A 72,089-nucleotide genomic window follows, 5' to 3' on the forward strand; every position below is an offset into this window, starting at 1 on the left:
GTGTGGGGGCTCTAGCAGATCTGTTGCTTCTTCTAAGTATTTTTAATTTTAGTGGTTCGTGTGGCACCTCGAGAAAGGAGATATTGCCGGGTGGCTGACATTTTTTTTGAATGATTTGACGGAGATCACATGAACGCAGTATCTACATAGTTAGCGCTTTGTAAAATCGTCCAATGTCAAGCCTGATATTGGGCGTGGGAAATTTTATTGAGACACGTCTTTGTCTAGCAACGGCTAAAACCGGCACTGCAGAAATTACGACGTTATTAACAACGCATTTTAGCTACCCGTCTCAAAGAAGCTGTCTGCAGAACCTCACTCTCCCAACATCGCGTATTACATGTACGTTGTCAGGATGAAATATTACCTGCCCGTTTTTTTATATGTGTATATAATTCACTTCCGAGACCGATCTTGACTGTACGTCATATTCAACGTGACGATGAAACAAAGTGATTTTAATGGCCCACCTGGGAGTATTAGTTTTCGCGCGCGGTGTCAGGCCGTGACAAAGCGCCCGGGAAATTGTGTCGGCAGTATGTGGCTGACACGAATAATTTGTCAGGCTCGCTTGCAGCCGGCAGTCGCGGCCTGTTCGGTGGGTGGCGCGCCTGATTTATAGCGCAACTCGCGGAGCCTCGTCGCCGATTCCAGTGACGACTGGCGGGCCGCCCGATTGCTTCATGCATTTGCTGTCAGGTCCGTGTCTATTGTAGGAAGGGGTCTGTTCGGTGATGAAGGCAATGAGAACGAACCAGTGGTTAGTAAACTCAGTCGCTCTCGGACTAGGCACCAGGGTTGGGCACACGTCGCCCACGACTATCGGTCAGATATATTGCTGGAATCATGATTTTCCAGCAGACAGAACTGCCTGCATCGTTCATAAAGGATTGGAACAGTCGCAGATTCGCCGTCCTCTCGAAAGGAACATTTTAGTGAAACGCGTTAACAGGGATGGGCAAAATACAAGTAATACATGACGTGTACAAAATATTTATTTATTAATAAGAAATACTTTACAGAAAATTGGAAAAATTGGTAGAAGCCGACCTTGACGAAGATTAGTTTGGATTTCGGAGAAATGTAGGAACACGCGAGGCAACACTGATCCAATGATTTATCTTAGAAGGTAGGTTAAGGAAATGCAAACCTACATTTACAGCATTTGTAGACTTAGACAACGCTTTTGAAAATATTGATTGGAATACTCTCTTTGAAATTACGAAGGCAGCATGGGTAAAATCCATGGAGCGAAAGTCTATTTACAACTTATATAGAAACCAGACGACAGTTATAAGACGGCTGGTCCCGGCGGAGGTTCGAGTCCTCCCTCGGGCACGGGTGTGTGTGTTTGTCCTTAGGATAATTTAGGTTAAGTAGTGTGTAAGCTTAGGGACAGATGACCTTAGCAGTTAAGTCCCATAAGATTTCATAAATATTTGAACAGGTTTTTTTTTGAACAGTTATAAGAGTCGAGGGACATGAAAGGGAAGCATTGGTTGAGAAGGTAGTTAGACAAGGTTGTAGCCTATCCCCGATGTTATTCAATCTGTACATTGAGCAAGCAGTAAAAGAAACAAAAGAAAAATTTGGAGAAGGAACTAAAATCCAGGGAGAAGACAGCAAAGGCCTTGAAGAGCACTTGAACGGAACGGACAGTGTCTTGAAAGGAGGGTATAAGTTGAATATCAACAAAAGCAAAACAGATGTAGTCGATTCAAATCAAGAGATGCCGAGGGAATTACATTAGGAAACGAGATACTTAAAGTAGTAGATAGCTTTTGCTACTTGGGCAGCAAAATACTCGTAACTGATGACGGCCGAAGTAGAGATAATATAAAATGTAGACTAGGGAGGGCAAGAAAGACGTTTCTGAAGAAGAGAAATTTGTTAGCGTCGAATATGAATTTAAGTCTTGGGAAGTCTTTTACGAAGATATTTTCGTTTGGAATGTAACCATGTTTGGAAGTAAACATGGACGATACACAGTTTAGACAAGAGGAGAATAGAAGCGTTTGAAATGATGGCGCTACAGAAGAATGCTGAAGATTAGATGGGTAGACCACTTAACTAATGAGAAGGTACTGAACAAAACTGAGGAGACAAGAAATTTGTGGCACAACTTGACTAAAAGAAGGGATCGGACCATAAGACGCATTGTGAGACATCAAGGGATCACCAATTTAATGCTTGAGATTAGTGTATGGCCTAAAAAAAAAGTAGAGGGAGACCAAGAGATGAATACAATAAGCAGATGCTGTTGTTATTTGGAGATGAAGGAGCTTGTACAGAATAGAGTAGCATGAAGATCTGCAACAATCCAGCTTCAGGACTGAAGTGCACAACAACAACGACAACAAGAACAACAAGGAGTGGGGGCACCACTGGATTTGAAAACAGCAGCGGCTCTTTGCGAAATAGATTCGTAGAATGTCTGGGTAGTTTTCAACGTAATGTTCTCCCATTCTTGTACAGAAACATTCGCCAGTTGCTTCATGTCTGATGATATTCTGATGCTCCACAAAACAGGACTAAACCTTTTTGGCTGTGTGTATGGGAGCATTATCATCTTGTAATATGATAGTGTTCAAAAGCAATATGCTAGTTATAGTACACACTTCATTGTCGAGCATGTCGAGATATTCATTCGCAGTAATCCAACCAGTGAGGATAATGATAGGAACAGCTGAATACCACGCCCAAATCAAATGGAACCTCCCTCATGAAGGATGTAGGCAAGCCGGATCGTAGGCATAAATAAACCCGGCTGTTTGTAGAAACATTCATCAGACCATACCGCATTCTTCCATTCATCAAGTGCCCAGGTTTTATGACTGTGGCACCACTTCTTTCGCAACTTTGCGTTGGCTACCATTATTAAATGTTTTGCAGTTGCAGCCCTTCCATAAATGTTAGCCTCGTGAAGCTCCCGCCGTACTGTTTTTGTCGACACAGTATTACAGGTGTTCTGCAGCCACTTTTGTCCCCGTAGTTTTATGTTGTTTGGACATAATTATTTTTAATTCTGGCCGTTCTAAATAAGTTAACTTCGGCTTTCACCCACTATTTCTCTTCGTCGATGATGTTTTACCATGTTTTGTGTATGCTGTCATTACCGTGGATACTGTTACTCCTGAAGCGTAAAACAGTTCAGCCGTTTTCGTCACAGATGCTTCTGGTAACAGCGCACCAACAAACTTGTCCTTTTTTGAAGTCTGAGACGTCACACCCATCCATAGCAGAACAAAGCGTATAATACACTGAAAAATAACCTCCGAGAATTAACACGTTAACCGTGTTCTGCGGCGACGTCACAGGATCTACAGGTGTGCAGTGGTGCCATCTTGCAAAAGGATGTACTATAATCCATGGCGTACATACTATTTTGCTCATCCCCTGTATATTCTTACATAGATCTATTTCCAAACTTCTCACATAACTTTCAGAGAATAAAACTGTCTCGAAAATGGCAAGGAATGATACTAAGTTCTTATGGGACCAAACTGCTGAGGTCCCTAAGCTTACGCACTACTTAATCTAGCTTAAACTAACTTACGCTAACGACCAAACACACACCCATGCCCGAGGGAGGACTAGAACCTCCGACAGGGCGAGCCGCGCGTGTGTTTACACAAGATACTTTTTAGTTTTTTCTGTGACAGCTTGGCCATGTGGATAGGCGTGCCGCATCCCCAACCATAGAGATTATGTCGGCTACGTAATAGAGCCATTTCACAGGCTGACCGCTTCTGCTGCATACAGGAAATCTGACACCGTTCATGTTTCGTGAGTCCACAGCAACAAGCTGAATATTACAGGAAGTTGAACAAGGCACCACAGAGAGAGTAAGGTAAGGGCCCACCACTGAATAAATATAATTCTCAAATGTAGGAGGAAAAGACCGAAAAAAATAGCATTTGTTCTCATTTACAATCACGCATATACGCAGACCTGTGTTCATAGTTGTAGTAATAAGTGAAATAGTGATAATGGCCAGAATACACTTAGATCCCGTGTTTTTGCAAATTATTACAGAGTCAAATATGAAAGTGTTTATTCATAAGAAGTCAATTCGATGAAAAATATAGTTCTCAAATTTGAAACGAATGAATTTCAAGCGTTGCACTCCTCTGAATAGCAACTTATTTTATATTGTGCTAATTAAATTAAGACGTATTACATATTTTGTTATATTTATAAAATTTCTGACCGTTTGTGGCACGTTAAAAGTGGGGGTGACTGCACGTTATCTTTGGGGAAGGGGGAGGGGGGAGAAGGTAAAATACGGTTCAAGCTGTAGCCCTACTTAGAACCGTACCTTGAATCCGCACCTCGGACTATGTCGAAAGATGTAAAAGTAACTTCGGGGTTACTCAAAGGGAGTGTTACAGCGCCGTCATTGTTTCTCTGTAGAAGATGTCCCTGAAATGTTATGACGGACTTCAGGGTATTGTAGAGGGTGTCTTAAGGAAGAAATCGAAGATTGCTTCCCATGTGCGGAAACGTCATCCAACGACGCCACAGACTATCGAAGTCATATGCGCCGGCACCTGTCAATAGACCACCCCTTCGGTAGCAAACGTTACTTTGTACGTTAACGGGCCTTAGGTGGAACGTCTCGCAACACTGCTTGTCGTTCACTGATCGCGACTGATGGCCACGATCGCCAGTTTAGAAGATGGAGTTAGCTGCTGCGAGAAAGGCCTTGTCTCCTGTGAATGAGATGCTGTGCTGCCTCGGTGAATCAAGGGAGGTTGCGTTGAGCACGATTCCCATTAACATTTAATTATTGTCCTTTCAAAATTTTTGTGGGGAGGTTACACTTGGCACGGTGTCCATTCACATTTAAAATATTTTCATTTTTTATATTTTTACGGGAAGGTTATACTTGGCTCCATTTATATTTAATTAATATCATTAATTTTTGTGGGGAGGTTACACTTGGTGACATCCGGTCCAGGATCGTATTTATTTGAGAATCTTCTGATAAGTAGTCAGATATCTGCTCTTATTTACTTAATTATAATTAGCATTTGGCGCAACGCTTTTACTAATTTTGTGATTTTCTCTCACAGGTCATCGGCAAATTGTTGCTCTTTGTTATATTTGTGTTTGTTGCATTTTGCATTGTCTTTGTCTCATTTGTGAATAATTGTGACGAGTGTAAAAATGCCGCGAAAGACTGTTAATAGTGCATCGCGAGGTATAATGAGTGAAATAACCGATTTAAATAACTTCACCGATAGTTCTTGTGACACACAGTGTATTGATGACAATCCTCCGTTCACTGACAATCAGTGCGTTCCAACTACTAATGATGATTTTTATCTTAACGATGAACAGACAAATTCAATTGCGTCCTCTGTTAATTTGAAGACAATTGATGACGCCGGGCGTTCTGTTGCAATGAGCGCTGCCCAGCTTAATACAACCGGTTTGCAAAATTCACGTGACGAACAGACAAATTTGTCTAATGAAACCGAACAGTGTAATCAGAATGCGTCGGATTTATTTAATTCCGATTTAGTGAATAACAGTGCACATCCGACTGGCGAACATTTCCAAGAATCACAGAATAACCAAGTGGTTACAGAAAACGTGACAATTGCAGACACGCCATCAAACAGCACAGAATAGAGTAGGTAATGTTACTAATGATGAAATTAGAGCATTGGCACAACAAATGGGTAATGTTACTAAGGATCAAGTTATCGCATTTTTACTACAACTCAGTGAAGGACTAAACAAAATTTTCAAACAACAGCACGAAATTTTCGACAACCATTTCAAACAACTTAGCGAAACGATTGATGAAAGTTTCAAACTGACGAACGAAAAACAAGACAACCCTAACGAACAGAGCAAACAAGTTAGTGAACAGATTACAGCTGTTAGCGTGCAACGTCACGATACGAAAGAACAATTACGTGAGGATACTAAGACTTGTGCTAGTAACAGTAATGAAGAAGTTGGAACTGTTGCACAAGAATTAAGTATTACACGTGTAGGCACAACAGAATCACGTAGAGACGAAATTAATGCAGTCACTGAACAATGTCCTAAAAACGCAACACAGATACGCGACGAGTTTAATTTAAAGTCACCAGAAATTTCACACACTTTGAATACGGAAGTCGATGGTAAATTTGAACGACAAAACAAACAAATTGACGAACGCATTAAAGTAGAAATGAAAAATGTTTTTGCCTTAGCGACAACAGAATTAGCTAGAGACGAAATTAATGCAGTCGCTGAACAATGTTCTGAAAATGCGACACAGTTACACGACGAGTTTAATTTAAAGTCACCAGAAGTTTCATACACTCTGAATACGGAAGTCGATAATAAATGTCAACAACAGAACAACCAAATTGACGAACGTGTTAAAATGACAGAAATGAAAAGTGTTTCAGTCACTAATACGTCTCAGAATACGCCACGTTGCGAGTATTTGTCACACTCAAATAGCCAGTGTCGTTTAGGCAATTTACACAAACTACGTGACTTAGAATACGATGTGACAGAGACAAATAAATTCTTATGCAATCGTGGACCTGTTCACACGTTGAGAGACGATAATGTTGATCACGAGCAATTCTTATCCATAAGAAAATCTAAAGTATTCGAAAATGACAAAGCACAGGTATACGACGAGTTTATTATTTAAAGTCACCAGAACTTTCACACACTGCGGATACAGAAGTCGATAAAAAATGTGAACAACATACCAAGCAGAATGACGAAGGTATTAAAGTAACAGAAATGAAAAATGTTTCACTGAATAACACAGCACAGCGTACGACACACTCCGATCGTTTCTCACACTCGTACAGCCAGTGTAACTTGAGTAATTTACAGAAGCTAAGCGACTTGAAATCCGAAATGACACAGACAAACAGATTCTCACACAAACCTGAACGTGTTCTCAAACTCAGAGACGATAACGTTGATTATAAGCAATTTGTATCTGTAAGAAAATCTAAGGAATTTAATAATGACAGAGCACAGGTATACGCTTTGAACCGTATACGACAATTTGTTTTTGTGTTTTCAATAGCATTACGTGTAATGCAGAAATTTGAATTAGCATGGATACAGCAATTTGCTTCTGAATTTTTACCGCCATTGCCTGTAACACAAAAGCTGAAGTTTATTTGCAGCGCGTAATAAACCTCAGGGGATTCTTTACGCTTTAATGAATATGTGCCGTAGCGTGCATAGGGCCCCGAGCTGTAGTAGCGCTGTTTCATCTTTAGTTTTCTGCACTGCTGCCTTCTCTTCTACTATCCTTTATATCTATCAAAACAGCTCTTTAACTATTGCTCTACCTAGTATTAAAAAATGTATGACAATTATTAAATATAAATGGACCCAAGTATAACCTTCCCGTAAAAATATAAAAATGAAAATATTTTAAATGTGAATGGACACGGTGCCAAGTGTAACCTCCCCGTGAAATATAATAATGACAATGATAATGAAAACGAGTGCCAAATGTTGACTTCCAACAAAATTAACGCTAAAATGAACCTGATAAATTTTATAAGGGCAGCTGCGTTGTCCCTCGGCCCTGTGCGATTATAAAATGTGAACAAAAAAAAAACAAAATTCTTACATCCGTAAACTCCCTCAATATCTGCTCTTGTTTTGCGGCACAGCTCCGTGCAATGCTGGCGTATATTTAATTCTGATTCTTGGAGGAAATGCATAGGAAATTTTTTTTAAATGGAAATGATTGCCTTTCTTTAGAAGACTTACTTTATAAAAAAAAATTATTATTGGGGGAATTCTTCAACAAATTAATTACAATTCCAATACATTATTATCTGAGCGCAATGCTGCTTCATTACCTTATTTAACAATATACCTCGTCCTGAATCGTGACCAGAGACCGATGTCGACCCCCGCCCACTCCTCACACACTACAGTACTGACTGACTACTGCAGACGGAGTGCAACTTGCAACTCGCGACTCGCTACGTACAACAACTGCACTCGAACTGCTGTCTCGCGCGGTCAAGCGCAGACTAGCAACGATAAATAACTCTCTGGTCAGAGATTCTCTCATGGCTCGCCATCGCTGGTACTGAATACATACGTGTTTCAAGGTATCTTCGTCTTCTCTACTGGCGATCGTGGCTATCAGTCACGGTCACTGCGAGATGTTCCGCCTATGGTCCGTCAGTGTATAAAGTCACGTTTGCTTCCGAAGGAGTGGTCGAGTGGCAGGTGCCGGCGCCTGTAACTTGGACACTCTGTAGCGTCGTTAAAGTCTAAAACGGTGCACGGTTCGAGTTGTACGTTTTCTATTTTTACGGCTTCCAGGGGCAACAAAAATTTGAGTGAAAGTTCCTGGCAGATTAGAACTGCTTGCCCGAGAAATGCAAAGGTCCCGAGTTCGAGTCTCGGTCCGGCACACTGTTTTAATCTACCAGGAAGTTTCATATCAGCGCACACTCCGCTGCAGAGTGAAAATCTCATTCTGGAAACATTCCCCAGGCTGTGGCTAATCCACGTCTCCGCATATCCTTTCTTCCAGGAGTGCTAGTTTTGCAAGGTTCGCAGGAGAGCTTCTGTGAAGTTCGGAAAGTAGGAGACGTTGTACTGGTGGAAGTAGGGCTGTGAGGACGGGGCGTGAGTCGCGCTTGGGTAGCTCAGTTGGTAGAGCACTTACCCGCGAAAGGCAAAGGTCCCGACTTCGAGTCTCGGTCCGGCACACAGTTTTAATCTGCCAGGAAGTTTCATATCAGCGCACACTCCACTACAGAGTGAAAATCTCATTCTGGAAAAATTTGAGTGTTTCATATACCTACTGAATGAATTTAAAAATCTGAAACACCGACGTAATATACTGATTAAGGGGTGTAATCTTTCGTTAAAATTTTGAAACAGTAAGCCAAGTATTAAAGTCAGAAACTGTTTATATGTCTTGAGGCATCGTGAAGCAGGGCGCGCATATTACCCAGACTATATTCACCCTGCACCTGAGAATGAGAGCACTTGGTGACTTGCAGAGTTTCGTATGACTGCATAGTGGTTGCTTTTCCCATCCCAATGGAGACTAATTAACTGCAGAATCGCATGCTGTTGTTGAAACAAGAACTCCTAGTTGAGACGGCCGCTGTAGATCGGGTACATGGACATTAAATGGTTCATTCATACACTCCTGGAAATGGAAAAAAGAACACATTGACACCGGTGTGTCAGACCCACCATACTTGCTCCGGACACTGCGAGAGGGCTGTACAAGCAATGATCACACGCACAGCACAGCGGACACACCAGGAACCGCGGTGTTGGCCGTCGAATGGCGCTAGCTGCGCAGCATTTGTGCAACGCCGCCGTCAGTGTCAGCCAGTTTGCCGTGGCATACGGAGCTCCATCGCAGTCTTTAACACTGGTAGCATGCCGCGACAGCGTGGACGTGAACCGTATGTGCAGTTGATGGACTTTGAGCGAGGGCGTATAGTGGGCATGCGGGAGGCCGGGTGGACGTACCGCCGAATTGCTCAACACGTGGGGCGTGAGGTCTCCACAGTACATCGATGTTGTCGCCAGTGGTCGGCGGAAGGTGCACGTGGCCGTCGACCTGGGACCGGACCGCAGCGACGCACGGATGCACGCCAAGACCGTAGGATCCTACGCAGTGCCGTAGGGGACCGCACCGCCACTTCCCAGCAAATTAGGGACACTGTTGCTCCTGGTGTATCGGCGAGGACCATTCGCAACCGTCTCCATGAAGCTGGGCTACGGTCCCACACACCGTTAGGCCGTCTTCCGCTCACGCCCCAACATCGTGCAGCCCGCCTCCAGTGGTGTCGCGACAGGCGTGAATGGAGGGACGAATGGAGACGTGTCGTCTTCAGCGATGAGAGTCGCTTCTGCCTTGGTGCCAATGATGGTCGTATGCGTGTTTGGCGCCGTGCAGGTGAGCGCCACAATCAGGACTGCATACGACCGAGGCACACAGGGCCAACACCCGGCATCATGGTGTGGGGAGCGATCTCCTACACTGGCCGTACACCACTGGTGATCGTCGAGGGGACACTGAATAGTGCACGGTACATCCAAACCGTCATCGAACCCATCGTTCTACCATTCCTAGACCGGCAAGGGAACTTGCTGTTCCAACAGGACAATGCACGTCCGCATGTATCCCGTGCCACCCAACGTGCTCTAGAAGGTGTAAGTCAACTACCCTGGCCAGCAAGATCTCCGGATCTGTCCCCCATTGAGCATGTTTGGGACTGGATGAAGCGTCGTCTCACGCGGTCTGCACGTCCAGCACGAACGCTGGTCCAACTGAGGCGCCAGGTGGAAATGGCATGGCAAGCCGTTCCACAGGACTACATCCAGCATCTCTACGATCGTCTCCATGGGAGAATAGCAGCCTGCATTGCTGCGAAAGGTGGATATACACTGTACTAGTGCCGACATTTTGCATGCTCTGCTGCCTGTGTCTATGTGCCTGTGGTTCTGTCAGTGTGATCATGTGATGTATCTGACCCCAGGAATGTGTCAATAAAGTTTCCCCTTCCTGGGACAATGAATTCACGGTGTTCTTATTTCAATTTCCAGGAGTGTAGAATGAAGGCATTCACGGCAGGTGTTGTCATCACTTAACACTTCCGGGCTGAGATGCCATGGTCCATACATAAGACTCTCCCCTGACGTTTCACCTTCGACTGCGGAAGGCATACTCCAAGGACATTTGGCGAAATGCGACGAGCGCGAGTGAGCGCCGTATGTATCAGGCATCCAGAGGGGGCCGCGCGAATGTACAGAGAGGCCATTGAGATTGCCAAACACTGCAATAATTTTAATAGAAAAGATAATGGCATTAAGCTGGATAAGATATGGAAGTCAACATTGCAGCAACAGTGTGACAATCGATTAATTTCAATTGAGAGAGTTGGCAATATCAGAGATCATAACACAGCAGACGTCACGTGATTGACAGCGGCGGCCTCTGGATGTCTTATATACGGCGCTCACTCGCGCTCTCTTCGCAGTTCGCCGATTGTCCTCGGAATATGCCTTGCGCATTCGAAGGCGAAACGTAAGGGGAGAGTCTTATGTATGGCCCACGGCATCTCAGCCCGGAAGTGTTAAGTGATGATTAAATGATTCAAATGGCTCTGAGCACTATGGGAGTCAGTCCTCTAGAACTTAGAAGTACTTAAACCTGGCCCGCATCTCGTGGTCGTGCGGTAGCGTTCTCGCTTCCCACGCCCGGGTTCCCGGGTTCGATTCCCGGCGGGGTCAGGGATTTTCTCTGCCTCGTGATGGCTGGGTGTTGTGTGCTGTCCTTAGGTTAGTTAGGTTTAAGTAGTTCTAAGTTCTACGGGACTGATGACCATAGCTGTTAAGTCCCATAGTGCTCAGAGCCATTTGAACCATTTTTTACTTAAACCTGACTAACCTAAGGTCATCACACACATCCATGCCCGAGGCACGATTCGAACCTGCGACCGTAGCAGTCGCTGGTTCCGGACTGAAGCTCCTAGAACCGCTCGGTCACAGGGGCCGCCTGAACATTAAATGCACTGGTCAACAGCAGTCATAGCGGGTGTTCGCGTATATCCGCTCATACCTCAAGGCGCCACTTACAAGCGCCTGCAACCTTTGCCTCCATCGTAAAATACCTTACATATCATAAGCCATGTTTTAACAAACTCTTCGAGCACAAAAATCTGGAAATGAGACATCATGTACCGGCTGAGTGGTGACCCTTTCTTCAAATATCAGGAATTAGGTTTCCAGATAGGGTGAAGGAAGACGGCGTTCTTCGTGGTATCTCCAGCACTTTGCGATCTCCCTCGCGGATGCAATCCGGAGACTGGGCCGAACGTGCGGCCGCTCCCACCCCCTTGCCTTTCCCACAATTTCAAGCCGTGGGCAACTGCCCCGTCCAGTCCAATGAGGCGACCGCCGCCGCCGTCTCGGAAATCGATTTCAATCGACCAGTGCGGCGCTCGCGCTGGGCGGCGAGGAATCGCTCTCGCGTCGACCCCGGCGGTCGACCGTCGAGGAGTAGGAGCGGGACGGGTCGGGCCGAGGCAATCAGCCCCCGCTCGTAACAAGCTGAACGAGCGCACAATGGCCGACATTAGCGACAACTTCCTGCACCACTCCGCGCGCCGCGGCGACGTCTTCGCAGATCACCCCTTGCGGTGAAGGCAGCGCTAACGGTGACCCCGATAACCTTCGACCTCAGATGTCACTGCTCTTCAGTAAGCAGCGGCAGAAAAATGTTGATGTTCCAGATACAGGCTTTCGTAGCGGGGACGCCAGAGCTCTGAAGAAATTCCGACCAAGGCATACTGACTCAACACCACATGGACACTTGTTAACGGATGTACAATCATTTGGGACAATCATTTGTGACAAGATTAAGGATTTCTTGTTAGGGAGGACACAGCATGTTCTCTTGAAACGAGAGTCCTCGGTAGATATTGATGTAACTTCAGATGTGGTCCAGGGAAGTGTTTTGATACCTTGCTATTCATAATGTGTATTTATGTCCTGGCAGACCATATATATAATAACCTCAGAATTCCTGCACTTGATGCGGTTATCTATTAGGAATTATAATAATCAAATCTGCACAAGAAGTCAGACAAGTCTTGATTTCAAAGTGGTTCAAACATTGGCAACTTGCCTTAAATGCCAGAAATATAAAATTGTGCCCTTCACAAAACGCAGAAAACATTACTGAGTAACAACTCTTGTCAGTCAAGTCAAACTAATACCTCGGTGGAACAATTTGTAGATATTTGATATGGAATGATCACAAGGGCTCAGTCGTAGGTAAGGTACGTGTCAGACGTAGGTACTTTGGCAGTATACTGCGAAAATGTAGTATACGAAGGAGAATGGTTAAAAATGGAGGCTGCAACCCATCTTAGAATACTGGTCGAACGTATGGGACATGTACCAAATACGAGGAGCGTTCAGTAAGTACTGTGACACATTTTTTTTTCTCGGCTAATATCGTTTGAAAAAATGTAGAATTTATTGAGGGGCGTTTCCTATAGTTTCATGAAGCTCCGATGGTGGCGGCGCTATTCGTCACCTTCGAAATTGCGTCTGTAACCGAGGTGTGTTCCAAGTAAAGAGCTGTCATTGAGTTTCTTTTGGAAGAAAACGAAAGCATCGCAGATATCTGTATGCGCTTGCAGAATGTTTACGGAGACCTCGCAGTTAACAAAAGCACAGTGAGTCGTTGGGCGAGGCATCTGTCATCATCGTAACAAGTCTGCAGCTCGTGGTCTAGTGACTAGCTTTGCTGCCTCTGGATCACGGGGTCACGGTTTCGATACCCGGCCGGGTTGGGGATTTTCTCTGCTGAGGGACTGTGTTTGCGCTATCCTCATCATATCATCATCACCATTCGTGGCTGTGGTTAGACTGGACTGAAGAAATTGGACTGTGTTAAAATTGGGCCTTTGTTCGTGCGCTGATGACCACGCAGTTGAGTGCCCCACACAACAAACATCATCAGCGTCATCATCGTAACAAGGTCACCCAAACCTGTCCGATCTCCCGCGCGCTGACCGGTCGCACACAGCTGTGACTCGTGCAATGTTGGAATGTGAGGACACTCCCAGTCGAGGTGATCGACTGATCAAACAATCAAACAGCTCGCTGCACGACTGGACGTGTCTGTTGGTAGTGCTGACATACTCGTCCACCACTTCGGCTACTCAAAAGTGTATGCCTGCTGGATTCTTCGCCACTTAACAGAAGACCTTAAAGAGCAACGAAAGACAACCTGTATGGAACTGCTTGCACGTTAGTAGGCCGATAGTGAGAATTTTTTGACGAACATCATCACAGGCGATGAAACTTGGGTACATCACTTCGAACAGGAAACAGAACGGCAATCCATGAAGTGGCACCATACCATCTCTCTCTGAAGAAAAAGTTCAAAGCGGCACCTTCAGCAGGTGACGTCATGGCGACCGTCTTCTGAGACTCTGAACGGGTTATTCTGTTTGACGTCCCCCCTTACGGTGCAACAATCAACTCGGAAGTATATTGTGCTACCTACCGGAAATTGATGGAACGACTTCTGCGCGTTCGTCACCACAAAATTGCAACCGGACTTCTCCGTGACAAATAAAGGCCTCACACAAGTCTGCGCATCCGAGAGGAGCTCACAAAACTTCATTGGAATGTTCTTCCTCACCCACCCTACAGCCTGGATAGCGCACATTTGCGCCTTCCGACTTCCATCTGTTTAGCGTTGGCTCCAACGCCGACCAGTAGAGTGGAACCATGCGGGCATACATGCCCTCCCAGTAAGTGGCTTAAGGACGTCGCATTGAATAGAGATTATGTTGAAAAATGCGGTTTTATAGTTAAGAGAGAGGAGAATAATATGGTGTATATGAATCGCTAATAAGAGCAACCGACTTTGGGAAAATAATGTATTGTATTACTAACTGGACACCACTCGTACTGGGTGGAACAATTTCTGGAATTTGAAGTAGAGTGATCACATGTCATCAGTCGTAGGTAAGGCAGATGCCAGACGTCGGTTCATTGGCAGGATACTGGGAAAGTGCAGTCTATGAAGGAGAGTGGCTTAAAAGGGGATATGCATCCCATCGTAGAATACTGGTCAAGCGTGTTGAACCAGTACCAAAGAGAACTGACAACAATTGTTGAATGTGTACAATGAAGGGCAGCAGAAACGGTCAGCTTGAATCGCAGGAATGCGTCACAGAAATGTTGAAAACCTTGAACTGGCGGACTCTTGAAGATAGACACGAAAGCCTGCATACAGAGTATCCAGAACCAGTTTAAGTTAAGAATCTAGATATACAGGGTGATTCAAAAAGAATACCACAACTTTAAAAATGTGTATTTAATGAAAGAAACATAATATAACCTTCCGTTATACATCATTACAAAGAGTATTTAAAAAGGTTTTTTTCACTCAAAAACAAGTTCAGAGATGTTCAATATGGCCCCCTCCAGACACTCGAGCAATATCAACCCGATACTCCAACTCGTTCCACACTCTCTGTAGCATATCAGGCGTAACAGTTTGGATAGCTGCTGTTATTTCTCGTTTCAAATCATCAATGTTGGCTGGGAGAGGTGGCCGAAACACCATATCCTTAACATACCCCCATAAGAAAAAATCGCAGGGGGTAAGATCAGGGCTTCTTGGAGGCCAGTGATGAAGTGCTCTGTCACGGGCTGCCTGGCGGCCGATCCATCGCCTCGGGTAGTTGACGTTCAGGTTTCATAACTAACCTTTTTCGTAGGGCTCTCCATACAGTTGATTGTGGAATTTGCAGCTCTCTGCTAGCTCTGCGAGTCGATTTTCCTGGGCTGCGAACAAATGCTTGCTGGATGCGTGCTACATTTTCATCACTCGTTCTCGGCCGTCCAGAACTTTTCCCTTTGCACAAACACCCATTCTCTGTAAACTGTTTATACCAACGTTTAATACTCCACCTATCAGGAGGCTTAACACCATACTTCGTTCGAAATACACGCTGAACAGCTGTCGTCGATTCACTTCTGCCGTACTCAATAACACAAAAAGCTTTCTGTTGAGCGGTCGCCATCTTAGCATCAACTGACGCTGACGCCTAGTCAACAGCGCCTCAAGCGAACAAATGTACAACTAAATGAAACTTTATAGCTCCCTTAATTCGCCGACAGATAGTGCTTAGCTCTGCCTTTTGTCGTTGCAGAGTTTTAAATTCCTAAAGTTGTGGTATTCTTTTTGAATCACCCTCTATTTTACAGCTGATCCTAGCCGCAGCATAGCACACTTCTTAAATGGACACAGTCCTTTTCTCATACACTTGAACCACATGAGTCTAAGTCAGGCACAAAACTGCCAAAGGGGGTAATCATGAACACCAGAACACAAGTTCTGTTCTGCGGGAATTAAAGAAATATGAGAGACATATCACAGATATACAACATAACAACTGAACACCAACCACACGAAGCAATTAGGAACGTTGATCAATGAAAGTATCTAAACAAATTAGAGTAAAAAATTTCTAAAACAGCTTACAAACAATAGCTACACGCTAGGCCAGTGGTTTTCTGCCTTTCTGAGACCATTACTTCGGAGTACAGTCAGGAGTAACCAAAGTTCCCCTTCTCCATGATCATCATCGTTAGTGCCTAACTAAAATTTAGAAAGAAGAAGGTTGTTCTTTGCTTTTATTTTTAAAATGACGAAAGTTAAATGATATTTATTTTTTGTGCGTGCTTTATTAAAACGTGACCTCATGAGACAGTGAGATAATTAGCACTGCATATTTCTAAAAATAGAATGATGAAGCAATTCTTAGTGCATTATGAATGCTGCCTACAAGTCCTTCTTAGAGAAGGAAGATGACTGTCCATAGTGTGAGTAGGTCCTTGTTATAAAACATGCTTCCTCCGCTTTATTCCTTTCTTTAGCGACACATACGTCATCCACGTCCTGCGGGTGCATTTGAAATCAACCACATTAAACTGTGTGGACAATAGTCAGGCCTACTGCTTGTAAATCACTTGCTTACTAAACTCCTTACTTCTGAATTGGCAGAAATTCGAATAGTTCAGTTCCAGTTCTTTATGTCTAACCACTGCCACTAACAACAACAACAACAACAACAACAACAACAGCAACAACAATTATGCACAATATACAATACACAAGGTCAGTAAAACTTTAAAACACGTATCTATTTTGTACGAGCTGTAAATAAATAGTTGCCACTATTAAAGTTCCAACCTTCGTATGTATTTATTCCAGTCTTCTATTAGTCCATCTCCACATCCCTCATGTCTCTGTCAATGTGCTCCTTCGCCCTTATCCATCCCTTCCTCCCATCTCTAAAACATTTCCTCTCCCCCCTTATCCCTACCTATCTCTCCCTCACCCTGTCTCTGTCTATCTCCTTCGCTTTCGTTTCTCTGTCCTCTCCTCCTCTCTCGTCTCTCTGTCCATTCCCCCCTCCCCTATAGGCCTATCTGTCCATATCCTCCTCCTCCTGCCTGTGCCTATCTTCTCCTTCCCCCTCGCTGTCTCTCCATTCCCTCGTCCTCCTTTCTCTCTCCACGTTACCGTACTCACCTCAGTAGGAGGCCGCTGGTTCTTACCCGTAAATTATTCCTTTCCACATTGTAACTAATGTGTGTAGCAAATTTGACTGAAAACGTTCCAGGGGTTTACGATGAGCTTTTTACCCGTGGCTTTGCCAGCAAACACACACGTCGAAAATATTTCACACATGTTTAACATATTTCACCCATATTTGTACACATATTTCATCTGTAAGTCTTGGGAATTTCACCCTGCAGTTTCGTTTCCACGTAGCTGAGTGTTTGTGACGTCATATCTCCTAAACTATGTGTCATACAATGATATAATTTTGTAGGTACATTCGGTGGCATATGTGGATTGCGTCTGCGAAATGTGTTGCGAATATAGTTGTAGTAGCAAAGAAGTAATGCGTGACGCAGCACGTTTTCACGCACCTCAGCGTTCATGACGTTATATCTCCTGAACTAAGTGTCGCACAATGGTGTAATTTTTTTGGCACATTCAATGGTACATGTGAATACTGTTCGCAAAATGCGTCACGAATACAATTAGTAGTGAAGAGGTAACAAATTAAAACGTCATGTTTCATGTGGCAGTTCCACTGCTTGAACACCGCAAAAGGAGTAAGCGATAAACTTCTTTCTTTCGTCATTTTGAAGGTCTTCCAACGAGGAAATGTTGTATAAAAGTTTCAAATTATCTGCACAGTTTACTGCAAGTCTCTGAGTGTTCTCTTTCTCAAATACGAGATGACTGAAGCAAGAGTACTCTCACGTCGTGGGCTACACTGCTATTCCATCCCACCCCCACCCCTTTGGTAGTTGGGTGGTTCTTATTCCCACAGTGATTCTTTCCAGGCAGTAAACTGATGTGTGTACCAAGTTTGGTTGAAATCGGTCCAACTGTTTAGAAGGAGAAGTGGAACGAATATACATACATACTGGGTGATCAAAAAGTTAGTATCAATTTGAAAACTGAATAAATCATGGAGTAATGTAGACAGAGAGGTTCAAATTGACGCACTTGCTTGGAATGACATGAGGTTTTATTAGAACCAAAAAAATACAAAAGATCAAAAAATGTCCGACAGATGGCGCTTCATCTGATCAGAATAGCAATAACTAGCATAACAAAGCAAGACAAAGCAAAGATGATGTTCTTTACAGGAAATGCTCAAGATGTCCACCATTATTCCTCAACAATAGCTGTAGTCCAGGAATAATGTTGTGAACAACACTGTAAAGCATGTCCGGAGTTACGGTGAGGCATTGGTGTCAGATGTTGTCTTGAACCCCTATAGATGTTGGTGGATCACTATACACTTGCGACTTCAGGTAACCCCAAAGCCAATAATCGCACGGACTAAGGTCTGGGGACCTGGGAGGCCAAGCATGGCGAAGGTGGCGGCTGAGCACACGATCATCACCAAACGACGCGCGCAAGAGATCTTTCACGCGTCTAGCAATATGGGGTGGTTCTAATAAAACCCCATGTCATTCCAAGCATGTGTGTCAATTTTTACCTCTCTGTCTACATTATTCCATGGTTTATCAAGTTTTCAAATTTATATTGACTTTTTGATCATCCAGTACATACATACAGGGCTATTACAAATGATTGAAGCGATTTCATAAATTCACTGTAGCTCCAATCATTGACATATGGTTACGACACACTATAGATACGTAGAAAAACTCATAAAGTTTTGTTCGGCTGAAGCCGCACTTCAGGTTTCTGCCGCCAGAGCGCTCGAGAGCGCAGTGAGACAAAATGGCGACAGGAGCCGAGAAAGCGTATGTCGTGCTTGAAATGCACTCACATCAGTCAGTCATAACAGTGCAACGACACTTCAGGACGAAGTTCAACAAAGATCCACCAACTGCTAACTCCATTCGGCGATGGTATGCGCAGTTTAAAGCTTCTGGATGCCTCTGTAAGTGGAAATCAACGGGTCTGCCTGCAGTGAGCGAAGAAACGGTTGAACGCGTGCGGGCATGTTTCACGCGTAGCCCGCGGAAGTCGACGAATAAAGCAAGCAGGGAGCTAAACGTACCACAGCCGACGGTTTGGAAAATCTTACGGAAAAGGCTAAAGCAGAAGCATTTCTTAAACAGGAGATTGGAAAACCGATGAATCGGTCGTGGTGAAGATCATGATCAACAATTCATTTCATGGCCTCCACGCTCTCCCGACTTAACTTTCTGTGGGGTTATGTGAAAGATTCAGTGTTTAAACCTCCTCTACCAAGAAACGTGCCAGAACTGCGAGCTCGCATCAACGATGCTTTCGAACTCATTGATGGGGACATGCTGCGCCGAGTGTGGGAGGAACTTGATTATCGGCTCGATGTCTGCCGAATCACTAAAGGGGCACATATCGAACATTTTTGAATGCCTAAAAAAACTTTTTGAGTTTTTGTACATGTGTGCAAAGTATTGTGAAAATATCTCAAATAATAAAGTTATTGTAGAGCTGTGAAATCGCTTCAATCATTTGTAATAACCCTGTACATGAAGACATCCATTGTTATAATTTTTATGGATAAGGAAAAAGCTGATTAAAAAACGAGTAAAATAGTGGGCAGTCTTCACGTAGCACACATGGAAAACGGTGCGTGTGGACGCAAGTATTCGTGGTGGCTTTGGCTCCTCCGAGCCCGACGGACAGAGTAGCGGTTAAGACGCCAAGAACGACCCACCATGAGAAATCAGGCAGTTGGACTTAAACCGAGTAACAAATGAAAAAAAACTATTCTATAGCCGCTACATATCGATCCCGCAAGGGCCGTGAAGAGAGGGCTAGACTTATTACAGCACCCACAGAAGGATTTACGCAATTATTCATTCTGCGCTCCCAGACGCGTCTGGAACGCAAAGAAATCCTAACACGTGGTACAGTGCTAAGCACACTCTGCTGCGCACTTTACATTGGTGTACAGACTATGGGTGTAGTTGTAGATGCAGAAATTCACAATCTCGGTGGTCAAATTGGAATTTGAAGGCCACGAGTTCAGTGCCTCAGGAACTTCAACTACCTCGCTCGTTCAACAGAACGGAGTGGGAACACTGTTGGTCTTAATTTTAGTTCATTAGTCTCCCGCACTGACCTCGTCATCTCAGAATAGCACTTGCACACAACACACCTCGTAATCCATATGTATGACTCAAGTACTTTCCACACCCTTTGTGTCATGTAGTTCTATTTTTGAACTTGCCACGTTTATTTTGATTCTGAGGCAGATTCCAGGCTGCAATACATGGTATTGGTCATACTGTCAATAATCGGCATCATGCATTGTTGTTGTTGTTGTTGTTGTTGTTGTTGTTGTTGCGGTCTTCAGTTCTGAGACTGGTTTGATGCAGCTCTCCATGCTACTCTATCCTGTGCAAGCTTCTTCATTTCCCAGTACCTACTGCAGTCTACATCCTTCTGAATCTGCTTAGTGTATTCATCTCTTGGTCTCCCTCTACGAATTTTACCCTCCACGCTGCCCTCCAATGACAAATTTCTGATCCCTTGATGCCTCAGAACATGTCCTACCAGACGGTCCCTTCTTCTTGTCAAGTTGTGCCACAAACTCCTCTTCTCCCCAATTCTATTCGATACCTCCTCATTAGTTATGTGATCTACCCATCTAATCTTCAGCATTGTTCTGTAGCACCACATTTCGAAAGTTTCTATTCTCTTCTTGTCTAAACTATTTATCGTCCACGTTTCACTTACATACATGCCTACACTTCATACAAATACTTTCAGAAACGACTTCCTGACACTTAAATCTATACTCGATGTTAACAAATTTCTCTTCTTCAGAAACGTTTTCCTTGCCATTGCCAGTCGACATTTTATATCTTCTCTACTACGACCATCATCATTTATTTTGCTCCCCAAATAGCAAGACTCCTTTACTACTTTAAGTGTCTCATTTGGTAATCTAATTCCCTCAGCATCACCCGATTTAATTCTACTACATTCCGTTATTCTCGTTTTGCCTTTGTTGATGTTCATCCTATATCCTTTCAAGACACTGTCCATTCCGTTCAACTGCTCATCCAAGTCCTTTGCTGTCTCTTACAGAATTACAATGTCATCGGCGAACCTCAAAGTTTTTATTTGTTCTCCATGGATTTTAAAACCTACTCCGAACTTGTCTTTTGTTTCCTTTACTGCTTGCTCAATATACAGATTGAATAAAATCGGGGCGAGGCTACAACCCTGCCTCATTCCTTTCCCAACCACTTCTTCCCTTTCATGCCCCTCGACTCTTATAACTGCCACCTGGTTTCTGTACAAATTGGAAATAGCCTTTCGCTCCCTGTATTTTTACCCCTGCCACCTTTAGAATTTGAAAGAGAGTATTCCAGTCAACATTGTCAAAAGCTTTCTCTAAGTCTACGAATGCTAGAAACGTAGGTTTGCCTTTCCTTGATCTTTCTTCTGAGATAAGTCGTAAGTTCAGTATTGCCTCACGTGTTCCAACATTTCTACGGAATACAAACTGATCTTCCCCGAGGTCGGCTTCTACCAGCTTTTCCATTCGTCTGTAAAGAATTCGCGTTAGTATTTTGCAGCTGTGACTTATTAAACTGATAGTTCATGCATTACTTACGATAAACTTACTTCTTCGTCTGTTAGCTCTAAACGAAATGTAGTTGTTCGAAAAATACTCTAGCATACCTCATGTCCTGCATTACACGATAAACGTTCTTCTGGAGTCAGCACCTTTATCACTAAAGCCAGACGAGAAGAAGCACAACAAGCGAGACTTCTTTCCCTGAGTACATGTTCTGCATCGATACACGCGACCGCCGTGAATCTCGCGCGCAACTGGGAGCGCACAGCGGTGCGTCTCTAGCAGTGACGACGCTGCCGCCTGAGCGCCGAAAGCGGGATTTCTACCTGCGAGCGGCAGCGATGGCGGTATTTGCTGCCACCCTTCCTGTTTCGCCTCCAGCGGTGGCGGCTGTGGGGGCGGAAAGCGCGGGAGGAGGGGGGAGGGACTACGGCGACGGAAGGCGTCGCTCGCTGTCGACATGTTCCTCCCGGCTTCAGACTTTGTCAGCTTTAAGAGACTTTGGATCGTTTCGCGGAGTTTCGGCTGCCGTAAGACGTAACCTGAGAGACGTGACATCGCCGGGAGAGCAACGTCTAGGCCGCGGATGCCGCCTCTCCGGTGCGCTCCCTAGCACAACGCACGTCTCTAGGCAACCAGCGTTTCACGACCGACACATGCCTCTAACTGCGACAGGTTTTAATGGTGCTTCTGTCGGGAAGTATTGTAGACGCAGCAATATGCTTTGAATGCGCAGGCGATCTAACCCTGGGACACTAAATGAGGGGCAAAGTGTTACATTGCTACCAAATTATCGTGAAGATTACTACTCCACATATTATTCAGAGGAACTCATAATTTATAGGCTGTGCTTTAGTTAATTACAACTATTTTATCTCCAATGGTATATTACATACCAAATTAAGTACAAATTATCCTGTTGTATACCCTATTACATTCATAAATTTTAAGATGATTTAGTACTCTTGGGTTAGGGTAATACAGTGGTACCACGGGGAACTTGGTTTGAACACCAGAGGGCTTTACAAGGTCGTGGAAAATAGTTAAGCTATATGTATAGATTATGATAATGTTGGCTGCAACTGCTACTTTGAGATGAAGAAGTCGGTACAAGAGACACGTTAGCGAAAATACAAATAGTACCAATTGTGCTCTTAGTCTGTCCTGTGGAACGAGCGAGGTAGGAGCAGTGCCTAAGCCATGAATTCGTAGCCGAGGTCAAATTCCCGTGTGACCATTTCAGAATTTCTGCTTCTACATCTACAACCATTCTCTGTAAACCACTGTGTGGTTGTATTAATTCCATTTCTGCTACATTTACATCCAGCTTACGGCGTGTGTACCGCACTGCAATATACTGGTTGGGTCTTCTAGGAACGTACGATCTCGGAAATTTAATACTAAATACCAAAATACGTATTGTCATTTAAACTGTCTCCGTCCGAACAGGTCTCGGAAGGCCCAACGGTACTGACCGACCGCCGTGTCACCCTCGGCCAATATCCGTCACTGGCTCACTAGTTGACCTCACATGTACTTTCACAAGTGAAACGTGGTCTGAGCAGACGTATCTGACTTCATACTCAGCCACACCACACTATTTCTGACGAAACATTCAAAATCAGCGCCACAACAAACACGAGACCAACGACGAACAAGTGAGCATCGGCAATAACATAACACCTCTCGCTGAGTATGGAGTCACAAGTGTCTGCTTAGATCACGTTTCGCCACACATTGTGAAAGTACGTGTGAGGTCAACTAGTGAGGAAATTTTGTGAAAAACTGTGTGGGAACAGTGCACTGAGTAGCAGTTGATCGAGACATCAACCAGAGACACGTAACAGGATGAAAAATATAAGTACACAAACGCACATAACCTCTACCCACGAAACAGTTCTTCACAAATACACAATAATTTTCGTGCTGTCAAAAAACGACGAAAAAGGGCACAAAAGCGATGTATAGTAATGCAGTTCATTAAGCGATGTAAGTTTAAGGTGAGCGTCTAAACAAAACGAAGCAACATGCACATATTGTAATTCTTAGGCCTACAATATATAAATTACGATAAATTTGATATTTACTTTACAGAAATAAAAATTTGACCCATAGAAGATGACACATAGGTGTCGAAACATGTCTGGGTAAATATAAAAACAAAACACAAATAAATTAATTGTGTTTGCATAAGGCTAATTTTTAAAACAACCCAAAGAGATATGTGTTTCAAAGATGACAGAAAAGCTGAGAACAAAACCTATATAAAACGTAATAGCTTTAATAAATATATATTGCCTCCTTAGAACGTACACAGAATGGGAGGTGATAAAGAAATGACACGTCACAGGTTGAGATGATATGTGATGTTATTTTAGTGATTAAAATATCGAGTCAAATTTCTAAAGAACTCGATAAATTGAACCCACTTATCACTGTGACATTGCACGCATTCTGACATATACGCATGCATTGACTGGGTTGGGAAGGATGACATACAGCCTCTTTATCCTCTCCTGAGGCAATCTCGCTCACAACTGTTGTAACGGGTCTTAGATACCCTGGACGCTGGCACAGGGATGATGTGAAGTCCGAGTTGGTCACATACACGACAGAGAAAGAAGACACAACACCAAAAAATAAGTAACGTAGAGTAGTGAAATTTCGGGAATACATTGTCTTGGTAACATATTTAAGTGATTAACATTGCAAGATCGCAGGTTAATGGAAGTGCGAGATAAGTCAATTCGAATGTGAAATGCTTGTATCTTATATACCGGTGCAACTGCCAGGATTTTGAATGCAAGCATTCAAACGTGCATGCATTGTGTTGTACATGTGCGCGACGTAACTTTCTGGGATGGAGTTCCGTGCCTGTTGCACATGGTCGGTCAATACAGGGACGGTTAATGCTGTTTGTGGATGACGCTGGAGTTGTCTTCAGATTATATGCCGTATGTGCTCGACTGGAGAAAAAAAGTTTTCAAATGCATGTTAATTCCTAAGGGACCAAACTGCTGAGGTCATCGGTCCCTAGACTTACACACTACTGAAACTAAATTAAACTAACTAATGCTGAGAACAACACACACACCCATGCCCGAAGGAGGGCTCGAACCTCCGGCGGGAGGGTCGACTGGAGACAGATCTGGTAATCCAGCAGGCCAAGGCAACATGTCGACACACTGTATAGCGTGTCGGGTTACAATAGCGGTATGTTGGCGAGTTAGAAAATACTCCCTTTAATACAGTTCATGAATGGCAGCACAACAAGTCAAATCACCAGATTGACGTACAGTTTTGCAGTCAGGTGCTCCTCCTGTCATACGAAATAGCAACCTGGATCATAACTCTAGGTGGAGGTCCAGTGCGTCATACAGCATGCAGGCAGGTTGGTTGCAGGCTCTCAATCGGCATGCTTGTAACCAACATACGGCCATCACTGGCGCCGAGATAGAACCAGCTACCATCATAAAATACAACAGACATCCACCTTACCCTCTAATAAGCTCTCGTTTGACACTGGAATGGAGGTGGTTCGGCATCAGTAGAATGCGCGCTACCTGGCGCCTGGTTCGGAGCTGTGCTTGAAGTAATCAATTATTAACAGTTCGTTATGTCACTTTGGTGCCAGATGCTCCTTAAATTACGTCTGCAGATGCAGTGCGATAGGCCAGAGCCATATGCCGAACACGATGGTCTTACCTCTCAGCAGCGCCACGTGGCCGTCGGAGTTTGATTTCCTTACGACCGTACATTTCCGTGATCACCGCTGCCAGCAGTCACGTATAGTGGCTACAGTTCAGTCAAGTCTTTCTGAAACATAATAGAATTAACATCCAGCTTCTTGTAGCCCTATTACACGACCTCGTTCCAAATCTGTGAGTTTTTGATAATGGCGTCTTTGTCACATTAAAGGCATTCTTGACAAACATCAACTCACCACATCCAGTCCTGAAGGTAACTGACGTTCGCAGTCGTTACAGCTTGTATTCAAAGCAAAACAGATTTACAAAATGGTTCAAATGGATCTGAGCACTATGGGACTTAACATCTGAGTTCATCAGTTCCCAAGAACTTAGAACTACTTAAACGTAACTAACCTAAGGACATCACACACATCCATGCCCGAGGCAGGATTCGAACCTGCGACCGTAGCGCCTAGAACCGCTCGGCCACACCGGCCGGCACAGATCTGCATCCTCATAGTGTTTCTACTAGGGCCACTCTTATGGAACTGCCACGAAATCTGAAGAGACATCATCTTCGACTTGTATAAAGACGCCTACCTACTTTCGTTTACGTCTCGCAACTCTATCTTCGTGTTAAGGTTTTTTTCCATGAGTGTATATTGTGGACAGATCTATGAATGTTTCTGGCCACGGTAGTAACTCACCATCAGGCAGAAAGTTCATAGAGACACGTGCCATGTCTGGACGAATATTCTTTAATTCTCTAGTCCGGTCGGTGCTAGTCTCCGTCCGATGACGCCGGATGACACAGAAAGTTGGAGGTAGTCCATTACTTTCCTCTGATGGCGGACACGGATTGAAGGGCTTATTATTTGCTTGGTGCACAGTACGTCGAGCCCCCCTTGTGGGTGGCCTGATGTAGTCGACCGCAATCTTTACAACAAGTGTGCATGCTCCCGCGATTCTATGCAGTCCAACATCGGGTCACTGTCGCATTCCAATGCCCCATAAATCTGGATATTGGACGAATCGACTAGCTGGTCACATGATGACCCACAATGAGACCCCTTTTAAAATCTGTCATGTGCTGATAACTCTGTCTCACGTGAGTACACAGCATCTCCGTATCCTTCACACTGAACATGCAACATCCGACGTTGCTTACGCCCTTTATATACCCCACCGGGCCTGGTATCAACACTAAACACGATCAACAGTAAGGCACTGTGGAGGCCGAACTACCTATTACAAATACGAGGGGTGTTTAATAAGTCATGCAACACATTTTTTTGGGCCGGTTGAAAAAAAAGCGGAATTTGTTATGGGACATCGTGGAATATTCCCTCTTCAGTCCCTATAGTTTCTTGATATTCCGATAGTTGGTGCCGCTGTATGTAGGCTACAAAATGGCATCTGTAACGGAGATACATTCCAAGCAGAGAGCTGTCATCAACTTTCTTTTGGTGGAAAACTGGAGAATTGGAGATATTCATAGGCGTTGACGCTTGCAGTGTATCTAGGGAGACCTGGCAGTCAACAAAAGCACGGTGAGTCGTTGGGAGGGATGTCTGTCATCATTCCAACAAGGTCGCGCAGACCCGTCCGATCTCCCGCGTGCCAGGCGGCCACACACTACTGTGACTCCTGAAATGTGATCGTCGCCACAGAAGTACAAACAAAATTGTCGTTTTCCATGACAACGCAAGACGTCACATCAGTCCGTGCACTCGAGAGGGACTCAGAAAACTTCATTGGACTGTTCTTCCTCATCCACCCTACAGCCCGGAGCTCTGACGTCCCAACTTCCATCTGTTTGACCGAATGAAGGATGCACTCCGCACGAAGCAGTACCTGGATGACGCTGAGGTTATTAACGCATCAAGACGCCGTCTGCGACGTCGACCAGTAGAGTGATACCATGTGGGGACACAGGTCATCACAGTAAGGTGGCGTAAGGCCGTCGCATTAAGCGGAGATTATGTTGAAAAGTAGGGTTTTGTAGCCAATAGAGTGGCGAGTACTGGAATCCTGAATAAAAACAATGAGCTTTCAGAGGAAAAAATGTGTTGCTTTACATATTCAACGCCTCACTTTAACATCTGATCGTGGATCCCGGGTAGTTCGCTCTTTTGACAGGACAGCGTATTTCGGGAGATTTTGGGTACCACATGATAGAACTGGCACTTTGTTGAAGAACCTCCACAGCCGGTAGCCAGTAGCTGAGCAACTGTGTCTCGTGTTGCGGCGTTTCGGCAGCCCCCTGTTTAATTACGTCGCCTACGCCGCTTTCCGTCCACTTGGGAACATATTCCATTAGAAAGCGGGCCGGACCGTTGCCCATTACGGCAAAGTGCTGTAACGACTTGGCCACCGCCGCCGCGCCCGTTACTGGTGCGCTGCACCGACCGGCGCCGGCCGGCCTACTACTTCGTTTAGAGTTGACATTCGCAGATCCCGACTGCGGATAACTCGGTCCCCAGCGCTGGTCGCGCTTCCACCCTGTTAGCCATAACTCGGACCTACGTGTTTATCTGGCTTATTAACGGCCCGCCGGGGCGGGTGCGGCTGAGGGGCGCTGCCCGCTGTTATAGCCACTGCGTTCCCGTTATTTTCCCGCCTACTCCCACCTCCCCAACCCCTTTACAACCCTTTGACCGTCCTCTCCTTCCGCACTTTTCCCCGCTCCACTCTCTTCTCTCGTACACTCTTTTCGGCTCCTCTCCCGTCCTTGGAGAGATAGGAGGCTTTAATTTTCAAACTGTGTTTCGCTACCGTCCCAGCTGTGGGATGAAGCGAGAGCTGCACTGCCGCGATAATGAGAGATAAGCTGCAACTCGTGTTCTTCTAATCAGATACGTTGTACTGCCTTCTTTATTCGTATCGAGGAGTGAAAAACTGCTTCGACGAGTAGAGCTAAATATTACTCGCCGCGCTTAGGCTTTCGAGTATGCAGTCAATACCATTCTAAAGACCTGACATGAAGCGATAATAGGACAGCCACGTAAAATTAACATCACTGAAATCGAATGGAAGATATCTTGCAAGGGTTCTGCGGGTGGGGTTGTTTTGGGGGGCCGGCCGCGGTGGTCTAGCGGTTCTAGGCGATCAGTCCGGAACCGCGCGACTGCTACGGTCGCAGGTTCGAATCCTGCCTCGGGCATGGATGTGTGTGATGTCCTTAGGTTAGTTAGGTTTAAGTAGTTCTAAGTTCTAGGGGCTGATGACCACAGATGTTAAGTCCCATAGTGCTCAGAGCCATTTGAACCATTTTTTGTTTGTTTGTTTGTTTTGGGGGAAGAGACCAAACTGCGAGGTCATCGGTCTCATCGGTTTAGGGATGGACGGGGAAGGAGGTCGGCCGTGCCCTTTCAAAGCAACCATCCCGGAATTTGGCTGGAGCGATTTAGGGAAATCACGGAAAACTTAAATTAGGATGGCCGGTCGCGGTATTGAACCATCGTCCTCCCGAATGCGAGTCCAGTGTGCTAACCACTGCGCCACCTCGCTCGGTCAAGGGGTCTGGGAGACTCCAATGCACATCTAAACGAAATCGCGTAAAAGACGCTAGTGCGACCAATTCCAAAGTGCTGTTGCAGTGTTTAGAATCCTTATCAAGAAGGCATGGCTACAGACATCGAGAAAATTCAGGGACGCATTTTTAGGGTCATAAAACGTCAGTGTAGGCCGTACGAAAGTGTAACTGAAGTTTTTGGGAAAATAAACGGAAGTCCGTGTACGAAAGACGAAGTTCGAAGGCTACTCGGAAAGTAAGGTCCGATAGGTCACGAGATGGAAACGTCAATAAAAATCCGATGAAGCTTTGCACAGCTGTGTTGGGCAGTGCCCTTGGTACGCCTGTCGCTCGAGTCACGTCGCTCTTTTCAGTTCTGAGCAAACCGTGAGCACGTAAAAATGCCTAGAAGAATATAATCTCCCGGCAAGTATTGGTGCCTGCCGCGAGGTTTCGCCTGATTTACATTGAATCGCTTTAATATTCGGACACTATGATATGTTAACCTTGTAGCATCATAACTTCATTCGTAAAAAAAAACAAACGAAACATATAACCAAGTGTTTCAATACCTTGTCGGGTAACCGTTCTGTTTTATCACTTCATTCAGATGCTGCGGCATACTGCAAATGATCTTTTTTAAATAGTCCGCGTGTAGATTGTCCCATTCTTCTTTTAATCGACGCTTCAGAGTTTCCTTGGACGATATTGGTGTTTATCTAATACGTCGCTCCAGTTCTCTCCACACATTCTCTGTGGGATTGAGATGCACAATGCGAGCCTTATGTTTCGGGTCATTGTCCAGGTAAAACTTGAACGTGTTTGATATCCCCATGGTTTCAGCACTTTTCCGTAAATTGTTCTTTAATTTGTTCAGATAGACAAATTGGTCAATAATACTGTCGATGAACACCAATTCGCCCGTCCACATATCGATATACAGCCCCAGACAAGAACGCTGCCACCTCCATGCTTAATACTTATGACTGTAAATTCTTCTTTCTTCTTCTGCCACACCATGCTTCGTACATCCGACCCAAAAACGTTAAATTTACTTTCCTCGGTAAATGACGTCGTTCCACCACATTTCACCTTTCGTAATAAAATCCCTGGCAATGTACAATCTAATATTTTCAACTTTTCGCGGCCCTGTCAGCAACTGTATAAATATAAAATTTTAAATTAACAACAGCCTCAGTTGCAATGTTTACCTAGATTTACCTAGGTTTCATTTGGGATAACCCAACATTCTTCAAAGTAAAAAGAACTACGATTTGTCCAATATGGACACTGTCAAAAACTAGAAACTTTAATATAGTAATACATCGTCATAGTGCAATAACTTATCTGGGAAACAGCCTCGGCTCCACTTCGCGACCGCTTCTGAAGAAGGTTGGGTTAACCCAACTGAAACCTAGGTAAATATGGGTAAACATTGCAACTGAGGCTAATGTTAATTTAAAATTAAAATTAATATAGAATTTCTTATTTTGATTCTGTTCATTCACACACGGTTTCTTCCTGGCCACTCTTCTATTGTAGCCACTTTCATTCAATGTTCGGCGAATCAAATGGTTCAAATGGCTCTGAGCACTATGGGACTTAACATCTGAGGTCATCAGTCCCTTAGAACTTAGAACTACTTAAACCTAACTAACCGAAGGACATAACACACATCCATGCCCGAGGCAGGATTCGAACCTGCGACTGTAGCGGTCGCGCGGTTCCGGACTGCAGCGCCTAGAACCGCTCGGCCACTCAGGCCGGCTTCGGCGAATCGTTTGAGGATGTACCTTCTTGCCAGTCTCGTTTAGCAGCTCCCGTGCTAATCTGGGTGCACTGAGTGTAGGATCCTTCTTTATTTTCCATATTAGCTGCCTCTTGTCACGTGCCTCCAGCTTCGGTGGCTGGCCCCTTTACGGTACAGAGTCGTTACGGTCCTTATTTTTGAATCGTCTGACGATATCTGTCAAAATACTCTTACTTATGTTGAGCGTGGCAGCAATTTGTCCATATGATTTACCTTTCTCGTGAAAAATCACAAGCTGTCGTATCTCAAAACTAGTATTAGCTTTGAGTGGCATCGTACTGTGTGGACAGGCGACCGCGCTCGTAAACACACACTTGCCTTCTGACTCGAAGTATTTTCCCCGGTGTGAACGGTGAAAACAAGTGCGGCACTGGCATCTTTTCGGATATTAAAGTAACGTGACCATCGAAGAGTGCTTTATTTCAATCGTGTTATTTAACAAATGGTATACGTTGTGTGAACATCATTCATACTATTGTTTACTAGACATCTGCCTTCATGTAATACGTGGATATCTTATATTTTTCTTTTATTCAGAGTACAGTTATGATACAGTAAAGTAAAAATCTCTTAGTGTCCGAATATTAGGTTATTCACTGTATTGTAATCCCACATATTGTACGTGTCACTCATTTCCACCTTCATGACAATTCTCGGCCGCACACTACAGGGGCAATGAGGACACCCCTGCAGCGTTTTTGATGGGAAGTGTTTGATTACGCACCATGCAGCCCAGACTTCACTCCTTCTGGTAATCGTCTCTGCTCACATGAACCACTCGCTGTGAAGACAGCATTTTAGCACAAATTGCACACCAACCCAGACAAGTGGCGGAAAGCACAAGCGTCTGCCTTCCATAACTGGGGTAGTGGAAATTTGGTGCAATGCTACGACAAATGTCGAAGTCGGAGCGGTGACTATGTGGAGAAGTAGCTGGAAGGTGTAGCAGACTGTTGCTCATAATACATTTTTGATTTTCACTGTGGCTTCCATTTAGCGACCGATCAAACCTTAGTTTCCGAACAGGCCCTATAGTTTACATGTAATCCTGTTGGGTACATTTACAGAACCTATATTCCAAGAAGACTGTGCGAGCATTGTACGTCTGTCGCAAGCATCATGGCAGTAGGGTGCGTACAGAGACTTAACTAAACTAATGGAATAAGGTTGGTACTGAGTGCTGAGATATTACGTGTCGTGGATATTACTCGGTTGACTTTCCTGTTTCACTGACTCAAGTTGCAACCCTCTGTTGCTTGAGGGTTCCGAACTGTAGCTTGTAAGATGGCGGGTGTGTAAATTAACTATGGCTGTCATCGAGTTTCGACTCCCAAGAGTTCGTCCACACATGCAGCATACCCTGTTCTTCAGAATGCCAGACCAAACTCGAGTGCTGCGATATCTGCAACAATCCGACGTTTTGGGTTCACTTTCATTGATCATTCTCCATATAGTCCAGATGGGTGCATCAGATTTTCATCTGTTTCCTTCGAGGACTTCGCTTTGATAGCAATGAAACGGTTCAGGCAGACGTGAGGTAGTGGCTCCATCAAGAATGTCAGACATTCTACAATGACGGTGTCAACAAACTGGTCTTCCTAAGTGTAGGCTTCCGCAACCACTGTCATAATCAATAAAATTCTTCTGAGTCTCATCCTCAGTAGCCTGTGAGACTTCCACCAGTATATAAGTACCAATGATTTGTGATAAGCAGCTATGGTTCAAAAAATGGCTCTGAGCACTATGGGACTCAACTGCTGTGGTCATCAGTCCCCTAGAACTTAGAACTACTTAAACCTAACTAACCTAAGGACATCACACACATCCATGCCCGAGGCAGGATTCGAACCTGCGACTGTAGCAGCAGCGCGGCTCCGGACTGGAGCGCCTAGAACCGCACGACCACCGCGGCCGGCTAAGCAGCTATAAAAAAAAATCTCTAAGGAAGGGCACTTGTAGTAGTAGTGGCCGAAACGTCGTGAATTTTATACACTGACAATACGATCACAGAGTCAGAAAATTTTTATTAAACTAGTCTTTCGTTGGGAGCCATGTGTTTGTGGCCAGGGTGACTACGATATTGAGAAATAAATATGTGGAACATCTGTTTCATTTAAAAACCTGAGTTTCACATAAAAAAATTCAGCACGTCGTCGTAGATGGGTAGATATGAATCAAAGAAGAGGCACTAAATCGAGTCGGGGAGACAAGGATTCTTGTGCCACAACCTGACTGAAAGAAGGGACAGATTTGTAGGGCCCACACTGAGGCATCAAATAAATATTTACATGGGTGTGCTGTCTGTTCTTCTGGACATGTCCGATAGAGAAGACACCACATACAGAATATATGAATACGGTGTGACGACCCAAGATCCATTCTTTCCGTGTGGTTGCCCTCCAATCCTGATCCCCTGCGAGAATCTGAAATGGCTAGTGAGGGGTTGACGGGTAGGTGACGCTACAATGGTGGTGTGTAACAGACTAGGAATTTGTGTTGGATGGGAAGCTTGCTCAGATGGACGAGGTGGTTAAGGCGACCACTCGCGTCAAGCGGGAGATCCAGATTCGAGTCCCGGTCCGGCACAAATAAATATTAATTATGGTAACGGAGCAAGCTTGCAGAGGCAAAGGCGATATTACTCGTCCAAAGTAGCCTAGTACTATCATTGACCTTAATTTGAGGAAGAAATTATTGAGTATGTACTTCTGGAGGACAGCACTGCATGGTAGTGAGTCATGGACTGTGGGAAAACCGGAAAAGAACGGAATCGAAGCGTCTGAAATTTGTTGCTGTCGAAGGATGTCGAAAATCAGGTGGCTTAACAAAATAATGAATGATAATAAAGAATGTCAAATAAAACATCCTTCAGCAGTCTAAATTTCCAAATTATTATTTTACTGGGCTACTGGTTTCGGCGATATAATACACCATCTTCAGGCCCCTGACGGACTTGTAGGAAGATTCCATGTCTGGTTCAGTAAAAAAAAAATAATAATAAAAAAAATTTTGAGGTACGACTCAAGTGTTGGCAGGAGATGTCTGAAGTGATCGGTGTCTCAAAAATCTACAAATAGCACTCAGTGAATGCATGTCCCTATTTTGACTGGACCATAGGTAGGAATCTTCCAACACGTCGGTCAGGGAGCCTGAAGATGGTGTAATATATTGCCGAAACTGGTAGCCCAATAAAATAACAATTTGGGTACTTAGACGGCTGAAAGGTGTCTGATTTGACATTCTGTACAGAGCACCCTAGCTCTCTTAAAAATCTGTGAAAAGATGGACATACAGAGAATAATTGAGACACATGTGTTAAAGCAGTAGGGAATAACTTCCATGGTACCAGAGGGAGATGTAGAGCGTAAGAACTGTAGGGGAAGACAGAGACTGGAAGATATCTGGACAAGATGAGATGTACGAGTATGTAGGCTGCAGTAGGTAAGCAGAGATGAAGAGCCTTGACTAAAACAGACTAGTGGGGAGAAGCTGGATGAAATCAGTTTTCGAACCGCAGGCCGTAAAAGACAACAACGCCAACAACAACAGCAACAGCAAAAACTACAATCGGAAGCGAGCGAGGCAGACCTGGACTTGTATTGGGGTGGGGGGAGTGCAGTTCGAGCGAGGAGGGACTGTAGACTTGTATTGCGAGGTGCACGAGGGTGGGAGGGGGGGAGGAGGAGGGGAGGGTGTAGTTTAAATCCGCGTCCGGACACCCAGATATAGGTTTTCCGTGATTTTTCTTAATAGTTTATAGGGTTTTTGGGAGTGGTTTCTTTGGTATGCCACGACCCATTTACTTCCAAATCCTTCCGGAATTCGAGTGTTCTGTCTCTAATGACATCAGCACTGATGGGACGTTTAATGTAATCATCCTTCATTCCTTCCTCCCTTGCATAGCCTACAGATCTGCCCTTTTGCGGACGTTATGGGTGAAACCTCTGTTAACGAAAGTTCCTCAAAACTACTGCTCAATCTCGTACAAACGCTCCGTGCATAGGACGCACGGTTGTCACTGCAGCAGTGTTATAAGCTGCAGCAAATAATCAATGAATTTTAAGTTTCCAGTATTTATTGGCCATCAGATATTAATTTAAATCAGTATATCCACGAAAGGATTTAAAGTCACAAGATGATAAGCGAAGTTGCAGAAATTCACACAGGAGCTTGAAGAACTTCAGCGTCTATCAGAGGACGCAGTCAGTGATACTTGATAACATTTTGCCGAGGACTGGGTAATGTAATTACTGAAAGTAGTCAGTCCGCACTGACCGTTAAAAATATTTATTGCGACTGCAATTTTGACAAAATCCCATTGTCAAGCAATGTGAGATTTTAATGTCCATCCTACAACGTTACGTTGTAACACTATGGAACATAGTTCCCAAGAGTGTGAATCTAAATGTGTGTGAAATCTTATGTGACTTAACTACTAAGGTCATCAGTCCCTAAGCTTACACACTACTTAACCTAAATTATCCTAAGGACAAACACACACACCAATGCCCGAGGGAGGACTCGAACCTCCGCCGGGACCAGCTGCACAGTCTATGACTGAAGCTCCCTAGACCGCTCGGCTATTCCCGCGCGGGAGTGTGAATCTAAATACGTTTGCTGGTATAAGTATACCTGCTATTACGCATACCATGCGAGCATGAGCCATGTGGCAAGCACAATAATAGCAATCAGCTAGCATGGTTCAAATGGCTCTGAGCACTATGGGACTTAACATCTATGGTCATCAGTCCCCTAGAACTTAGAACTACTTAAACCTAACTAACCTAAGGACATCACACAACACCCAGTCATGACGAGGCAGAGAAAATCCCTCACCCCGCCGGGAATCGACTCTGAGCACTATGGGACTTAACATCTATGGTCATCAGTCCCCTAGAACTTAGAACTACTTAAACCTAACTAACCTAAGGACATCACACAACACCCAGTCATGACGAGGCAGAGAAAATCCCTCACCCCGCCTGGAATCGAACCCGGGAACTCGGGCGCGGGAAGCGAGAACGCTACCGCACGACCACGAGCTGCGGACAGCTAGCATGAAAATAAAGATTAAATCCGTAACATACACCGAAAATTTCGTTAACAGGACATCCGCTACCGACCACCGGGGAATCAAATAGTAAACCATTTCAGTTGTAAATGATTTTATTGGTCCAATCACGACCGAATTCGGGCGATTGTAAGCCCATCTTCAGATGAATAAGACTGCAATAGGAAAACGGAGAAACTATAATAAGAGACTCTACACCACTTAACAAATGTTTGTTATAATAGTAGTTGGAATTCACTGGCCAGCTGTAAATATGAAGACGATACGGTTGGATTAGAATGAATCACGGGTGTCGCAGCAGATAATCAACAAAATTACCTCAAGAAGTGGGCGGTCAAAACGGAGAAGAAAAGGAGTTAAAACTAAGAGAATATCAAAGAACAACGTGAGAGAATTTACACGATGAGGCGCATGGCCACTGCACACTGGACACCAGGCTGCGGACAGGCGACAGCCGTACGTGAGGTCGAGATTCGGTGTGAAGCAGTGGTAGAAGGCTGAAGCGCACGAAAACTAGTGACCGCCGTATTGCAAAGGAAAGTAAAGCTACGTAGCGGCGAATAACTTCAAAGCTGACTACTGCGATCGTTAACTAATATACATAATATGTAACTATGTAAAAGATGGTTATACATACATCGTCAAAATACAAGAAAATAGTGTAAAAAATACACTACTGGCCATTAAAATCGCTACACCAAGAAGAAATGCAGATGATGAACGGGTATTCATTGGACAAATATATTATACTAGAACTGACAGGTGATTATATTTTCACGCAATTTGGGTACATAGATCCTGAGAAATCAGTACCCAGAACAACCACCTCTGGCTGTAATAACGGCCTTGATACGCCTGGACATTGAGTCAAACACAGCTTGGATGGCGTGACCAGGTACAGCTGCCGATGCAGCTTCAACACGATACCACAGTTCATCAAGAGTAGTGACTGGCGTATTGTGACGAGCCAGATGCTCGGCCACCATTGACCAGACGTTTTCAATTTGTGAGAGATCTGGAGAATGTGCTGTCCAGGGCAGCAGCCGAACGTTTTCTGTATCCAGAAAGGCCCGTACAGGACTTGCATGCATCATGCGGTCGTGCATTACCCTGCTGAAATGTAGGGTTTCGCAGGGATCGAATGAAGGGCAGAGCCACGGGTCGCAACACATTTGAAATGTAACGTCCACTATTCAAAGTGCCGTCAATGCGAACAAGAAGTGACCGAGACGTGTAACCAATGGCACCCCATACTATCACGCCGGGTGATACGCCAGTATGGCGATGACGAATACACGCTTCCAATGTGCGTTCATCGCGATGTCACCAAACACCGATTGCGACCATCATGATGTTGTAAACAGAACCTGGATTCATCCGAAAAAATGACGTTTTGCCATTCGTGCACCCAGGTTCGTCGTTGAGTACACCATCGCAGACGCTCCTGTCTGTGATGCAGCGTCAAGGGTAACCGCAGCCATGGTCTCCGAGCTGATAGTACATGCTGCTGCAAACGCCGTCGAACTGTTCGTGCAGATGGTTGTTGCCTTGCAAACGTCCATCTGTTGACTCAGGGATCGAGACGTGGCTGCACGATCCGTTACAGCCATGCGGATAAGATGCCTGTCATCTCGACTGCTAGTGACACGAGGCCTTTGGGATCCAGCACGGCGTTCCGTATTACCATCCTGAACCCACCGATTCCATATTCTGGTAAGTCATTGGATCTCGACCAACGCGAGCAGGAATGTCGCGATACAATAAACCACAATCGCAATAGGCTACAATCCGACCTTTATCAAAGTCGGAAACGTGTTGGTACGCACTTCTCCTCCTTACACGAGGCATCACAGCAACATTTAACCAGGCAACACCGGTCAACTGGTGTTTGTGTATGCGAAATCGGTTGGAAATTTACCTCATGTCAGCACGTTGTAGGTGTCGCCACCGGCGCCAACCTTGTGTGAATACGCTGAAAAACTAATCATTTGCATATCACAGCATCTTCTTCCTGTCGGTTAAATTTCGCGTCTGTAGCACGTCATCTTCGTGGTGTAGGAATTTTAATGGCCAGTAGTGTATGTACTTGGGTATTAACAGTGAAAGATTCCAACCATCTGTTAAAAATGAAATAACTGTCAAATTTAAATTTAAAAAAAGCCTAAAAAAAGTCAATAGTGGCAAGATGGATAAAAATAAATTTATCGAGAGTTATGTGTCCACAAGGAGAAATTGTAGCAGTCGGCGATTTAAAATTAAAGGAATAAAAAGTAAACTACAATTCCTTTAAGAGAGAAGATTGATAGGAATATTGGTGAGGTTTGAGTGATTTCAGAGAAGAATAACTACTTAGATGATACACGTGATTTAGTATTGTTTTCTCTTTTAGGGCTGTGTATAATTTCTATTTACTCTAATAAATTGAGGACGCGGTTTTTGTGGTGACGATGAAAGATTTTCGATTTGGTATTTATGACACCAATAGAGTGCCCACTGACTTTCAAATAGCTGGACAAAGTGGATATAGAATTATTAAAATCTTGATGTTTCTTGAATTGGATGATTAAAGTGCGATCCGTCCGCTTGATGCCGAATCATTGGTAATCATTGCACTTAATTTTATAAATGCCTGAGTCCACGTGGTGGCTGTGGGTCCTAGCTTCATGGTGCCTATACTGAAGACTAACTGCGTATAAAAAATGCCACTGTGGTTCAAATGGAATTGGGCACTATGGGACTTGAGATCTGAGGTCATCAGTCCCCTAGAACTTAGAACTACTTAAACCTAACTAACCTAAGGACATCACACACATCCATGCCCGAGGCAGGATTCGAACCTGCGACTGTAGCAGCAGCGCGGCTCCGGACTGGAGCGCCTAGAACCGCACGACCACCGCGGCCGGCTAAGCAGCTATAAAAAAAAATCTCTAAGGAAGGGCACTTGTAGTAGTAGTGGCCGAAACGTCGTGAATTTTATACACTGACAATACGATCACAGAGTCAGAAAATTTTTATTAAACTAGTCTTTCGTTGGGAGCCATGTGTTTGTGGCCAGGGTGACTACGATATTGAGAAATAAATATGTGGAACATCTGTTTCATTTAAAAACCTGAGTTTCACATAAAAAAATTCAGCACGTCGTCGTAGATGGGTAGATATGAATCAAAGAAGAGGCACTAAATCGAGTCGGGGAGACAAGGATTCTTGTGCCACAACCTGACTGAAAGAAGGGACAGATTTGTAGGGCCCACACTGAGGCATCAAATAAATATTTACATGGGTGTGCTGTCTGTTCTTCTGGACATGTCCGATAGAGAAGACACCACATACAGAATATATGAATACGGTGTGACGACCCAAGATCCATTCTTTCCGTGTGGTTGCCCTCCAATCCTGATCCCCTGCGAGAATCTGAAATGGCTAGTGAGGGGTTGACGGGTAGGTGACGCTACAATGGTGGTGTGTAACAGACTAGGAATTTGTGTTGGATGGGAAGCTTGCTCAGATGGACGAGGTGGTTAAGGCGACCACTCGCGTCAAGCGGGAGATCCAGATTCGAGTCCCGGTCCGGCACAAATAAATATTAATTATGGTAACGGAGCAAGCTTGCAGAGGCAAAGGCGATATTACTCGTCCAAAGTAGCCTAGTACTATCATTGACCTTAATTTGAGGAAGAAATTATTGAGTATGTACTTCTGGAGGACAGCACTGCATGGTAGTGAGTCATGGACTGTGGGAAAACCGGAAAAGAACGGAATCGAAGCGTCTGAAATTTGTTGCTGTCGAAGGATGTCGAAAATCAGGTGGCTTAACAAAATAATGAATGATAATAAAGAATGTCAAATAAAACATCCTTCAGCAGTCTAAATTTCCAAATTATTATTTTACTGGGCTACTGGTTTCGGCGATATAATACACCATCTTCAGGCCCCTGACGGACTTGTAGGAAGATTCCATGTCTGGTTCAGTAAAAAAAAAATAATAATAAAAAAAATTTTGAGGTACGACTCAAGTGTTGGCAGGAGATGTCTGAAGTGATCGGTGTCTCAAAAATCTACAAATAGCACTCAGTGAATGCATGTCCCTATTTTGACTGGACCATAGGTAGGAATCTTCCAACACGTCGGTCAGGGAGCCTGAAGATGGTGTAATATATTGCCGAAACTGGTAGCCCAATAAAATAACAATTTGGGTACTTAGACGGCTGAAAGGTGTCTGATTTGACATTCTGTACAGAGCACCCTAGCTCTCTTAAAAATCTGTGAAAAGATGGACATACAGAGAATAATTGAGACACATGTGTTAAAGCAGTAGGGAATAACTTCCATGGTACCAGAGGGAGATGTAGAGCGTAAGAACTGTAGGGGAAGACAGAGACTGGAAGATATCTGGACAAGATGAGATGTACGAGTATGTAGGCTGCAGTAGGTAAGCAGAGATGAAGAGCCTTGACTAAAACAGACTAGTGGGGAGAAGCTGGATGAAATCAGTTTTCGAACCGCAGGCCGTAAAAGACAACAACGCCAACAACAACAGCAACAGCAAAAACTACAATCGGAAGCGAGCGAGGCAGACCTGGACTTGTATTGGGGTGGGGGGAGTGCAGTTCGAGCGAGGAGGGACTGTAGACTTGTATTGCGAGGTGCACGAGGGTGGGAGGGGGGGAGGAGGAGGGGAGGGTGTAGTTTAAATCCGCGTCCGGACACCCAGATATAGGTTTTCCGTGATTTTTCTTAATAGTTTATAGGGTTTTTGGGAGTGGTTTCTTTGGTATGCCACGACCCATTTACTTCCAAATCCTTCCGGAATTCGAGTGTTCTGTCTCTAATGACATCAGCACTGATGGGACGTTTAATGTAATCATCCTTCATTCCTTCCTCCCTTGCATAGCCTACAGATCTGCCCTTTTGCGGACGTTATGGGTGAAACCTCTGTTAACGAAAGTTCCTCAAAACTACTGCTCAATCTCGTACAAACGCTCCGTGCATAGGACGCACGGTTGTCACTGCAGCAGTGTTATAAGCTGCAGCAAATAATCAATGAATTTTAAGTTTCCAGTATTTATTGGCCATCAGATATTAATTTAAATCAGTATATCCACGAAAGGATTTAAAGTCACAAGATGATAAGCGAAGTTGCAGAAATTCACACAGGAGCTTGAAGAACTTCAGCGTCTATCAGAGGACGCAGTCAGTGATACTTGATAACATTTTGCCGAGGACTGGGTAATGTAATTACTGAAAGTAGTCAGTCCGCACTGACCGTTAAAAATATTTATTGCGACTGCAATTTTGACAAAATCCCATTGTCAAGCAATGTGAGATTTTAATGTCCATCCTACAACGTTACGTTGTAACACTATGGAACATAGTTCCCAAGAGTGTGAATCTAAATGTGTGTGAAATCTTATGTGACTTAACTACTAAGGTCATCAGTCCCTAAGCTTACACACTACTTAACCTAAATTATCCTAAGGACAAACACACACACCAATGCCCGAGGGAGGACTCGAACCTCCGCCGGGACCAGCTGCACAGTCTATGACTGAAGCTCCCTAGACCGCTCGGCTATTCCCGCGCGGGAGTGTGAATCTAAATACGTTTGCTGGTATAAGTATACCTGCTATTACGCATACCATGCGAGCATGAGCCATGTGGCAAGCACAATAATAGCAATCAGCTAGCATGGTTCAAATGGCTCTGAGCACTATGGGACTTAACATCTATGGTCATCAGTCCCCTAGAACTTAGAACTACTTAAACCTAACTAACCTAAGGACATCACACAACACCCAGTCATGACGAGGCAGAGAAAATCCCTCACCCCGCCGGGAATCGACTCTGAGCACTATGGGACTTAACATCTATGGTCATCAGTCCCCTAGAACTTAGAACTACTTAAACCTAACTAACCTAAGGACATCACACAACACCCAGTCATGACGAGGCAGAGAAAATCCCTCACCCCGCCTGGAATCGAACCCGGGAACTCGGGCGCGGGAAGCGAGAACGCTACCGCACGACCACGAGCTGCGGACAGCTAGCATGAAAATAAAGATTAAATCCGTAACATACACCGAAAATTTCGTTAACAGGACATCCGCTACCGACCACCGGGGAATCAAATAGTAAACCATTTCAGTTGTAAATGATTTTATTGGTCCAATCACGACCGAATTCGGGCGATTGTAAGCCCATCTTCAGATGAATAAGACTGCAATAGGAAAACGGAGAAACTATAATAAGAGACTCTACACCACTTAACAAATGTTTGTTATAATAGTAGTTGGAATTCACTGGCCAGCTGTAAATATGAAGACGATACGGTTGGATTAGAATGAATCACGGGTGTCGCAGCAGATAATCAACAAAATTACCTCAAGAAGTGGGCGGTCAAAACGGAGAAGAAAAGGAGTTAAAACTAAGAGAATATCAAAGAACAACGTGAGAGAATTTACACGATGAGGCGCATGGCCACTGCACACTGGACACCAGGCTGCGGACAGGCGACAGCCGTACGTGAGGTCGAGATTCGGTGTGAAGCAGTGGTAGAAGGCTGAAGCGCACGAAAACTAGTGACCGCCGTATTGCAAAGGAAAGTAAAGCTACGTAGCGGCGAATAACTTCAAAGCTGACTACTGCGATCGTTAACTAATATACATAATATGTAACTATGTAAAAGATGGTTATACATACATCGTCAAAATACAAGAAAATAGTGTAAAAAATACACTACTGGCCATTAAAATCGCTACACCAAGAAGAAATGCAGATGATGAACGGGTATTCATTGGACAAATATATTATACTAGAACTGACAGGTGATTATATTTTCACGCAATTTGGGTACATAGATCCTGAGAAATCAGTACCCAGAACAACCACCTCTGGCTGTAATAACGGCCTTGATACGCCTGGACATTGAGTCAAACACAGCTTGGATGGCGTGACCAGGTACAGCTGCCGATGCAGCTTCAACACGATACCACAGTTCATCAAGAGTAGTGACTGGCGTATTGTGACGAGCCAGATGCTCGGCCACCATTGACCAGACGTTTTCAATTTGTGAGAGATCTGGAGAATGTGCTGTCCAGGGCAGCAGCCGAACGTTTTCTGTATCCAGAAAGGCCCGTACAGGACTTGCATGCATCATGCGGTCGTGCATTACCCTGCTGAAATGTAGGGTTTCGCAGGGATCGAATGAAGGGCAGAGCCACGGGTCGCAACACATTTGAAATGTAACGTCCACTATTCAAAGTGCCGTCAATGCGAACAAGAAGTGACCGAGACGTGTAACCAATGGCACCCCATACTATCACGCCGGGTGATACGCCAGTATGGCGATGACGAATACACGCTTCCAATGTGCGTTCATCGCGATGTCACCAAACACCGATTGCGACCATCATGATGTTGTAAACAGAACCTGGATTCATCCGAAAAAATGACGTTTTGCCATTCGTGCACCCAGGTTCGTCGTTGAGTACACCATCGCAGACGCTCCTGTCTGTGATGCAGCGTCAAGGGTAACCGCAGCCATGGTCTCCGAGCTGATAGTACATGCTGCTGCAAACGCCGTCGAACTGTTCGTGCAGATGGTTGTTGCCTTGCAAACGTCCATCTGTTGACTCAGGGATCGAGACGTGGCTGCACGATCCGTTACAGCCATGCGGATAAGATGCCTGTCATCTCGACTGCTAGTGACACGAGGCCTTTGGGATCCAGCACGGCGTTCCGTATTACCATCCTGAACCCACCGATTCCATATTCTGGTAAGTCATTGGATCTCGACCAACGCGAGCAGGAATGTCGCGATACAATAAACCACAATCGCAATAGGCTACAATCCGACCTTTATCAAAGTCGGAAACGTGTTGGTACGCACTTCTCCTCCTTACACGAGGCATCACAGCAACATTTAACCAGGCAACACCGGTCAACTGGTGTTTGTGTATGCGAAATCGGTTGGAAATTTACCTCATGTCAGCACGTTGTAGGTGTCGCCACCGGCGCCAACCTTGTGTGAATACGCTGAAAAACTAATCATTTGCATATCACAGCATCTTCTTCCTGTCGGTTAAATTTCGCGTCTGTAGCACGTCATCTTCGTGGTGTAGGAATTTTAATGGCCAGTAGTGTATGTACTTGGGTATTAACAGTGAAAGATTCCAACCATCTGTTAAAAATGAAATAACTGTCAAATTTAAATTTAAAAAAAGCCTAAAAAAAGTCAATAGTGGCAAGATGGATAAAAATAAATTTATCGAGAGTTATGTGTCCACAAGGAGAAATTGTAGCAGTCGGCGATTTAAAATTAAAGGAATAAAAAGTAAACTACAATTCCTTTAAGAGAGAAGATTGATAGGAATATTGGTGAGGTTTGAGTGATTTCAGAGAAGAATAACTACTTAGATGATACACGTGATTTAGTATTGTTTTCTCTTTTAGGGCTGTGTATAATTTCTATTTACTCTAATAAATTGAGGACGCGGTTTTTGTGGTGACGATGAAAGATTTTCGATTTGGTATTTATGACACCAATAGAGTGCCCACTGACTTTCAAATAGCTGGACAAAGTGGATATAGAATTATTAAAATCTTGATGTTTCTTGAATTGGATGATTAAAGTGCGATCCGTCCGCTTGATGCCGAATCATTGGTAATCATTGCACTTAATTTTATAAATGCCTGAGTCCACGTGGTGGCTGTGGGTCCTAGCTTCATGGTGCCTATACTGAAGACTAACTGCGTATAAAAAATGCCACTGTGGTTCAAATGGAATTGGGCACTATGGGACTTGAGATCTGAGGTCATCAGTCCCCTAGAACTTAGAACTACTTAAACCTAACTAACCTAAGGACATCACACACATCCATGCCCGAGGCAGGATTCGAACCTGCTACCGTAGCTCCTGCTACCGTAGCTCCTAGAACCGCTCTGCCACCGCGGCCGGCACTGTGACTAGTTTTTTTTTTTTTTAGTATTGACCTACCGTACCTGAAATAGTACCTAAATAGGGTATTTTACTGTATTAATTGCACGGAATGTTCTCATCGATGGGAGTCAGAGTTATCCCATGGTGAATACTATGAAGTCCTTTATGTTGCATTTGCTGGATAAGCAACAATTGCTCTTGTAGCCAGCGTGGTGGTTGGATTACAATAGCCAATTACAACGTTGGCAAGTTGTGAACTAGATCCGGCTGCTATCCCGTATTTTATTGGGGTACTAGGGTTTCTAAAATTCAAGAGTGACGCCCCCACATCCCCACTCTTTTTCTGGAGAGGGACTGTGCCTCTTCCTTTCCTCTGCTCATATCGAGCCGGCCGGTAATTTTAGTCGAACGCAATAACGTTCGTACCCAGTGAACCGAACCTCCCTGTCGCCGACGCCTGCTGCGCGCGGAGCACATTACAGGAATAGTGGGAGGGGGCGGGGTAGGTTGAGAGGGTGGGGGGGGGTGGGGCGTGGTAGTAGGGCGAGAGAGTGGGGGGGGGGTTATTCGCGTCACACAGAATGTACTGAGGCCTCCACCTACCTCCCCCCCCCCTCCTCGTCGGGACACCCCATGCAGAGAACGGCACGCGGTGGCGGCTGGAATCTACTCGGTTAATTCAATGCGTCATACGGCCTCCACTTGATGTATTACCGCCAATATTTATAGGCGCGCGCGATCGCCGACGCCACCGCAGCAGCAGCAGCAGCAGCAGTGTTCGCCCCGCGCTAATGGATGACGCGCCGTTATTGCGGGCGGCCGGTGGCGTTCCGCTGATCCCTCGGCGGTGTGCTACGGGGTCCAGCCCTCCTGTTTTATTTACGGACACGTGCCCCGAAATTAGCCGCAGGGATAGTATGCGTCGACAAGTCTCGAATTAGCGCCGCCGCGCGGGCTTCCCCGGATTTGCTCGGCGGCACTTGCGCACGGCTGGCCCTCGGGAGCTATTATTCATAACCGGCGCAGAAAAAGGAAGCAATAGACGACTTGGCTCAGAGAACGGTACAACCCTCCCAATAAGAGGGCAACTCCCTCGCTCGAATTTTGCCAAATCCCAGCAAAATATTCCATCCCCGTTCCCAGATCAACGGAGTCCGGCCTATTGGTGAAGTACGCAATTAAGAGAAGGGGAGCGGGGAACGAAAGGACGTCAGAGATTATCTTTTCGGCGGCAAATGTGGCCCAAGATATGGACCAGTGGCTCAGCTGGTAAAATATGCGTAAGGAAAGCCGGCGTGACTACTTTCAGCAACCTTCCTATCATTAGCATGCTTTTATTTCTTCAGATGACGCATGATGTCCGCAGCTCGTGGTCTAGTGGCTAGCGTTGCTGCTTCTGGATCATGGGGCCCCTGGTTCGATTCCCGGCCGCGTTGGGGATTTTCTCTGCCCAGGAACTGGGTGTTTGTGTTGTCCTAAGACAATTAACATGATAATACTTTGTAAATGAAACAGCAAACCACGCACGCAGCATGCAGCATGAGATAGCATAGATCTGGTCCGCCTCCTCGTGGCTAGGGACGGAAACGGTGCAGCTATTCGCAAACAAACCATTTGTGAGTAGCTGCAACGGCTAAGAGACCATGACTTGCTGCAGATATACTGAAATCAGTAAGCTAACAACCCACCATAGTTATCAAGGCGGTGGGTTTCGAATGTGTAAAAAAGTGTCCTTATCATTGCATCATCTTCATCGTTTGTGACAACGTCTAGATTGGATTGTGAAGAAATGGACAGTGTAAGAATTGGGACTTTGTACGGGCGCTGATGACCGCACAGTTGAGCGCTCCATAAACCAAACGTCATCATCATGAAGCATGATGAAGAAAATACGAACTTGTGAAGTATTGAACCAGCTTTGACGTACTAGCAGATAAAATTCCGAAAGTCTTTCTTACCGGAGACAAATTGTTCAATGTCAGAGTAGTTTCGGACGCTCGCTTAAGGGGTGTTGCACACCCAGTCTTGGTAGAAAACATAGGAAGTACATGAATGATGCTGTGGTATAGAGGAGATCAAACGGCAGGAAACTGTAGGGGAAAGCAAGAAAATCTGCAGAGGATCTATACGTGGTGCAGGGAATGTCAGTAGACCCCCAAAAAATAATACATTAAGCAGAAAGAGACGCAAAGTGTCATTATATTTAGAGAGTTATTATTGTTGGAGAAAGGAATTAAACAACCACTAAAAGCCCTCTTAACGTATATTTCATCATACACAATCATTTTAGGTAACGTAATCGTGTGTTTAACAGATCAATTTAAAGGAAGGTTACTAGGCGTCAAATACATAATTGTTTTCAGTTGCACCACATTCACAAAGGTTCATGTATGTGAGACAGATGCTAAAACTGAAAACAATTACGTATTTAACTCTATGGAGTCTTCCTTAATCCATAACTTGAAGACGGGTGCTTGACCAAAAATGGTGGTCTATGAATACATACAAGGTGTGGCATATAGGTACCGGACTGCTTGTTGCGTTCATTTCTGGCTCGGTGACGAAGAGAAGAGTGGGGGAATAACCTTGGGACTCTCCCTGACACGCGTACAAAATTTCACGCCACTCTGGTGGTTAGTCTGACCGTGAGCCTTCTGAGAAACAGGTCCTGTGTCTGAGCTCCGTCGGAATTATGTTACGCTCTAAGCGGGAACAACATTCTAACATCAAATTCCTCACAAAACATGGAAAATTCGCCACCGGAACTTACGATTTGTTGAAACAAGTTTATGGTGACCAGTGTGTATCTCGTACGTAAGTTTTCGAATGGATTAAGAGATTCAAGGATGGTAGGGACGACGTCGAAGACGATCCGAAATCGGGCCGTCCTCCTACATAGAATACTGAAGAGAATGTGTATAAGGTTAGTAGAATAGTTCGAGAAGACCGCCCCCTGAGCATTCGAGTAATTTCAGAACTTGCCTGCATCAATAATGAAACCATTGCAGAGATTTTGTTGCACAATAATCTGGGCATGACAAAGGTTTGTGCTAAAGTGGTGACTAGAATCCTCACAAAGGAGCAAAAGAAACATCGTGTGGACTGCTGCGCTGACACTCTTGAAAATATTGAAAGTGACCATTATTATCTCAGAAAAGGAATTACGTGTGATAAAAAGTGGATATTCCAATATGAGCCAGAGACTAAGCGACATCCATGCATTGGAAGAGCCCTACTCCCATAGGAAGAAGATGGTGCGCACGGGCAAATCAAAATTAAAATCAATGATCACTGTTTTCTTCGCTGTCCGAGGGGTTATCTGCACTGATTGGGTGCCTGAAGGTTAATCAAGCATGTTAAGTAACTGTTCTGAAGGCCCCACTGTGAACGTGTGCGTCGAATGAGACCAAATCTGTGGAAGAATCGCGCATGGATTCTTCGTCAGGACAACGTCCCGGTCTATAATGCGATGTCTGTTAAGAGGTTTTTGAGCAAAAACAATATTTCAGCGATGGAACGTACACCGTATTCGCCTTACCTAGCACCATGCGACTTCTTTCTCTTCCCAAAATTCAAGTCTGCACGCAAAGGAACCCAGTTCGTGCCCATGGATGCCGGGAAAGAATAAGCGACGAATGTCCTCAACCACTTAACGGAAAAAGACTTGCAGCACTGCTCCTAACAGTGGAAAATTCGCAAGAACCGGTGGAGGGATCGGGGAGGGAACTACATTGAAGGGGACAACATTTTAGTTATGTAAAGTTTTTCAATGAAGAGTTAGAGCATGAGTCCGGTTTCTTTATTGCCAGACCTCCTATACTCCACCTCGGAAAAAAAAGATAGGCAAGGACACAGGAGGAGAGAAGGAAACGAAATGAAAGTTCATTGCTTAAGAGGGTACGTCATGTCAGTGACTACAAAACTGAGTAAAATTCATAAAGAACGTGGCAGTGCGAGTCCACTAACTGATAAGACGTTGCACCCTCTCTGGGCTGGATGCATGCACTGACTCTGTGACTCTGTTGGGAAGGATACCAGAAAGAAGTTGCAGCCTATCCTATGGCAAACTGGCTTGCAACTGTTGTAACAGGTCTTCGATACCCAGGACACTGTTGCTGGGGTGGAGTTGAAGTTTGAGCTGATTCCACAGGGGAGAGATCTGGGGATCTCGCTGGCCACTGTAGAACCTGAACACCACGCAAATACACTGAAGAGCCAAAGAAACCGGTAAACCTACCTAACTTTGAGTAGGGCCTCCGCGAGCACTCGGAAGTGCCGCAACAGGACGTGGCATGGACTCGACTAATGTCTGAAGTAGTACTGGAGGGAAATGACACAATGAATCATGCAAGACTGTCCTAAATGCGTAAGAGTACGGGGGGTGGAGATCTCTTCTGAACAGCACGTCGCAGTCATCCCAGATATACTCAATAATATTCATGTCTGGGTAGTATGGTGGCCAGAGGAAGTGTTTTAGCTCAGCACAGGGTTGCTGGAGCCACCCTGTAGCAATTCTGAACTTGTGGGGCGTCGCTTTATCCTGCTGGAATTTCCCAAGTCTGTCGGAATGCACAATGGACAAGAATGGATGCAGGTGTTCAGACAGGATGCTTACGTACGTGTCACCTGTCAGAGTCGTATCTATATGTATCAGGGATGCCACATCACTCCGATGCACACACCCCACACCATTATAGAGCCTGCACCAGCTTGAATAGTCCCCTGTTGACATGCAGGGTCCATAGATTTTTGAGGTTGTCTCGAGACCGCCACGCGTAGTGGCCGTGCGGTTTGAGGCACCATGTGACGGATTGCGCGGCCCCTCCCGCCGGAGGTTCGAGTCCTCCCTCGGGCATGGGTGTGTGTGTTGTTCTTAGTATAAGTTAGTTTAAGTAGTGTGTAAGTCTAGGGACCGATGACCTCAGGAGTTTGGTCCCTTAGGAATTCACACACATTTGAACATTTGTCTCGATACCCGTACACGTCCATCCGCTCGACACAAACTGAAACGAGACTCGTCCGACCAGGTAACATGTTTGCTGTCATCAAAAGTCCAATGTCGATGTTGACGGGCCCAGGCGAGGCGTAAAAGTTTTGTGTCGAGCAGTCATCAAGGGTACACGAGTGGGCGTTCGGCTCCGAAAGCCCATATCGATGATGTTTCGTCGAATGGTTCGCACGCTGACACTCATTGATGACCCAGCATTGAAATCTGCAGAAATTTGCGGAAGGGTTGCACTTCTGTCACGTAAAACGATTCTCTCCCGTTCTTGCAGGATCTTTTTCCGGCCGCAGCGTTGTCGAAGATTTGATGTTTTACCGGATTCCTGATACTTACGGTACACTCGTGAAGTGGTCGTACGGAAAAATGCTCACTTCATCGCTACCTCGGAGGTGCTGTGTCGCATCGCTCGTGCGCCGACTATAACACGACTTTCAAACTTCCTTAAATCTTAATAGCTTGCCATTGTAGCAGCAATAACCGATCTAACAACTTCACCAGACACTTGTTGTCTTATATAGGCGATGCCGACCGCCGCTCCATATTCTGCCTTTTTACACACCTCTGTATTTGAATACTCATGCCTATACCAGTTTCTTTGGCGCTTCAGTGTGGTTCATGGAGGCACGGACCTAGTGCGGAAGAGCACCATCCTGTTGAAAAATAGCACAAAGGTGTTGCTGAATGAGAGGAACAGAAGAGGGCAAAGGGTGTCCGTGACGTACCATTGTGCCACCAGAGAAAAAAAAATGGTTCAAATGGCTCTGAGCAATATGGGACTTAACATCTATGGTCATCAGTCCCCTAGAACATAGAACTACTTAAACCTAACTAACCTGAGGACAGCACACAACACCTAGTCATCACGAGGCCGCCGGAGAACAACCTTAAATAACTACCATCCGTGACGTCATATCTGATGGCTTATAACACCATGGAGTCAGGAGTAACACTTCTTTGTTTCTGCAAAACGTTAGAAGAATGGGACCTCTGCCCATGTCGCCACCATACTCACCGCCAATAGTCATCCGGGGCAGTGCTGGATCGATGATTCACAGTACGTTGCCATTCATTAGCAGTAGGCAGTTACAGCACGACTCAAAACGCAGTTGTTTGTATTATGGTTTTAATAGCAGCCTTTGCACAGGATAGTAAATGTCTAGTCCTGCTGCTGCTAGTCTCCGAGCAATGGTACGGGATGACACGGAATGTTACAAGGTGTCCACTACTTGTTCTTGGCAGGCATGTTCAGATGTGACAGGATTACGATGTGCCTGGTGCACAGCACGGCGATCTTGCCTTGTGGCAGCCAATAGGTTGTGCAGTTCGGCCTGACGGGCAATTGGAAACCCACAGTGATGCCCCTATTCTCTGTAAGGTGCTGATAACGCTGTCTCATATGACTACACTGCATGCCCGTGACCGTCAGTGATCGCTCATCTTACCCTCTGCACGTTCGTTGTACACTTTACCAAGCATGGTAACAGGACTAAAGACGAAGAACACTAATGTACTCTGGTGTCAGTTCTATGTGTTACACTGAAGTGCAACACCGTTTAATCATTCACGTGCTGCCGATGATGAGTACGTGTGCGAAGTTACATTGACATCCGACCATGTCTTCTAGAGGCCTCAGTTTCTTTGTCAGGCAATGTACATTATTGCAGATTCTAGTGTTTCTATGATGCCATTCTTGAAATACATTGAAGCTGTAGATCACTGTTTATAGGAAACATTAAATGGTTATTCATGGGTGAATGGCTAACTGGAAAGTGACTTCCAAACAAAAACTGAGGGTGGTTGACCAATGTGGAACTCTGCAGTCCGCTTTAAGTTCCACAAAACTTTGCTATATCACCACCAAATTTAATTAAAATTAGGAAAATTTAATGTAGGAATTGAGTTAGTCATTGAATTGGTAAGCTGCACTAACGTGTTAACGTTAACAAAAAGATCCACGTGAATAGATGCGTATATGTGAACAGTTTAAGTACACATGATAAATCAAATAATTCAGAGCAAGCAGGAGCTTAACCCTCAAAAATTAGACATAAAAATTAGAAATAGGAGGTCTACATTTTGCGTTTCAGATAAGGCAGGTTGAATGTATTAACATAATCTTACAAAATGGGAGATTATAAAAAGGAAATCTTATGCGCGCAGGGGAAAGGTCCACACAAACATACACAATTCACACACTCAAGAATAGAGATAGAAAGAATTTTGCTCGTCACAGTAAGTCAAAAGCTCAGAGGTTCGTCCCTCTCTGTATGACTGAATTATTGTGAATACGAATACTGTGGAACTCTTTCTGACAAAGAAATTTATCTGCATCATCTTTCACACGAAACTAAGGTATGCTGGCGTGAAACAACCACAGATACCGCCAATATTAATGAATAAAGCAAAATTACTAAGACTTAAGGAATACAAATGTAAATCATATAGACACAAGGAGCAATTAAATATCACGTGGGATTAAACTAAAATTTCTACTAGATGGTAATGAAATTACCATCACGTGGTCTGAGCAAAACTGCACAATATTAGAGTTGAAATTTAAATGAAAAATAAAAGAAATAAACTACATACACACGAGAAACGTTCACAGATACGTTCCAATTAAAGGAGAAGTCAGGATACTGAATTTTAAACATATGCTGGAACACACCACGTGCTCTGGTTACACACAGCAAAGACCGGAAAAGCTTATTAAATCCATAAAATATACTCGTGTCAAAACTCTTTTTAAAGTGTACGAACTGTACTACGGAACTTGAAACTGAACTAGCAAATCATGCGCATAAATCAGTTAGAATGGCTACACACCATCACATATTAAAACACTCACCGGTGCCATGTCTTTCTTAGGACTACTGTCTTCAATCACCAGAGGTGCAGCCCCGACTGCCGAGATGATGCTCACCGTGAAACGAACTTCCCCCACATAACCGCAAGAGACCAGAGTGGTCCTTTCCGCCACCAACTTAACTACTGTCGAATGGCTACTGAGAAGGAACAACTCTCTTTGCTTCGACTGCGAAAGCTACATTGGATTTGTTGCTTACTGGAAATATCGATAATTTAATGTAGTTCTATACCACTGATGGTAAGAAAAACGAAGTACAAAATTAAATGAGAAATGACTGAGTGCAAGCAGCACGAAACGCCAGTTAATTAATAGGAAACACATCTTACAGAGACGTTTCAACGTCACTGTTAGATCAGACGACGGTCGATCAATCAGTGGTAGCAGTAACAAACCTAAAAACGCATAACAGGTCTACTTCGGCCAATAGCTCTCGCCTACTTTGCAAACCTGACCGTAGTAGTGACGTGGGGTGGGTCGTGAATCGGACCAGCATAACTCAGTGGCTCGAACACTATCCCGCGAAAGGCAAAGGTACCGGCTTCGAATCCCAGTTCGACATTCAGTTTTTAATCTGCCAGGCAGTTTCATATCGTTGCACATTCCGCTACACAGTACACATTCGTTCTGTAAATGTACTTCGGTATCGACAAGCAGGTAGTCTGCCACCGCCAGCAAGAAGCAGCGCTTAGCTGTCTTGCAGCGTCCCCCCCCCTCTCCCCCCCGCCACTGCCCCCGGGCACACCCGGACGACCCGCAATTTGGCAGGAGGCAGGCTCGTCTTGGGGTGCGCCTCAATAGGCCGCCGACATTAATCCGGAGCCGACAACTGCGCGCGCCTATTGAGCGAAATCCGACTACCTAGCGCGCGGTAGTTAGCGAGCGCCGGGCGCCCGGTAATTCATTGTCCGCCTAATCCGATATACGCGCCGCTGCCTCCCGAGGTCTTTCCCGACCCCCGGCTGGCGCAGGATACAGTAGCGATGACTGCCGTGGGAGCGAGCCGGGCACCCGGGCCATTGTCGCCTCCCAGCGTGGGCGGGTCTGCGCTTCTTCCGGACCCGCGGAGGTGCCCGAGCTGCAGCTGCCGCTTAATCTACTTAGCGCCCATTTAAAGGCTCTGCCAGCTTTTCTCCGGATAAGGAGCACTGCGGTGGACTTCGGCTTCTCATTCTTACTTGAAACGAATTCAATTTTACTTTGTCTTACTGGCTTCGGGAGTAAGCAACCGTCAGACTGTATATTTTTGAGCTCGGTTCTAGACCAGCTTCTCGAGTATTGCATGCGTGGCAGCTTCTTCTTCAGTGGGTGCAAGTACGAAGGGAGTCATAAAGTTTAATTGTTGTTGTTGTTGTGGTTTTCAGTTCGAAGACTGGTTTGATGCAGCTCTCCATGCTGCTCTATCCTGTTGTAATGTCTCTTGCAGCGGTCTCTCCGCGATATTTTCAGAAATTTTATAAATTATATAACTCAGTACATATCTCGAAATATCTCTTCTTATCTTACCGATTATCAATGCAAAGTAGTTTCAAGCTCAGTTATTCCTTGGAGCGTCCATTTACTCCATGGAAGAGCTTCTCTGCTATCTATGTTTTCTCTTATGAAAAGAATAGAGGACTTCTTGCCGATGAGTCGTGAAAGAAGGATGTATATGTATGTATTGTTGAGCTAGTCGCCATCTTGATGAGATTCTGTATGAGAAGGAATTTAATACATGAACTAAACTAAAGTAAGTGTGTTCGCGTATTATTTAACTGATTATTATTGACCGTGTCTGCTTACTACGCTGTGTTGCACGGGATCAGTGGGGAACGTCTGATTTACACTGGACGAACCTGCCGTTTTGCATGCTCAAGATATCCAGTTACTTCAAATAAATAGGCTAACACGGTCTTACCAGCAGATCTCCGGTCTTCCCCATGTGATCACCGAAAGTTAATAATTATTACAAATGTTTTCAGGAGATCGACTGACAATTTTCGTCGCACCGAGACTTCGAAATGGCTTCACTGGCTTATGGAATTTAAGTTAAGCTCAATTTAATCAGGATAGAACAGTATTGAACTGTGTGAATGTGACAAGCCTGCTTTGTCAATGAAAATTCCCTTAACATACGCATGTTTTTACTATCCTGATCAGTGAAGCTAAATCAGGCCGGTGTGAGAGAGGTTTTTAAATTTTAGATCCCACACAGAATATATTAAACTGTGCGAGCCTCTTGATCTCCGAACAGCTACTGCAACCTACGCCTTTGTGAATCTGCTTACTGTATTCATCTTTTGGTTTCCCTCTACAGTTTTTACCCAGTCCCCCCATCCCCACCCCAATACACACACTTCCTTCAGATACTGTATTGGTGATCCCTCCTTCTTTTCGTTAAGTTGTCCAAAAATCTCTTGTCTCGCCAAATCTATTCAGTACTTCCTCATTAGTTACGTGATAGACCCTTCCTTCTACAGCACCACATTTAGAAAGCTTCTACTCTCTTTTTATCTAAACTGCTTATCATCCATGTTTCACTTCCATACATGGCTGCACTCTATACAATACTTCCAGAAAAGACTTCCTAACACTTAAATCTATATTCGATGTTAACAGTTTTCTCTTCTTCGGAAATGCTTTTCTTATCAATGCCAGTACACATTTTATATCCTCTCTATTTGGGCCATCATCAGTTATTTTGCTGCCCAGAGAGCAAAAGCTATCTACTACTTTAAGTGTCTCGTTTCCTAATCCGATTCTCTTATCGTCACCTGATTTAATTCGACTACATTCCATTATCCTCGTTTTGCTTTTGTTGATGTTCATCCTATGCCCTCTTCTCAAAACAATGTCCATTCCGTTGTACTGCTCTTCCAAGTCTTTTGCTGTCTCTGACAGAATTACAATGTCATCAGCAAATCTCAAAGTTTTTATTTCTTCTGCATGGATTTTAATTCCTAATCCAAATTTTTCTTTGCTTTACTTTACTTCTTGTTCAATGTACAAGTTGATTAACATCAGGCGTAGGCTACAACCCTGTCTCACACCCTTCCCAACCACTGCTTCCCTTTCATGCCTCTCGTTTCTTATTACTTCCGTCTGCTTTCTGTACAAGATGTAAATAGCCTTTCGCTCCCTGTATTTTACGCCTGCTACCTTCAGAATTTCAAAGAGAATTTTCCGGTCAGTACCGTCAAAAGATTTCTCTAAGTCTACAAATGCTACAAATGTAGGTTTGCCTTTCCTTAACCTATGTTATAAGATAAATACGATACTGCAGTGCTTTTGTTATTCTGATTACGATTCAAAGTTCCTTTGGACTTGTCCAAGGAAGTAGGGAATGCGGCGACCACAGCCGTTACGAAACACATCAAATGAAATCGCAGTTGTGAATTAATGCATGTCCAAAGGAACTTTGTATAGTAATCAGAATTACACAGGCACTGAAGTATCGTATTTCTCTGCCGATATTGGGGAAGCGACTTTCAAGTACAACGTCTGACCCGTACGTGAATATACACAATGCATGTACGAATGCGAGTCAGACTCAACGATTGGCACACACAGTATCTCATTCCTCAAGTTCTGACAGCGCTGTACAATTCGAAACTTCTAGAGACCAGATGAGACACTTCCGACCACTTAATGCGTTCGTAACGCAGGCTTGGAAACTTAAGAGACGTAAAAACCTGTCCGCAAAATGTAGATATTAGAGTTCGATTTCAGACTAATACTGTTGCTGTGCGTAAGTCGTCGTTGGGAAGGGAAGGTATCTTGGAACTATGTTCAATTTTTTTGTGAAAAACTGAAACCGCTTAAGCGTTTCGCGACCGCCGAGCTGCCACGGTCCAGTCCGGCGCAGCTGCTCGCCACCCGCTCTCAGCGCCCGTCAGATCCCCTCCCCCCCCCCCACCCTCTACCCTGCGTGACCGGGGGACGCACATTAGCGCGGTGCCATCTGTCGCGCAGCCTAACCGCGGTCGACCGGCCAATCGATAGTCGCCACGCGCCGCCGCCAACCCCGCCGACGCCCGCGACGCTGATGGCGCCCTCTGCCAGCCCGCGCGGCGCCTCACTTCTCTGCGCCTGTACCTCAGCGCACCAAGCCGTACCCAAAGCCGCGATGCCACCCACGAGCGACGTTCTGAACAACTCCGTAACTTCTTGTCCTATTTGTGTCCCGAGCAGTCACCACCGCAAGGAACTCTACAGCTGCTAAGTGAAGCTCTTTATTGTTACCATATTCGATCTACATTTCTTAACAGATGCTGAGAAACAACTGAAACTTGGTAAGGAACAACTGCCAATTGTTACGGAACACCCGACCAATGTAGAGGGCGAGACGGGACGTGTTAACTGCAGCGAAGCCTCTGCACGAATGTTATGTATGCATTCGACAGTTCGCGCAGTACGGTTTTTGACGAAAGATGCTGCGGAACCGATTAGTGAGACATTCCGTGTGTAACATGTCTGCGACACATCATTTGAATGCTCACGATCGTGGACGAGCAGTTGGACGGCGCGAAGCAAGTCAAAGTATCACAACTGTGGCCATAGTAGCGCGTGTGTCTAAAACTGCCATCTCGCGATTGAAAAAGACCGATGAAGGTGTAAATGCTATGCGAAAGCATGCCGGTCGTCGTAGAGGAACCACATCACAGCAAGAGGATCGATACGCTGTCCCAGAGTGAAAAGGAACAGACACTCACTCCTAGGCAGATCGGTGCAGACCTTACAACTGCTACCGGTTCATATGTCCTTGGCAGAACCATTTCGCGGCGATTAAATCAGGCCCGTTTGTATGCTCGGAAACCTATTAAATGCACCCCACTTCAACAACGCCATCGTCGAGGAAGAGTTCGTTGGTGTAGGGGGCATGTTGGTTGGGGTCAGCAACCGTGGTTCAGAGTCATGTTGTCCGACGAACCTCGCTTCACTGTGACAAGTGATTCTGCGGTGAGAGAGGGGAACACATTACACACCACAGAATATTCACAAACGTCTTCGGTATGGCCTAGGTGTTATAGTGTTGGCAGACATTATGCACAATGGCCCAACATTACTGCGTATCTTTGCGCGAGGTACCTATACAGCACAGCGGTATTACAGGGTGATTATTCTAAATCATGTCCGTCTGTTTAGGTGCAGTAGGTCCGACATCCTGTTTATGGATGACAATACCCACCCACACATGGCCGCTGAGGTGTATGACACACTGGAAAGTGAAGATACTGGATGTATTGGATGGTCTGAGTACCCCTCGAACCTAAAGCCTTCAGCGCATTCTTGTGATGCTCTTGGTAGATGGCTGGGTCAAATGGGTCTGAGCACTATGCGACTTAACTTCTGAGGTCATCAGTCGCCTAGAACTTAGAACTAATTAAACCTAAGGACAGCCGGCCGGAGTGGCCAAGCGGTTAAAGGCGCTACAGTCTGGAACCGCGCGACTGCTACGGTCGCGGGTTCGAATCGTGCCTCGGGCGTGGATATGTGTGATGTCCTTAGGTTAGTTATGTTTAAGTAGTTCTAAGTTCTAGAGGACTGATGACCATAGAAGTTAAGTCCCATAGTGCTCAGAACCATTTGAACCTTTTTGAACCTAAGGACATCACACGCATCCATGACCGAGGCAGGATTCGAACCTGCGACCGTAGCGGTCGCTCGGTTCCAGACTGCAGCGCCTGTAACCGCACGGCCACTCCGGCCGGCCTTGGTGGATGTGTTTTTCAACGAACACCCCCGTCTCCGAGCAGTGTAAGAACTGAAAACCACGTTGAGAGAGGAGTGGGACAATATTCCCCAAGAATTCCTCAACAGTTTGGTAGCCAGCACGAATAACAGGTGCAAAATGTGAATTAGTCCCGATAAGGGCATATTCCTTACTGAGAGTCCGATTCGACCTTTATGTCGAGAGTCTGACCTGCATCGAATATGAACGTCGTATATGTCTGTTATCCTGCTTTCGCATGTGGTGAAATCTGTAGCATTTTTCCTTATGAATATACCAAAATGGCTCTGAGCACTATGGGACTTAACTTCTAAGGTCATCAGTCCCCTAGAACTTAGAACTACTTAAACCTAACTAACCTAAGGACATCACACACATCCATGCCCGAGGCAGGATTCGAACCTGCGACCGTAGCGGCCGCGCGTGAATATACCATTCCACATTTGTTACATATGTTTTGTGTTTCATGCCGTCCATCATTACCTGTATTATTCCTCTCCAACAATGTCTCTTTTCCTTAGTAACTGTCAACCAATTTACAAGAATACAATCAGGGCCAGAACAACACGGAAGAAAAGAGAATTCGAATTATGAAAATAAAGCACAACTGGTGTAGTACATTATGTTGATATTACAATAAAAATCACCTTAGCGTATTTTAACACGACTAGTACAGATTGCTTCATGATGGTGTTTTCAGTTGGGTTATTTTTATTTTTTGAATTAAAATGGGCAGTGCAGACTGTGGGGTGGTCGCTGAAAGGTCCGCACACTAGAAAGCGGATTCCGCGGCTACCTGAGGCCACTGTCATGTACGACAGTAAAGCTGCGCTGAAAGAGTTGGGTGGCGTCCTGGGGTGCTTCGCAGGGCGGGGTCGTTGTATTCTGAAGCTGCGGTTTCTAGGAGTTAATCCCTGACGTGCGGCCGCAACGGTGCCTTAGTACCGAAGTGCTCACTTGATCTATACCAAGTATCTATTCAGCATGCACCTGCAAGAATCCTGCCTTTCTGTTCCAATGGAACACAAGAAGTTTCCCACCATCTCAACAGTGTGTGTGCATCGCTTCTCCTTCTAGACACTGTGTACGCTTTGTCAACCAATAGTAAAAGACCGTTCATACATCGTACCAAGCTAGTACATTGTCCAGTCACATTAACGTGACCACGTGTCAAAAGGCTTAATAGTCACCTTCTGCAGCACAGACTGCTGCGGGTCGTACAGGAAGAGAGCGAGTTCTGGAAGATACCGACATGGATGTGGAGCCACGCCGACTCAAGTGGCGTCGCAAGCTGCTCTAGGTTTCTCGGTTGAGGTTCCATGGCGCGAATAGTCCAGTTGAGGTGGTCCCACAGATTGTCGACTGGATTTAAATCCGGGGAGCTTGGCGCCCAGGGAAGCACGATAAACAAATCGTGGTGCCCTTTTATCTATGCATGTACACTGTGAGCTGTGTGACGCGTTGCACTGACCTTTGTCGAGGAAAAACAATCTGCATCTAGGAGTCGGCATGGTCCCCAAGGACAGATGCGTACTTGTGATCCAGTGTGCTTTCCATAATGGCGAGTTGACCCACACCATAGCGTGGGCACTTGGGGGTGGCTCGTTTCAGAAATTTTACGCCGTTCACGTCAACGGACATCTGTCCGATGGGGCAAAATAAGTGGTTCCTCTGAAAAAGCCACCTTTCACTACTCAGTGGACGCCCAGTGGCCGTGATTTGCGAAGCCGTTTTAATTACATTGAGTGGACACTAAATAACTACACTGAAGCGCCAAAGATACTGGTATAGGCATGCGTATTCAAATACAGAATTACGCAAAGAGGCAGAATACGGCGCTGCGGTCGACAACGCCTATAAAAGTGTCTGACGCAGTTGTTGGATCGGTTACTGCTGTCACAGTGGCAAGTTATCAAGATTTAAGTGAGTTTGAACTTGGTGTTATAGGAGGCGTACGAGCGATGGGACACAGAGTGTCCGAGGTAGCGATGAAGTGGGAGTGATAAGGCACCCTGATACGACTAGATACGACTCTGACAGGAGACACGTACTAAGCATGTTGCATGGTCACCTGCATCCATTTATGTCCAGTGTGCATTCCGACGGACTTGGGCAATTCCCCCAGGACAACGCGACACCCCACACGGCCAGAACTACTACAGAGTGGCTCTAGGAACACTCTTCTGCGTTCAAACACTTCCGCTGGCCACAAAACTCCCCAACGTGAACATTATTGAGCATATCTGGGATACCTTGCAATGTGCTGTTCAGAAGAGATCTCCACCCCGTCGTACTCTTACGGATTTATGGACAGCACTGCAGGGTTCATGGCGTCAGTTCCCTCCAGCACTACTTGAGACATTAGTCGAATCCACGCCACATCGTGTTGCGGCACTTCTGCGTCCTCGCGGAAGCCGTACAGGATATTAGGCAGGTGTACCAGTTTCTTTGGCTCTTCTGTGCATCTCAAAGGCAAAGTCTTTTGGAAAATTAACAACTGTGAAATTCTTATAGGATATTAATGTTTGTTTTTATCTATGAAAAAAGCGACATTAATTTGTTTCCTTCTTCCCTTTCTGTCATCATACGATACTGATGTAAGTGTATTCACTGTAACGTTTTGCCAGTGATAAATGGACCATTATATTTTAAACTTTGTTTTATTTTCGTAAAATAACCGATCTCGCAGTTTTTCTGTTTAATTATATAACGTAATTAATTCCTGGACTGGCCGGCCGCGGTGGTCTAGCTGTTCTAGGCGCGCAGTCCGGAACCGCGCGACTGCTACGGTCGCAGGTTCGAATCCTGCCTCGGGCATGGATGTGTGTGGTGTCCTTAGGTTAGTTAGGTTTAAGTAGTTCTAAGTTCTAGGGGACTGATGACCACAGATGTTAAGTCCCATAGTGCTCAGAGCCATTTGAACCAATTCCTGGACTTTTAAATTGGTTTGGAAGCGACTGGCTTGGTTACGCAAGGATCGAGTGCCATAAACACTCTATTGTCACTTACTTTATTTTTTGGAAGTCGGACCTGCATCTTAATTCGAAGTCCGGTTAACTTTTTACAAAATAATTTCTTTTGTTTGGACGTTAACTACGTACAGGCTATTCGTCATCAAGCGCACCGTTAACCAACAACGACAGTTTTGGCCTGAATTTAATCTTCATTGGAGCTAGTACAGCAAATAAACTTGATTTTATTCAAACTGAAAAATAATCAGTATTTACGACAATTTCAGCTGAAAGTGAGAGTCATTGTACCTTCACTTTTTTTCCCACATATGGAGGTGATCCTTTTCTTTGAGACTTTGTCATACACATTAACAGGAAATTTAATCAGCTTACATGAAAGGAACCACTTCCCTCCAAAGAATCACTCCACCAATGTCTCTGTATACACTGAAGGGAAGTTCCCAGAACACATGGTCGGATGACAATGTAACTTCGTAGGCTACGTATACACACTATCAGCGGGTACGTAGACTATTAGAAACACAGTTCTCTGTGACAGGTAAGACGGCCACCGGACTGCATTAGTGCTGGCCGCACGGGATTAGCCGAGCGGTCTCAGGCGCTGCAGTCATGGACTGTGCGGCTGGTCCCGGCGGAGGTTCGAGTCCTTCCTCGGGCATGGGTGTGTGTGTTTGTCCTTAGGATAATTTAGGTTAAGTAGTGTGTAAGCTTAGGGACTGATGACGTTAGCAGTTAAGTCCCATAAGATTTCACACATATTTTTATTATTATTTATTTTGCATTAGTGCTGTTCGTGCTTAGAATTGTTACTATGCCTGGTAGTGTATGCAAGGGGCATTAACAGAGCGTCAGATGTTGGGTGATCACTGTGAAGGACTCGGAGTGCGCACCCATTTGAGACGGCGTTATCAGCATCTGACAAAGTTTGAAATGGTCCTCATTGTGGGTCTCCATTTGACCGGCTAATAGAATCATGTAGTATTCAGATTTGTGGGGCACTTGCGTTTGTCAGTTGCCCGATGTTGGACTTAATCGAAAGGTGAGGGCAGACATACTCGACCTCAAGGTTCCGGTCGGCCACGTCTGAGCGCCACAAGGGAAGATCGCCGTATTGTTCATGCAGCGCATTGTAGTCAACTCACATGTACGTCTGCTACCAGAGAAATACTCTCTGAAATATTCTGCGTCATCCCGCGCCACTGGTGCGAGACTACCAGCAGCCGGACTAGGGAATTAGCGTCCTACGCACAGGCTGCCGTTTGTAACATAACACAAACGGCTGCGTTTGGAGTGGCGCCGTGTCAAGGAAACATGGACTGCCGAAGAATGGCGTCGCATAGTGTTCAGCGACGAACGGCGGTTCTGCGCTACTCCGGAAGACCACCTTTGGCGAGTGTGGCAGGCCACCTAGGGGGAGATCCCACTCTTTTTACGATTTGAAAAGGCACAGTGGTGGTACTCCTGACGTCATGATGTGAGGAGCTGTCAGGTATGACTCTGGTTGACGGCTGGAAGTGGCAGAGGCAACTCTGATAGCACAATGATACGTCATGGACACCTTTAGCAATACACAATTAATGAATTAACCGCTTATGTTCTATGAGGCCTGCAGCGTAGTATAGTCAGCAATTGACATGTTTATGAATGTTCAGACTCACTGCCGTGTGATGTTAATTTTCATTTTTTTTCCCCTTCCATTACAGATCTGTTTCGGTTAAATTGTCATTATCGAGTGACCTTCGGTGCAATGTGGGTGACGTTATTTTTATTATACACTTTTATGTCATAGTAGAACATTGCTCATATACATACTCTGGAAACATATCTCAGAGAATTAATACAGTACCTATGAAAATGTCATAATTCACGTAAAATTATCGGAAATAGAAGTCAAATAAAAAAGACTTACCCAATAAACATCTATAAATTAATAGCACTAACTATCGCTATAAACATAAACTACTACTAACATACAGCAACCGTAGATATACGCGCAACCAAATAATGTATGTATCTTCTGTATAATAGTACTTATACCTTGTGAACATATGATATCGTAGCAACAAAACTGTCAGATTACTGTCGTAATAAGCTACCACCTTAATTTAGCAAGTATAGAAAGATGATCAAAATGTAGTTACCAACAATGTTCTACGTATGTCAGCCCATCGAAACGATGTACAGGGTGTTCAGTGTATCTGAAAACATTGAAATATCTCGAAAACAACACATTGGATCCAAAAAATTTATGGTTTGTTTATCTCGGAGGGGGAAGCCCAGTAATGCCAAACTCCTCACCCCACTCCACCCCGTTTGTGATGGCGGCAGGGAGGGGGAGGGGGCGACTTGGAAATCTTAAATGGGAAACCACATTGTTTTTATTGTAGATTCGGATTCTACGGGAAAAGTACATAAGTTTTATTTGAAACATTTTTCTTCGTTACGCATCACATGGCGCTGTAATCGGAAAAAGCAAAATAGGTAGAAAATCGTATGTTTCAAAACGCTATTCAATGACGCTTGAATTGACTCAGGACAGCCAAGCTGCGAGGATAAAACAGGCAATAATTTGAAAATTTTTAATGGGGCTGCATTGCCTGTTGTGATAAGTCGTAGTTCGCTACACGCCCACAGTGGCGCGTCGAGCACTCCTCTCTTCGTTTTGTGGGAGGAATACAACATTGAGAATGGGGTTTCCCACTATAATAAATGTGTGTCGTACCCTCGCAGCGTGGAGGTAGAGGGTTACTTCAAGTGTCATTGACTAGCACTTTGAAACATACGATTTTCTACCCATTTTGCTTTTTCCGATTACAGCGCTATATGTTGAGAAACGAAAAAAAAAACTGTTTCAGACAAAACTTATGTATTTTTGTCCGTAGAATCAGATTTTTCAATAGTGAAACGGGGGTCCCCACTTAAGATTCCAAAATTTTCTCCTTACCCCTCTCACACACTGGGTGGGGTGGGTGGTCCAGTTTGGTATCATTCGATGTCCCCTCCGAGACAAATAAATTTTGACAGTAAATTGTTTCGATCCGATGTGAAGTTTTCGAGACTTTTCAGTGTTTTCAGATAAACTGAACACCTTATATACACAAGTAGAAATCCATTCTCAATGTTCTATAATAACAAAAATCTATAAAGAAATTATGTCACCCACATTATAACACAGGTCACTTGATAATGCTAATTTAGCCGAAACACGTCTGTAGTGAAAGGCGAAAAATATAAAATTTAATATCGCAAAGCATCGAATCTGGAAACTCGTAAATATGTAAATTGTGTTGTAATGTGCCTACTATTTGGTCTTTCTATGTGTAGTACTGTATGTTTCGCTACTTATTCCGCTCCGTTGGAGGACACATCTGCTGGCTGTCGGGTCCGCGTGCAACGAACTCGACTGAGAAGCGACGCAGACAGCAGATAACTGGCGTGTGCTCGCAACACGCCCGCTCGGAGGTGCGTGGGAAAAAAACGTCCGGCAAATGGGTGGGTAAAGCCTGTAGAGACTGTCACGGCGCGACGGGGTGACACGTCTCCCAGATGGCGTGCAGCTTCCGTGCCGCCTGTCGGGAATACATTGCGCGTTTAATTTGGCTGTCAAGTTAAATGTAGTGTCGGAGCGTGATAGTATACTCTGATAAGAGAGACGCACGCCGAAAATATTATGTGATTTTTGTAGCTCTCGACAGAGTTTATTAATTCAACTGCCCCCGCTCCGCGTGCACGGGGATGCAGAGGTTAACGAAAAAATCGAGCACTTTTTCTTTTTAATCAAGGGGAACAAATTAACACAATTAACGGCAACGGCCGTCCACGCTTTTTTTCTGAAAGGGAAAGCCCACAGGTCCCAGGAGAGTCCGTGGTGTGCGAGTCCACGCTTTTTTTCTGAAAGGGAAAGCCCACAGGTCCCAGGAGAGTCCGTGGTGTGCGAGTGTGATGGAGGGGGAGGGGGCGGCGAGGGCGGAGGGCTATAAAACAAACAGCGGCGTGTGTGTTAACTGGGTTAGGGCGGACATCAGCACGCATTGCCCGGGTGACAGCAGGCGCTGGCCGGTAATTACCTAATGACAGTGATAATAATATCTTTGTGCCCCTGTCACCGGTGCGAGTCATTCGCGACAGTTTGAATTAAAGAGCCATCACGCTACACTGGAAGGTACTGACTTGTCCAGTACTACACGCGTAGACCTGTAGGAGCCTAAAACTTCTCCCTTGTAAGTCAAACAGTGAGTAGGAACTATCAACTCGTGGGCGTCTTCCGCGCTGTTCCATCAACAACCGCAAGTGCGCGAAGTCAGAGGTATTCACTGGACGGGGTCGGTAGCTGAATCAGATTGTTCTCTGATGCTGTTGTTTCTAGTAAAGTGCCGACGTTGGGCGATTGTACGGAAATTTAGAAATAAATGGAAAAATATCCATTTGGCGTAATGTGATTTCTGCGCACTGACGCGAAAGTGCACTATTAACATTTAAAACTATAGGGGTAGCACTAAGAGATTAAGATAGCCCTCCTGGATAGCCGAGTGCGCCAAAGCGTCGCTCCAGGACGGGAAGATGCGCAGACCGTGAATCCAACCTGCCCTGTGGATTAAAGACGATGGCCGGTGTACCAGCCAGCCTGCATATGGTTTCCCACATGTCAGTAGGTGAACACCGGGCTGGTCCCCGTGTCCCGACTCAGTTATACGATTCGTAACCATTTAGAAAACTTTCGCTGCTCGATATAAATAACACTACACGAAGGCGTTGGGGTACAAAGATTCCGTCCCTGGGGATAAAAAGGTCGCTACAGTGAGGGAATACGGCAATCCCTTCAACTAACTATACCGCGTCCGTTAATAGCCATGTCGATCCTATGCTGATGCGGGAAAAATGCAAAAGAAAACGAAGGAGGAGACTAAGAGACGGAAGTAGACGAGCATATCATCAGATTTTCCGAGTAATATCACCTACAAAATCTCGATGATAGAAAAAGCAACAAAAACAAAAAAAATCAGATTAAAAGCTCATTCGTCGCAGTTTCTGCCAAGAATAATGCAAAAAAGAATGGAAAATAAAATCGAGACTCTGTTAGATAATGATCAGTTTGGTAAAGGCACCAGAGTGGATGTTCTGACACGCTTGATCATGGAAACGATGCTTAAGAAAAATCAAGATACGTTCAAAGGATTTACCGACCTAGAACAAGCGTTCTCAAGAAAAAAGGTGTAAGCTATAGGGAATGAGGGATAACGTAAAATGCGTACAAGAATCAAATGGGAATATTAAGAACAGAAGAACCAAAATGAAGTTCACAGATGAAAAAGATGCAATCTTTCGCCCATACTGGTCAGTCTCTATATCGAAAAAGTAATGACGGAAGTAAAGGGATGGTTTAGGATGGGTTTAAGGTTTAGGACGAAAAGATATCACTAATATCAGATGATGACACAGCGATGCTCAGCGAAAGTGAGGGAACATTATATTGCGGTGACAAAAGTCATGGGATATCTCCTAATATTGTGTCGAACCACCTTTTGCCCGGAATAGTTCAGCATCTCGATGTGGCATGGACTCAAGTCGTTGTGAGTGATGCTCCTCTATAGCCGTCCATAATGTTATGGAGTGATAAGGAAATGTGGTTCTCCGCAGAATCGGTTGAGAAAGGAAAATGTGGAAATCACTGACAAGAACAAGGGACGGGAGCCGGCCGGTGTGGCCGTGCGGTCTAGGCGCTTCAGTCTGGAACCGCGTGACCGCTCCGGTCCTGCCTCGGGCATGGATGTGTGTGATGTCCTTAGGTTAGTTAGGTTTAAGTAGTTCTAAGTTCTAGGGGACTAATGACCACAGATGTTAAGTCCCATAGTGCTCAGAGCCATTTGGAGGGACGGGACAACAGAACACGTGTTGGGACGTCAGGGTGAAACGTCCCCTTAGAAAAATTATACACGACTGTGCTTAAACTGGCACACAATATTTTTAGCGCAACGCAATCTGACTATCAAAAATCCCTACAAAAGAATGGCCCTGACTAACATCAAACTATACCTTTCACAAATCACTTACCTCACAAAAATCCTCATTACTCGAACTACTGCACTACAGCAGCCTACTTACAAGGGAGTAACTTGAAAGGTTCCAGAAGGAGCTTTAGAGGATAACAAGTGCAGGGGAAACAGAGGATGGAATACATGCAACAGATAACTGAAGACGTAAGCTGAAGTGCTACTCCGAATATTGGAACTTGGTACAGGGGATGAAGTCGGTGCGAGCCGCATCAAACTATTTAAAAAATGAGGAAAAATCTAAGAAGCTGAAACTTCCTGGCAGATATAAAACTGTGTGCTGGATCGAGACTCGAACTCAGGACCATTGCCTTTCGCGGGCAAGCGCTCTACCAACTAAGCTACCCAAGCCCGACTCACGACCACTCCTCACATCTTTAATTCCTCCAGTACCTCGTCTCCTACCTGCCTTTCATATCAGCGCACACTTCACTGCATAGTAAAAATTTCATTCTGGAATCTAAGAAGCTATCCGAAATAAGGACAGTGGGTGAAATCTGTATTGTGCAAGGAGAGTGGAAGACTTGGACCTTTGGATGAGTTCTGAGAATGTGTGAAGAAAATCTAATACATGACGCTAGTTCGGCTAATTCTAGCGTATTACCCCAGGATTTTGTGAAAGTTATGTTTATGAATGTTTGACAGTTTAACTTGCCAGTATTGTTAATTAGAAAAATTCACCGTGTTGCGCTGCGCATTTCTGCAACAGATAAGCAAGCAGGTAAGTACTTCAGTCACGAGAAAAACTGTGCAAGCTGTACAGTGATGTAAAGAAGATGCTACAAAATTTAATATTTTACAGATTCAGTCTTGATTAAAAGTAACAAATTTATTTGTGTGGCCATCCTCCGCAGCAAGCATACAAATACTTATTTTTTAAATAAAACTGTCTTTTCCTGTTGCTAGTTACTTTATTTATCCCATACGCGTTTCGCCTTCTCCTGTTTTAAGTCATCACCAGTGGGATCTATAATGATACAGTTTTGTTAGTTCTAGATTATTAAACAGTTCACTTCGCGATTTTTTTGTAAAAATTGCATATGTCTGTAGACAGAATTGTCTGCAGGTACTGCTAACAAAATCTAACATGGAAGACGAAACTGTATGGAATTTGTATCCCAAGTGAGACACGAACAAGTGTTCTTCTAGGCTACATGGTCGTCCAGTTGTCAAAGTGACAAATTTTTCAGTTTTTGAAGAAAGAATTTTGAAATATGAAAAACACCAGTGTTTCAGCTATGATCATTATTACTTGAGTTCTTAAGAAATGAATACAGAAGGCATTGACGAGTAGCTACAAAATTTTGACCTTGATGCTGCCTTTGATTTGAACAAGATAAGCGCTACATTTAACGGACACGCAAAGGAAATACGTAGTTTGTCTGAAAAAAATAAAGCTATCTGCATGGTGAGGAAGAACCAGTAACTTTTTTATACTGCGGTAGATTCGTAATTTCGTTCTTGGTATATGATTCATGTCTCATGTAATATATGAAAAATTACGTAGCATAGAGATATTGAAGGTGTGAGTAAACGTGTTGTGATATGTGGTAATTTAAGTATGTTCAGTGGATGAATAGCACCAACAGGGTCTCCAGGCTTAACTGTCCAGCAGCGGATGGATGAACACCAACAGTATAACGTGTCTTCATGATAGACTGCGGCGAGGTTTGGAAGCTGACACAAGAGATTGATGCAAAATCGGCTGATCAAGAACTTTGCACTGGCACCTGTCCTGTCCTTCCAGGTCAAATGCTGGTGGCAGAATTTCTTCTCTCACCAAGGTTACAACCAACTACATCTGAGTGAAGCGTGCATTACCTCCAGCGTTCTGAAATATCTCTGGCTGGCCCCGCACTTGAACGTTCGACTTGGTTACGCAATTCGTGGCTACTTTAAGCAGTTTTCTTTAAACCTCGCTTATGACTGCCCAATCTCCCTGGGTCATTTTCCGATTCGTCGGTGTTTTGTGTTTTATTGCGAATGTGATGTGTAAATAAAGTAGGTGTAACCCTGACGGCCGACTGCTCGATTTTGCGAGCTCCAGATCGCTCTACGAAATTACTTTACGTCCAAGTCCTTCTGCCGCTCAGCATCAGGAACTGAACACAGACGTTTAAGTTGGGCATTTCTTGTTCCCATAATAGCACCACTCTGCTGCTGCTTTCTACCAGGAATTTGGAAAGTTTATTTCCATTGGGTGCTGGAAAACACCTACGATGTCACTAGCCCTCAAGGCCGGATAGCAGGCCTTCAAAACGACCCATTCAAAGGGCTTATGTTAAGTCTTTTCAAAATTGTTTTGAGGAAGTGATGAGTTACAATTGTAAAATTTGTTGAAAAATCATGGGTGCACACAGCTGTGTTAATCAATTTATTGCACAATCCAGTCATAAACAGTCCATCTTCATGTGTATTGTAATACCGTACTGAGATGAATGATAGCATTCAACCTCTAACAAGCATCCTGTTACAAACCAACGACTCCATTCACCATCATCTGATTTATAGGTAAACGGATATGTAGGTTTGTAACATGGCACTTGATAGTGCCTACTGGTTGTCACAAATATGATTACGATGCCATTATACACTTGAAGATGATCCGTTTATGAGAATGAAATTAATACAACTGTGTACAATCATGGGTTTTCAATTATCTTCTTCGAATCTTGTTGCAAAACTGTCTTAAAGAGATTTTCTTGTAAAAAGACTATAACCTACAAAAAGGAAGACCAATGCATCATCTCGGCTGCGCGAAAGCTCGGCTCCCTCCGAAACCGAAAACACCCTAGCGTCCAGAATAGTGACGAGTTCGGGCCAACGGTCGCGATCGCGAAATATATTTTACATTACTTTAACGAGGCGAAGATTTACAGCTTTAAATATTTGTGAAAAATTGTGTTTTGCAAGAAAGTTGTGGTTAGTTTTATTCAAAGCAACCACTTTCAATTGGACAAAGAGACCATCCTAAGGTATAAAACGGCGTCAGCTGCAGGGCATATATCAAATCATGACAATACGAAATAAGATTAACATTTTGCTACTATGCAGTGACGTCAGATATTGCGATACATGAAAATGTTCGGACCAGTAATCGAAACCAGATTTACCGCGCACTCCTCTGATAACCTCTTCATCTCAGAGTGGCACCTACAACCTACGTCGTCACTTATTTGCTGATGTATTCAAATCTCCGTTTTCCTCTAGAGTTTTTACCCTCTACAGCTACCTCTAGTACCATGGAAGTTATTTTCTGATGTTTTAACATATGTTCTATCATTCTGTCCGTTCTTATCGTCACTGTTTTTTTATCTACTTCTTTCCTCACTTATTCTGCGGAGATTTTCCTCATTTCTTACCTTGTCCACACAATTTTCAACATTCTTATGTAGCACAACATCCCAGATTGATATCCACTCACTGTGAATTTTAATTCCACTCTAGAACCTTTCTTATATTTCCGTCATTGCTTCTAGGATGTATAAAGTGAATTGGTCTTGTAGTCTTATTGTTCCCTCTTGGTCCTTTACATATTGTATATTACGTGTCTTTCTACATCTACATCTACATCTACATCTACATCTACATCCATATTCCGCAAGCCACCTGACGGTGTGTGGCGGAGGGTACCTTCAGTACCTCTATCGGTTCTCCCTTCTATTCCAGTCTCGTATTGTTCGTGGAAAGAAGGATTGTCGGTATGCCTCTGTGTGGGCTCTAATCTCTCTGATTTTATCCTCATGGTCTCTTCGCGAGATATACGTAGGAGGGAGCAATATACTGCTTGACTCTTCGGTGAAGGTATGTTCTCGATACTTTGACAAAAGCCCGTACCGAGCTACTGAGCGTCTCTCCTGCAAAGTCTTCCACTGGAGTTTATCTATCATCTCCGTAACGCTTTTGCGATTACTAAATGATCCTGTAACGAAGCGCGCTGCTCTCCGTTGGATCTTCTCTACCTCTTCTATCATCCCTATCTGGTACGGATCCCACACTGCTGAGCAGTATTCAAGCAGTGGGCGAACAAGCGTACTGTAACCTACTTCCTTTGTTTTCGGATTGCATTTCCTTAGGATTCTTCCAATTAATCTCAGTCTGGCATCTGCTTTACCGACGATCAACATTATATGATCATTCCATTTTAAATCACTCCTAATGCGTACTCCCAGATAATTTATGGTATTAACTGCTTCCAGTTGCTGACCTGCTATTTTGTAGCTAAATGATAAAGAATCTATCTTTCTGTGTATTCGCAGCACATTACACTTGCCTACATTGAGATTCAATTGCCATTCCCTGCACCATGCGCCAATTCGCTGCAGATCCTCCTGCATTTCAGCACAATTTTCCATTGTTACAACCTCTCGATACACCACAGCATCATCTGTAAAAAGCCTCAGTGAACTTTCGATGTCATCCACCAGGTCATTTATGTATATTGTGAATAGCAACGGTCCTATGACACTCCCCTGCGGCACACCTGAAATCACTCTTACTTCGGAAGACTTCTCTCCATTGAGAATAACATGCTGCGTCCTGTTATCTAGGAACTCCTCAATCCAATCACACAATTGGTCTGATAGTCCATATGCTCTTACTTTGTTCATTAAACGACTGTGGGGAACTGTATCGAACGCCTTGCGGAAGTCAAGAAACACGGCATCTACCTGTGAACCCGTGTCTATGGCCCTCTGAGTCTCGTGGACGAATAGCGCGAGCTGGGTTTCACATGACCGTCTTTTTCGAAACCCATGCTGATTCCTACAGAGTAGATTTCTAGTCTCCAGAAAAGTCATTATACTCGAACACAATACGTATTCCAA

The sequence above is a fragment of the Schistocerca cancellata genome, chromosome 3 (assembly GCF_023864275.1).
Source record: "Schistocerca cancellata isolate TAMUIC-IGC-003103 chromosome 3, iqSchCanc2.1, whole genome shotgun sequence".
Taxonomy (NCBI): domain Eukaryota; kingdom Metazoa; phylum Arthropoda; class Insecta; order Orthoptera; family Acrididae; genus Schistocerca; species Schistocerca cancellata.